Below are 72089 nucleotides of genomic sequence, written 5' to 3' on the forward strand. Positions count from 1 at the left end.
AGATTTTTGTGAATTTTTTGCATGGAAGATCAAAAGGCTAAACAATGCAGATTTTTTTTTTTTTCACAGCCTTCTTTGTGCATATTTACCAAGGGTGCCACTATTTTTGGCCACTACTGTATGCTAATTACTAATTTTAGAATAACAGAAGTCAATGAGACGTCTTCATTTAGATATCTGGGTAAATACGCCTGCATGCAAAATCACTTCTACATAGTCTCATTGCGAGCATAATTCTGTCAGTCCACTCACATTCTCATGCGGTCCATCTGAATGCAGCTGTTTGTGCTCATCTGCGTCAGAATCCGGATGTGATGCAAAATGTTTCAGTTCAAACTTTCTCCTGCAACTGCAGCAGCTCGAGCGCGCGTGGGACGCTCGCGCTCAAACCCATTGATCTGCCACATCTTGACAGGGACTTTTGAACACTTTTTCGGAAGAATTTGAAAAGTTTTACCGGGTTTTGATCCTCTAAAGACGGTAACTTTTTTTTTTTTTTTTTATCCTAACGGGAAGCGGTTTTGCCTGAAGAAAAAGGATGCGAATAAAGACGTTTGGGAGTTGACATGTTTGAAAGGTACTCAAAACTATGAACTTTTTGTAAACAGAAACCATATTGAATTGTCAAGCTTATAAGAAGTTCAAAACGGTGTTTGTGACGTTTTGTGTTCTTCCACGCGATACAATCAAAGCAAAACTTTCCACTGCAGTTTAACGACAGTTCACTGGATGACGTAACTCCTGAGAAAAGAAATAGGAAACGCTCGCTTTTGTTTACATTTAAAGGTTGACACAACAATTGTTTTTTTTTATTTTTTATTATTTTTTATTATTACAGGTTCGACTCTTGATTACGTAAGAGAGTGTTTTTTCAGGTGTGTTTAGTATCTAAACTAGAAGTCTGGCTCATGTCCTCGGAGATCATCTTACCGCCGGAGGGGCCTGAAGGGCCAAAAACACAGCTCCAACAGGAAACAAGTCCACTTTTGTCCAACTCACCAGGTAAGAGGGGTGATCTTCCATTTCTGAGCTTCTGTAAACACTTATTTATGATGTCACAAATAGCTCTGAAGGCGCACTAGCTTTATCACTTTATCCATGGATTAATCATTGTTTCTGGCATGCATGCATGTATTTAATTTGATCATTAGCCAGTTTTAATGATGGATACACATTTGTAATGCACACTAACAAGGCTAGGCATGTGTTCATGGCTGGTAACTGTCTTGCATAAACAGCAACGTGCAAACAGATTCCTCATATGTATGTTGTGCCAGTAGGCATGATAATGTTTTCATTATTTCTCAATAAAGACTGAAGGAGCGCCTTGGTAACTATTAGCAGGAACCACGGCCAATTATAGTTTTTAATTAACTTTCTAGTTGCTTGTGAGATTATCACATGTAAAATAAGCTTGGACCCCCCTTCTTTTTTCTTAGGCACTGAAATGTTAACCATCCTCTTTATACCAAGCATCATTACAGCACTGTCAAAAAAATGGCAAAGTAGGACAAAGTAAGCAATCACAGGCTCTGGTGACAAATGGATTTTTGTAGGGCCTTCAAAGTCTCTCCAATAGGACTGGATTTCCCTCCCTGGGGACTGTGTATGCTTAGAGAATAGAGCAATTTATTTCAAACTGTAATCACTAAATACAGCGATGCATCACGAGGCTGTCGGTACTGTATGTGCATAGCGATTTGAGAAGTTATAGCCGGAATAAAGGGTTTCCATTTTTCAGACTCAAGGCCGGATGAAGTGATATCAATCTCTGTATCTAAAGCTACTGTGTCGTATTGATCTTTTCCCATAATATGTTGTAACAAGGAATGTAGGAAGAAAAAAACTAAAAAAAAAAATTTAAAAAAAAAGTGAAGACATGCAGCTGTTTGCTGAGTCACACACTTTATTCCCAGCTTTCACTTGACTGATGGAAAAACACAGTTCGGTATAACAACAATGCTTTGATGATATTAAATAGACGAGTGCTTTGCTTCTGCCTGTGTACAAGTGGGGCCACATTGAAGGCTGCCACTAATAGAAATGATCTGTTGTGTTTCACGGTAACAGAGTCAGATGTTTGTGGATCTAGAAACATATTGTCGTGTTTAGAGCTTAAAGGATTAGTTCACCCCAAAATGTCATAATTTACACAATCCCATGTGTTTTCAAACCTGTATGACTTTTTCTTTTTTCAGAAAACGCATTAGGAGAAAATGTTTCTAATTGTGCTGGTTGCTCTTTTCCATGCAATTATAATAAATGGGGACAGAAGCTTTCAGGCTTTCAAAAGGACGCAAAAGGACCATAAAAATAGTCCATATAGCTTGTGTGCAATATTTTAAGTCATCAAATTTTCACTTTTTGGTGAACTGTTTCTTTAAGTGCAATGCTCAAAGATCACCTATACTTTTGAAAGGCTATCAGGCAGGTTTTGCCCACATCCATTAAAAAAATCCAATAATGAATGCTGTCTTTACAGCTGTAAAAACTTTGGCAAGTATTATGCACCCGGGAGCAGAATCGAGAAAATGAGATCCAGAGTTCTGGCCTAGGCCTCCCTGATCCGCCCACGCAGTTTTGTAACCGTTCACCAAAGGAATCTGTTTTATCTGGCAAATTAGAGCTGCTCTTTTTATTCTTGATGCCTAGGAAAGCCAATATGAACCTCAACATTGGCCTTTTGCATGCTTTGCTTCCTGGCAGCTATGAACTAGAGCAAACTGGTGCTATTTAGCAGATAGGTTTGTTACTGTTACAGTGTTTGATTAATTTTAATTTGCTTGATTGTCCAGATAAATGCAACAGCTGCACTGATGAGTCACCAAACACTACGGAAACATCACAAACTTCGCTACTCGATCACAATGCAGATGAGCAGGGTTACGTGACCGGGGAGAACCACACCCATGATGACCTTGTTAGAAGTAAGTGATGACAAATGTGTTAGTTTTGTTATACAGTCATGCTTGTGATCATTGGCCAGACTCCAGTAACAATTGTTCATGCATATTTTTGTCAGATGTTGAACAGAAGTTTCATCTTTAGTTTAATGAGGATTATTCATAAAAATGGGACCTAGACGATAGCTTTCTCTTTCGATCATATAGCCAATACCATGTTAGCGACTGCAAAATGGAAAAGCAATTTCCCTAATGTCATTCCATGCTTCTTATCATATATGAATTGAGAACATCTAGTTTTGAACTTTTTATTACCAGTCAAGATTTGTTATGTATATGAAATTGATTCCTTATAAAGCATTTCCTTGTTACAAGTTAGTGGTATTTCACCATAAACTTCAAGCATTTCATGATCAAATCTCTTTTGAAATTATCAGCTTGGATATCAACATTTGTCAGCATTTTCTACAATTCGACATTACTGAAAACCGAAGCTTACATCTGGAAAACAGATGGATGTGGTTTTAATTCTTTAGACCGTTTACTGTGCTGATAACTGATTTGAAACTTCCTATGACTATTTACTTAAGCTCTGATGTTCTTTGCCTTTGAAAGAAACTTTGTGATGATTTGAGATTATGATAATGCATAATCTGTATGTGAACTTGTTTGCTCAGTTTTATCATTGTCAAGATAATACTATAGGTGCAAATAGCATTGACTGTTTGGCATTTGTCTTAAGTGTTATATGTGTTCTTAGAAAATGTTTTGAATTGAAACCAACATGTTACAAATCCAATAAATTTGGATAATAGTTAACGCTATTTTCAGTCATTCCTCTGCCAAAGTCTTGAAAGCTTAGTGAGCAAGGATATCCCATTGTGGTTTGGCATTGATTGGCCTGGATCTGGAAATCACAGATGAGAACTTGAATGTGCTGAAATAGGAGATCTCTTACCTGTTAAAGCATGGAGTTACATCATACAGACTTTTCTTGCTCTCTTAGGGTTTGCTTATTATATAAATGTTGATTTTGATAATGCCTTGGACTAATGTTGTCAAAATTACCGGTACTTCAATACAAAGTCGGTACTAAAATTAAAAAAGATGTAACGATACCAGTGTTTCTACAGTACCAGTAGTACTGAGCACTGACTTAATTCGGTCCAGGCATGCAGTCTGATTATCACACGACTTCTTTTAAATGCTCACCCGCTTATTTGAGCATGTGCTGTAGTACTCCTTTTACACTGAAGTGGACAATTAATCAAGTTAAAATCGGAATATGCCCTAGTGTGATTATTAAACTGCAAAAGGCTGCAATCTTAGTCTGAAATCGAGCTGCATGCTTTAAATGAATGTATGAAGCTTGCTCATACACTGGAAACTCCGCAGACATTAAGTAGTAGTAGTGAAGCTCCTGTCAAAACCACACGTCAAAATAAAAGCACGATTCAAAATAAAAATAGATGAAATTGAAGAAATTGCAACAGAAATATATTACAACTGTATAGTAAAATGTAATATTCACTTCAGTAATATTAATAATAATAATAATAAATAATGATAAATTAATAATAATGATGATAATAATAATAATAATTATAATAAATGTAAGCAATATATCACAAGCAAGAGTGTCTTTGTACTGAAAAAAAGTAAAATGGTATTTTGAAAATAATTGTTCTATTTTTTACTTGTTAAATGTTTTTAAAAGTTTTAATAATTAATTTGGTTATACACTATTTTGAAGAGGAAATTAAATTAAACTTCAAAACATGGAATTTTGGAAAACTAGGCTAGTAAAAAAAAAAAAAAAAGGAAATAAATGCTTGTTTAATTGAGAAACACTTGAAAAAACCATTTCGAAATTGGTCTCAAGAACTATGAAATTTCACTGGTGTTGGCACTGACTGCTGAAATTTTGGTATCGTGACAACACCACCTTGGACATGAGATCCATGTTGGTTCAGCCCGGTTGTTGTACTAACCCAGGGCATTGTTTTATGCAAAAGTGGTTAAATGGATGTGGAGTCATGGAAAAGCTCACTCATCACTGGTCCTGCTGGAAATAATTAGGGAAACAAAGATTTGAAACAAAAGATGTGATTGGAAAATTCTCACCACTCGTTTTTGGAGGGAAAAAAATTCTGACACACCCACTTTCCACTATCCCGTCGTATGGAAATCTGGTGGACCATGCAGGAAACCTGTTCCATGCAAGATGCCAGAGAATGCCCCTTTTCTCTCTCTCTCTCTCTGTCTATATCTAACTTTATCTATGTTTTTTCTCTTTAGATGTTCTGTCTTGAGGTGAGAAAAACACTTCAAATGTAATTTTACTAATAATATTCCTGTTCACCTCATGTTAGTACCTTAAAACTTAGTTGTAGCTACGTTTGCATTCCAAAGATTTTAGGCTGCACCTAGGAACAAGGAAACGAGAAAAGCTCCCTGACCTTTTTGAGGAACTGAAATTTAAAGCAATATTTGACTATTTCTCTGACGTGTTTATTTAGTAACGTTCCTACTGATGTCTATGTGTTTGTTGCTGCAAATCAGTAAAAGTAAACTTTTTTTAGGTTGCAACTGTTAGATTTTCTCACTTTTTGTCCTCGTATTTTCTCCTCTTTTGTGCTATTTACTAGGACTTTACCTATGGAACCAGAGCTAAATAATTCCCATGCCTAATTGCTCATGTGGGTGAGAAACAGAACAATATTTAAGTGCTTTTTTACTCTAAATCTCCACTTTAACTTTCACTTTCAGATGTGAAAGTGAAACTAAACAGACACCGCATATGACTTTAAGTGAAAGTAGAGATTTAGAGTAAAAAAGGACTTATATTTTGTTTCTCACCCAAGCCTGTTAAGCCAGCTTTACACTGCCAAGGTGGCACAGAAGCTGCATTTAAACTAGCATTTAGACTCTTTAATGCTGCTCAGAGCAGGCATAACTGCATTTACACATAAATTACAATTGCATACATATGATATTAATGTTTTAAATACACATTTTTTTTATATAGAAATATGAAATGAATGAAAATGTAAAATTATGCCTTAAATATGAAACTAAGTTATGAAATATAAGCTCTGTCATGACAAAAACTAAGTTTAAGGCTGCTCTGAGATGGGTTAGAGCAGGCATAATTTAGACTGGCTTTTATGCTACATTGCATCTTTACACATAATTTTAAGCAGGATTAACTCGGCTGTGTAAAGACACCTTAATATCGCTTCTGAAAATATGGATTTAACCTCTGGAATCATATGGGTTACAGCTAGCTGTGTTTCCTTTGTGATTTTTGGAACTACAAAGGTTTGATCACCATTTACTTGCATTGTATGGACTTCCAGAGCTGAGATATTCTTCTAAAAATCTTTATTTGTGTTCTGCTGAAGAAAGAAATTCATACACATCTGGGATGACATGAGGGTGAGTAAACGATGATTTTTGGGTGAACTATCCCTTTAAAGAAAGGACTTCAAATGGGCCACACTAACACACATTTCAGCAGTTTGTGCCATTGTAGTGTGTGCTGGCAAATCCATTGCTATACATTGCTGTTCACTGCTTGTAGCATGTTCTCATGCCTTGGAGGAGTTTCAGTTTTGTAAGAAGTGGTGAGTTTCCCAACTGAATGTTTGTTCAGGCCTGGAACTGAATACATTACAAGGTAATGATGTAATAATCAAGAGGTGTTTAATCACTGAATTATTCATGTGACAGTCATTTTTTTAATTTATATAATTCTGTACGATGACAACATCTCTGTTATTTCTAGAATTTTTGTGCTTACCATGGGATCAGGTCAGTGATGTTTGTGAACAGAGAAAGAAAGACTTTCGAGGGTGAAATACAAAACATTTTCAAAGAATATTGTGCACTTTTTGGGCATCTGCTGTAGCATTTCAATCAATCAAATGAAAATATGTTGTAGTTTCAGAATCTGAGCCAGGCCCGATATTTCAAATAATATTTCTAGAAGGACACAGTATCTTTACTGTGCATTTCACCTTTTATTTTGATCTTTTTGGGCGGTTGGGAGTTGATTGATTCAAGATGCAAATTTTTCAGACCACATCTTTCTTGGAAGCAAGAGCCCATTAGAACAGACGAGTAATTTTCAAGTGATTACTTAGCCGTGGGTCATGGAATCAAAACTGGAATAAATAGGGTGAAATGCTAGCGCAGGGGTTGATTAAAATGGCCATTGTGATTCTACCTCTGTGCTAATTATTTCCTCATTGTCTTGGTGCAGACATATTTCATATGGAAAAATTCCTAGCATTTTAATTAATGTGCTCACACAAGTGCCGAAGCCTTTTGGAACTCTGCAGATTTCCGTGTGTTGAATTTATTTAAATGAACTCTGATAAGAGGTGATCTACACATCTGTGAGCTATAGGTTTAGCATGCCATTAGCATTTTTGATTGTTCTCATTGACCACTGGTGCAGTTCCATTTTAATCCATATAGGGAGGGAAAAGGCGGTGTGGTTTGAACTATGCAAAGAACAATAACATAGATTGAAAAGTGGCATCTATATTTTAATAAGATGTAGATTTGAGGCCCACACTGTGATTAAAAGTGAGCTAGATAGGTGAATCTAATGAAAAAATGTCCAGGCCACATGTCACCCCAAAATCAAAAGAACAACAAAATATATTTAAAGAAAAGTATGTTTTTTTTGCCCCATTAAGATATTTTGCATTGTGCATTGTCCCATTATTCTCAATGATGAATCTCACTTTCAGTTATCAATTCTTCTTTGAAGTACAATATAATATTTTCAGCAAAAAATAAAAATGCATGATTTTAATACAAAATTAAATCAAGACAATCCAACAAATACTACAAACAAATAGTAACAAATATACTAGTAATAGTAACAAATATACTATTATGATGGAAAAATACTTTTGCTTTGCATTACGGGAATGCGAATTTGGGTGGAAAATTCTCTATTTTCTTGAATATAATGGTGCAGTTAAAAAGAAATTAACATAGTTATTTTCTTTATGCAAAGTTTAATTTCTTATTTCTTTCACATGATTATGGGGTGAAAAATGACCCAGACATGTTCTTGACAGGTTTTGTAAGATTCACCCACACAGTGTGAACCTGATGTATCTTTGCAACTCTGCAAAGATAGACTCCCACACCGCAGCAACCCGAACCCAGGACACAATGCGAGATGGAGCATTTTTCAGCAAGACTGGCAGAAAAACCACTTGAAATAAGAGTTGAGCGGGAGGGATTACTGGCCCTCTAACAGGGTTTTGGCTTCAACATTAAGGTTAAACCTTTTCTATTACAGTGATCTCTCGTGATGTGCTCCCCCCCTGCCCTGCATGTTTGCAGGTTCACCGCACCTCTGGTAGGTCATTCTGTAAGGCCTCTGATCACTCGGGGGTGACCAGGGAGCCACCAACTGACTCCATTCACACTGCACTCCCTGCCACGGCTAAAATCGATATGGCCATCTCCCGTCAAAATCCTCTTAGAAACAGACGAACCCCTCTGTCCTTTAGCCTGATTCCTGGGCTTAAAGTCTTGATTGGCACCCTGAAGACAGAGTCCAGTGACCCACAGCTGTCACATTAGTGTAGTTAATGCTGAGATTGAAACAGAGCAAATAAAGGAACCTTGTCCATACATAGTTTTTTAAATAAACTGTGGCTGGCTTTAGTTGCCCCTGTAGTCTCTCTGTTATCCCTGAAACACAGAGCCTTGCCTTGTTCTGTATGTTCAATTCAGCCTGATTTTATTAGAACACTGGTAATCACCTTCAGCTTGATTAAAATTTACTAATAAATGTCCACGTAATTAGGCAAGGTTCCTACAGTCATGGTAAACCTGGAAATAGCAGCCCTGGAAAAGTTATGAAAATGAATAAAATCTTAACAGTCCTAGAAAAGTCATGAGAATTTCTATAGTTATATATTTTTCAAGTTCTGCTTTAAAATGTTTTCTCAGCCAGATATGGCTCTTGTGTAGAGCTTGTCTCGAGCAAAACTTGCTTGCAAGCCATAGTGATGTTCATTTTGTAAGCAAATCACTATTTTGAGTGGGTTCTTTTCAATGAATTGGTCAAATTCACCGGTATTATTTGTTAGTGAATCAGTCGGAATCAAAATGATTGTTAAAAACCCTTATCCAGTAATCACAAATTATTGGAAAGGTCATGAAAAAGTCCTACAAATTGATTGGTTAAAAAGTGAGGGAACCCTGACCCTCACAAATACAGAATTGAAGTGGTCACTGGTCATCGAAAAAAGAAAAACATCTCAGAGAAAGGGGTGGCGTGACAATTATCATAGATCATAACTTACAGGTTCTTACAGGGTTCTTAAAGGAATAGTTCACCCAAAAATTAAAATTTGCTGATAATTTATTCACCCTCAGCCCATCCAAGAGTTTCTTTCTTCATCAAAACAGAATTTAAGACTTAGGATTTTATTTCAGGCCTCCTCCTCTAAACAATGCAAGTGAATGTCCTCCATTTTTTGACAGTCCAGAATGCATATTTAGGGTGCATCAATATAATCCACACGACTCCAGTCGACAAATAAATTTCTTCTGAACCCAAACGATTGATTATTTTTAGAAACAAAACAATACTTATATACTTTTTAACTGCAAATGTTCACTTCCATACATCTCTGTGACGCGCTAATGAGAGGGACGACGTAAGCTCGTTGGTAAGGTCACGTGGAGGAGGAGGCAGGAAACGAGTCACTGTTTACATTGTTTTTTTTTTTTATTATTATTTGGAAATTATTTTTTATTTTATTTTATATTGTTTTGAAATTGTTTGTGAACAGTGCTTGGTCTGTGCTCTGTGCAAGTTTCTCTTGTAAACAATGACGCGCTTCCTGCCTCCTCCTCCACATGACGCGTGACCTTACCGAGCTTATGTCATCCCTCTCATGAGCGCGCGTCACAGAGGTGTACAGAAGCAAACATTTGTAGTTAAAAAGTATACAAGTATTGTTTTGTTTCTCAAATTAATCAATCGTTTGCATGCAGAAGAACTTTATTTGTCGACTGGAGTCGTGTGGATTATATTGATGCACCCTAAATATGCATTTTGGACCGTCAAAAAATGGAGTACATTCACTTGCATTGTTTAGAGGAGGAGGCCTGAAATGAAATCCTAAAAGTCTGTTTTGATGAAGAAAGAAACTCCGATACATCTTGGATGGCCTGAGGGTGAGTAAATTATTAGCAAATTTACAATTTTGGGTGAACTATTCCTTTAATTTAAATTTTTTGCAACTTCATTTACAAAAAAGGCAGATATTTGTTTTAAAATCTGCATAAAATGTTTGGTCTTACAGGAATATTTTGGGTTCAATACAAGTTAAGCTCAGTAGACAGCATTTGTGGCATAATATTGATTACCACAGAAATTTATTTCGACTCGTCCCTCCTTTTCTTTAAAAATGTCTTTAAAAATCAAGGTTACAGTGTGGCACTTACAAGTTTGGCCAGTTTTTGGGGGGGTTTAAAGGCAGAAATGTAAAGCTTATAATTTTATAAAAGCACTTACATTATTCTGTTAAAACTCATGTATCATTTGAGCTTTAAAGTTGTTTAAATTGTAATTTTTAGAGTTGTTTTAGGCTTTTAGTGTTTGTTGACTACATCGTCATGGCAACAAAGTTATAAAATTGGATATATTACTTTACACAGAAAAGGTTAGTAAGTGATTTTATCAAACTAAAATCATGTTTACACGAATGTCTTGTGGCTATACTTTTGAAAAAGTGAGTATTTTAATGTTCAAAAATTGGCCCCCATTCACTTCCATTGAATTGAATACAGTGCCTCACTGTAAACACGATTTTTGCTTTTTTTAAAGGAAAGGAGGGACAAGTCAAAATAATTTTTTGTGGTGATCAATATTATGCCACAAATGCTGCCGATTGAGCTTAACTTGTATTGAACCCGTAACATTCCTTAAAGGGATAGTTCACCCAAAAATGAAAATTCTCTTATCATTTACTCACCCTCATGCCATCCCAGATGTGTATGAATTTTTTTCTTTTGCTGAACATGAACAAATATTTTTAGAAGAATATCTCAGCTGTGTAGCACAATGCAATTGAATGGTGACCAGACCTTTGGAGCTCCAAAAATCACATAAACATAAAAGTATTCCATATAACTCCAGTGGTTAAATCCATGCCTTCAGAAGCGATATGATAGGTGAGGGTGAGAAACAGATCAAAATTTAAGTCCTTTTTTATAATAAATCTCCAACTTTGACCTGCCCCAACAAGTACTGAATATGAAAGTGAAAGTTATTTCCACACCAGAATGTGGAAGTGAAAATGAAAGTTTAGATTTACAGTAAAAAGGGACTTAAATATTGATCTGTTTCTCACCCACACCTATCAGATCACTTCAGAAGATATGGATTTAACCACTGCAGTCTTATGGATTACTTTTATGCTGCCTTTATATGATTTTTTTTTTTTGGACCTTCTGAGTTCTGATTACCATTCACTTGCACTGTATGGACCTATAGAGCTGAGATATTCTTCTAAAAAATTCATTTGTGTTCAGCAGAATAAAGTCATACACATCTGGAATGGCGTGAGGGCAAGTAAATGCACTTCCACCTCAAAACCATCTAATTTCCTTTTTTTTTTTCTTCTTTTTCTTATAATGACCACAAAGAGATGCCTACTGCTTCTGGATCCTTGTTCAGATCCTTTTCCTTTTCCAATGTTTTCTCTGCATGAGATTTTTTTGTGGGAGCTTGGTGGAATCTGTGAGTCACCAATGTAACTGAAACTGAAAAAAAAAAAAAACAACACCTCCAGCCTCTTCACATCTGTGTTGCTGGGTTTTTGTTTGGAGTTGTCGTGAGGTAGGGTGGAGCACTCTTCGATGTAAGTCTGGCAGCTCACTCAGGCTCAGTCTGAGTCACGTCTTATTTTATATTTCGAGAAAATGTGGTAGCTGTGTAAAACTGCTAAATATGTGCAAGATGTGTGCTTTACAACAGCAGTTGTGAAGATCTTTTGCATTTATTGCATTCCTCCATTGCCTTGTGATGGAAACATATAGATGGAAATGAGATGTGGATTTTGATTGTGTGTTTCAGGATTTGAACTAAGATGCAAATGGAAAAATAAAATAGACTGAGTATCATACTGTACAATGACAGCTGTTTTGGTCTGTTATGTACTGTAAGTGATAATGTAGAGTCAGCCAGGAACGTGCTTTTAGAAAGAAAATGCTATTTAGATTTCATGTTGACTTTAATGTTCCATGCAATAAGTGGGATAAGTACAGTCAGCTGGTCATTATCACAAAATAATCATAATGTATGGCTGATTGCACATTATCACACTTATTACATTGCTACATACCAAATAATAAATAAATGGAAGTGAAATATTGTTTTGAGTTGAAATGAATTTATGTAAGAGAGCCAGAGTGATACGAGAAACAAGAATCTAGCACAGCTACGTAAAAATAAAGATTTTCAAATCAATCTTCATTTGAACGTTCTTGATATTGATTCTTAAATACCAAGATCTAGCTTTTACTCTGTGTGCAACCCTCTACTATGAGCTGGCTAATGAGAGGAAACCACTTGCATTTGCAACCAAATTTTGCGCTATACGACTAAAATATCTGCAATTAGCCACTGGCTGGGAAATGTTCAGATTTCACTCACCAGTAGTTTTGTGGTATAGTGGGTAAGAAGTTCAGCACCAGGTTGCGAGTAAAAGTTTGGTTTGACTCGTTCAGTGTATGTCCAAAGATGAGATCCACGCAATCCATTTGTCATTGAATAATATCTCTTTTAAACCCTTTCTATTCTGTACAGTCAGTTGTTGATCAAAAATGACAAAATATAAACAATTCTAACCACGCATGGCACAGTTGAGGTAAAGCCATTTGAGTCCTCTCTTGGTAATATGTACTTATTGACAGACGCTCTTTACAGAACAGCCGATTTTCTTAAAGACAGTACCGATTTTTGGCGCGTTCAACAAATTAATGTAAATACTTGTAAATAGTTCAAATGATGCATGTAAACAATAAACGTAACAAAATATAATATATTCAATATAATATCATATTTACCTATGGAATATGTGGATTTGTTCATTTTTAAAAAGCTAAAATGTAACAAATGATGAAAAACAAACAAAATACAACAAAAAATATATATATATATATTTGTAATGTACTTAGAAGGTCCCCAGTTTGTTTAACAGCATTATCTGGCAGAGAATTTCTTTCATATGTAAGCAAAGTGGACATTATAACTGAAATATACCCAAATGAATCGATATTGATTCGAGACCTTGTGAATCAAAATCGAATCGGGAATTTTTTATCAATACCCAGCCCTAGTAGGAAATCAATATCCTGGGACAAGGATCAGTTATGCAGAATAGCGTTCACTATACAAAAATGCTTAATTGCAGAATGCCACAATAGACCAATCACAATCAGTTATTCCAGAGAGATGTGTAAAACAAATGTTTTGCTCTGGTTAAATTCTTAACTCTACGAGCCGTGTTTAAAACCATTGTAAAATGCAGATATAACCATACGTTCTATATTAATGTGCCAAGTTGTCACGATTCCGGTATTTTGTAAAAAATTTACCAGTTCTGACCGAGAATCGGTTCTCTGTACTCAACCCTACAGCTGATTGATCTGCGTGTCATTTAGAAAGTTCATTTCAACTCATCTAGTGTAGATGGCCTCAAGCCAGTGCGTTGCGCCACGTCCCATCAACAGACATGTCCGGTGTAGACAGTATGTAATGAACTATATTAGCGAAAGAATTACTTATTCTAAATTTTATTCTTGCTTTGTGTTGTACCTAAGACCACCCCTTACCCGTAGTAAAATCACTGTAATGCAAGGCCTATCTTATTGCTTTATTAGCATTTTTCTAATTATTAATAGATTACTACCCCACAACGACAACAACTTGCCTTTAATGCTTAGATTTTAATGCTTAGAAGAGTGATTTTCCACCATATCTTACTTGCAAAGGATTGAGGGCTTTCTGAAGGGCTTGATTTTGATAGTTTGCATGTCCAATACAGCAAATGCTGATTTGAAATAGAAGTATAATTGATGAAAAGCTCAAGCTTTTGCAATCGCTTTCCTTGTCTTTCACATTGCTGACTGCCTTATAAAATGTAATTAAGCAGAACAAGGTCCGAAGGGCTTATTTTTTTTCCCACTCAATCAGCAGCCAAATTACTAAATTTGAAATTAGTAAATCCCAGACGCCCGGCTCAGCTTGCCATTGTTATGGAGAGATGAGTACAAAAAAAGGAAAGTGAGCGAGTGGGACAGACAGTGAATGACTGCGAAAGAGGGTGGCCCTGGAATATTAAACGCCTTCTCAGGTGTCACATCTCTACGGCAGGTTTCATTTGAACAGCCAAATTTAAATGATTGTCAGAAAGAATTAAAAGTGTGCAGTAGCACAAAAAAGCTGAGTAATAGTGACTACCTATTCATCTTTGGCTCGAAATGAGGATAAAATAAGATGTGAGCTATGATGTCTCTCAGAAATGAGATATTGTAGGGTGCCAGCAAACCGGAGGAGGTGCCATAATAGACTTAAAACAGCTTTGGCATGTGACATTTGGGGCGGCTTCAAAGAAGAGGGCAATTACTATGATCAAGACACAGTATTCTCAAATAAAGATTTAAAAGACACAAATTGGGTGAAAGTTTAAATAACTGAACTAAAAGTACATAAACCTGTTGTGCATGATACAATGTCAGGAAAGGCCTGGGTGTTCAAAGTACCTTAAATTCTACGTGAACTCTAAATTAACTTTCTTAATGCCTTTTTCTGGTCTTATTGTGCACGATTCAGAGGTGTGTGTATGTGTGTGTGTGTGTGTATATATATATATATATATATATATATATATATATATATATATATATATATATATATATATATTTATTTATTGTTTTTTGTCTTCATAATCTTTTATCAAAATGTATTATCTTGCTCCACCTCTGAAACTACTTTGCTTTTGTTGTCATGAATCCCTCATACATTTTCAACTCCTCCCCTCCAACCACCTTTCACATCAACTTCTTTTCACAATTCAATCTATTCACAATGGATAAAATTAAGTCCAGCCCTGCATTCTTTTTCATTGGATATCCTGTTTCACTTGGAATAGGCCTATGTCAGAATACAGAAGTAAATTGGGTTGTGAACAAAAACGTAATTTTCACAGTTCGTTTTACACTTTGGTAGGTTCTGAAAATCTGTGTATGTCCAAAGTGGATCCAACATGCGCAACAGATCAAATGCACCACAAGTGAAAATTTCAATTCATATACTTCTCAAACATGCTCCTCTACTCAGGAAGACCTTGCCACCATGTCGGAAGGTCAGGCTGTAAACATCTTTAATGTGCTGATGAATATTTTCTGTCAGAGCTCTTTTTAATAATATTCTTTCTGCTTTTCCCTCCCTGCAACCAAATTCCCATGGTTTTGTTTCTATAAATACGGGGACGCAATTTCAAATGAGAGTGTATATTGCTTTGGATTGAAAGGTGCAAGCTTTGCCATAGTTGTTTGTATGGAGAAATGCTACCCCGGGCTGTTTTGGGAGATGGTGGGAATTCTCCTGGTAGGTCAGAGCACATTTACAAATTAGCATTTCAATCAGAGAGACTGCCCCATGGAGCATTAAACAGGTATTTGTGTTGCATTCATATTATGTACACCAAGCTAAACCAATTCTAATTCAGGAATGTCTGAAGGATTATTTGTCAATCTTTTTCATTTTTCAAAGATGCACATTTATTTAGTAGAATATAAAAATTAGAAAGCCTTGTGTGCTATATTTGATGCCCTCAGAAGCCAATCTAATGGTGCACTACACTGTTATAATTTTCATTGAAACCTGAAAGAATCTTAGCATTTTTGATTGTTAAAGAGATAATTTTCATTTTTGGGTGAACTATCTTATCATTTACTCAGCCTCATACCATCCTAGAGGTGTATGACTTTCTCTCTTCTGCTGAACACAAATGAAGATTTTTAGAAAAATATTTTATTTCTGTCGGTCCATACAATGCAGTTGAATGGTGGCCAGAACTCTGAAGTCCAAATATCACAAAGGCATCATAAAAGTGATTCATGCGACTCGAGGGGTTTAACTGAAGTGATCCAGTCGGTTTTGGGTGAGAACAGAGCAAAATGCAATTCCTTCTTTACTAAAAATCTTGAAAACCGTCTCCTTGGCGATCATGATTTCAAGCTCTATTTCACTTCCTATAGCGCCCTCTAGTGCTCTACGCATGCCTCAAGCACTAGAACGTGCAATTGAGCTTGAAATCATGATTGTGCCTATAGACTGCAATGGCAATTTGTACAGGGAAAAGGGAGTTATATATTGGTTTGTTCTCATTCAAAACCTACTGGATCACTTCAGAAGACATTGATTAAACCACTGGAGTCACATGGATTACTTTTATGATGCCTTTAAGTGATACTTTATTTGGACCTTCAGAGTTCTGGCCACCATTCACTTACATTGTATGGACCTACAGAGCTGAGAAATTCTTCTAAAAATCATCATTTGTTTTCTGCAGAAGAAAAAAAAAAAGTAATTCATATGTGGGATGGCATGAGGGTGAGTAAATGATAAGATAATTTTCACTATTTCTTTAAGCTATACCGTCAGCCTACAAAAGATAAAGTAGTTTAAAAGAGGTTTCCTCTAACAACTTAATGTTAGATGCTTACCTTTCCAACTGTAGATGGCAGTTTTTCACTCTCACTTTCACAGTGCCGACCAGTGCTTTTTGTTTTTTCCCCGCTAGCTCTTTTGTAACAGGTAATGATTGTTAGCCATTAGAAAATGATGATAGGAATTGGATGGGGGCTGTTTAGCTAGATGTCGTGAGTTGACAAGTGAATCAATGTATGCTCCGTTTGATGGCCGTCCTAATGGGCCATAGCAAACAGCTCCACTCTCAGGATGAAATATTAAAATGCTTTGTGCCGCAAAAATACAGGGACCTACTTTTCTATTTTCTTATTTCTTTCTCACTTTACCTTAAAGTCTCCATAGAGAGCAGTGCAAATGAGAGTACATCCTGCCCTGTCTCACCTCCCTTCCAACATCCTCCTGCCTGACTGAATTTTCACCGGCTTGTTTATGCCGCTCCACGCCGTTGACATTCATACATATTCGTTCTTGGGAGGTCCACCATGCTCTGCTTCCACGTCTTTGGGGTGCAATTTTGAATTCTTCCAGCGGAGCTATTTTCTGTGACACAAAGGCAAGGGGTGTTTATCCACAGTTTTACATAGAGAGCAACACCACGGTGCCGCAGCATCTCTCCCGGGCGTCCCGGCTTGCCGTCCCCGTGTGGGGCGTCCGCCAAACGCGTGGTGACAAATGGCAATTATATTTGTGTGTTCTTCATGAATCCATCAAATACTGGCCTTTTAAAAATGCTCCCAGGATATTTGAGGCTGTCAGATCCAGGGGACCAAATTGGGATGCTGCTTAGATAGTCAAGAGGCACTCACCCTCTGTTTGCCTGTGATGTGTTTGACAGAGTGTGTAGCGGAAGACCATGTATTATTCAACTACAAATGTACATTCTCAACAGTTGTTGATATGTTGGTAGCAGAGCGGTTAGAGTACCAATTTGGACTGTTTTCTTTCTCCCCTCCCTTTCTTCCGCACCATAACATGGTGTATTAATGCGACCTGTCAGCTTGTGTACAATCACCATTTGCAAGACAATGCTTGTTTTTATGGTTAGCGCAGCTATACAATTTTTATCACCTATCATGCCTTGGGTTGAAGGCAACATTTATATTTCATCGAGGGGGAACTTTTTCTTTTGGATTGCGTTGGCCTTTGGTGTTTCGTAGGGCTCATATGATCCTATCAGCGTGCCCTAGATGCCTCCAACATCTTGTGCTGTTCATTTGTGCTGTCTCTAACAATGAATGTGCAGCTCCTTTTGAGGCTTCTCAGCTTAGCAGAAGTCAGTGTAGCGTAGTGGAAAAAGATCTGAGTTGGTAACAAAGCTCATTGGTTCAAACGCCACAAATGGCAATCCGTGAACCACACCATTGTGCCCCATTGAGCAAAACACTTAATCCCAGGTTGCTCCAGATCAATTGTCCTAATGTAGAAACATTAGCTAATAGGTTAGTTAATTATTACAGCCTTCTAATAAGTGTTTCTGCTTTTATAAATTAAAAAACTGACTTTCTTTGTATGGAAGGTACAGTACTAACCAGGCAGGCTGCAAAGGAAGGTGGTGACAATAATATTGTATTGAGAGTTTAAGGCATTGAAAACTGTTGATGAGTGCTTTCCCCTATTTATTGATCATTTGACCATCTGTTGGTCATCTATTGATCTATCGACCATCCATTAGTCTAGTCATTTTTCAAAGTAATTTAATTTAATCATTATCAGACAAAGCATGTTAAGCATTGTCCAAGTGTTTGATAGTAAGTACATTCCTGTTTGCTTGCTGTAGTGTACATGTGGATAGACAGCTGGCTGATGAGGCCACCACTGCCTGTTTTTAATTACGTTGTTTTACATTCCTGTCAGTGTCTTTCCTTGGTGATATGTTGTTATAAAGAGGTGGGCTAGATTCCCAACCCACCAAAACAAAATGGAGAAAAAAGTAATCAAGAGAAAACTAATTTCAGATCTTCACCACGGAATTCACAGCCCGACACAGCGATATTGGCTCAACCAGTGGTTTGAGTTTGGTGATGCTAGTGGTGCAGAAATTAGAAACTTAAGCTTTAATGTTACTCTAGTAAATATTTTGAAAATAATTTTAAGGAATATTCCAGGTTCAATACAAGTTAAGCTTAATCAGTTGCATTTGTGGCATATTGTTGATTACCACAAAAATTTACTCTCTTCCTTTAAAAAAAAAAAAAAAAAAAAAAAGCAAAAATCGAGGTTACAGTGAGGCACTTATAATGGAAGTGTGAGGGGCGAGTCGCTTTCTTCTCCTCTTTTACATTGCATACTAATCTAAAAATGCTATAAATGTCAAGAATTTCAGCCAAAATACCATGTTACTACTCCAGAGTACAGCTGCAAAGTCTTTCCTGTCCAAACAGATGATTGCAAGCTTTTAAATAACTCACTCTCTGTCTCTCCCTCTCTGTAGCACAACCTCAGCCTCTGCCCCAGCCAGCGACATCCCTGCAACATGCCAGCGACAGAGAGGCTGCCAGGCAACAAAACGGCCTGCACACAACGCTAAGTAATGGCCACAGCACGCCGTGTGGAGTCACGCAGCCCCCCGCCACCGAGCCCAGGAAACACCCACCGCCCGTCTCGCACCGTGTGCAGAGAAAGCTTCGCTCCAGTCTGTCCGTCAACAGCGACACCAGCCGAAGGAGTAAAATAAGCTCGACGGGTTCATATAAACCTGGCTCCACTCCAGAGGGTATGTGACATCACACATTCACAATCAAACACAGGTTGGTTTTTACTGTCATTATGAGGACTTTCCATTGAGTTATTTTGTTTTTATATAGAGCTAATAATATTTTCTATACCCTAACACTAAACCTTAAAGCTGAAGTTTGTAAATGCAGAAATTATGACTGTTTTTAAACTGCTTTCCCTGAATACTCCAGTGTGTTCCATTGGTTGGTCAAACAGATAGTCCCGCTGGAAACTCACGCATTTGATTGAGCCAGTGTTGCTGTATTGGGCTAGTTGGGACACTCAGACAAACTAAGCAATGCATGATGGCACCAAAGAGCCAATGTTTACACTTTTCTGGAAACCAACCTGCAAATGGCTTGCTTATGGTTATCTCTCCATAATAACCTGGCATAGAAGGAAGTATTTTAATAACGATACACACATCAGCTTTAAGTCACACATCAGCTTTGAGATGTTAGAATAAGTTGGGCAGTCCTCATAATGTAGGTGATTTTAGGTTTTTCTATAATGTGGGGACATTTTTGTCCTCAAAAAATTGGTGAAACACAGACACATCATCCTACATGCTTGCAAATTTCCTCTCTGCATCCCTGGACTCCCCCTTCAACCTTAACAGCAACTAATCTGCTACTCAATTCTTTTATGTTTCCTGTGAATGCAATGCTTTATTTAATCATTAATAGCTCAGGCTAGATTGATCTCTTTATTTCCATGGTGTTGTATTGTCTTGTAAATGGGCAGGAAGAACAGAAGGCAAGTCTGAAGAAAGCAGCTTGCACATTGTCAGGTGTGATGGTAAGGAGAGGGCAGTAATGAAGGAGATCGCTGATGCATTAGTAATGGTCACCAAGGTGTGACCTTTTAACAAGACTGCCGAGAGAAGTGGGTCTGCCATATGTCAACCCCACCTCAGCAGGGGCCAGATCTCCATTCTCTCACAGTGTCCTCTCATTAAGACTGCCTCTATGGCTCCTACGACCTGCTCTTGTGTACTAGACAAATATGCTGCTTCCTTCTTTAGTGCTTAATGTTCAGTCACACTTTCCTGATACCATAACAGCTCTGAGGTGAATCAAAACATTACAAACTTAGATTTGAAGAAAAAAAGTATTTAAAAATTAGACAGAGGGAGGGCATTTGATTGGACAATAATTTGTATGTGCCTGTGAGTGCAAGATGAGTCATTGTGACGAGGAGGAGGGCGGGGCCGGGCTGTGACTACGCACACCCAGCCCCCAATTGGGCTAATCAGGAGAGGGATAAATGCAGCCGGATGCGGCAGAGAGCCACACGCAGCTGCTGTGTGTGTTTGTTTATGTCTTTTTAAGATTTCATTAAACATTGTTTTGACTGTTCAGCCGGTACCCTCCGCCTCCTTGCCCATTTTAAACCCATTTGTTATATTGGTGCCGAAACCCGGGAGGGAGGAGTGATGCGCTGTCGTGGAGTCCTCGCCACCACCGTCCGCCCAATGTAGCAGCCGTGGCCGTCCGCCGGGGGACGGAGGAGTCGCTGCTGGACGCGGAGGAACGGCCGCCATCCGCGAGGGAAGGAGGGGCTCGCTGCCGGCCGCCAGGAGCGGTGGTGCCGCTGCCAGGGGTGGAGGGGCTTGCTACCGGCCGCCAGGGGTCAGAGGGGCGTTTCATCCACCAGGGGTCGGAGGACTCACTCCGGTCCACCCGGGGAGGAGAGGCTGCCATCCGCCAGAGGGTGGAGGAGTGGTCGAGGACCAGGCGACGGCGTGTCTGGGAACCGGCGAGCAATATTTTTTCTCTCTCTCTCTCTCTCTCTCACTGTCACTCTGCCTTGCCCTTTCCCTCTCCTCTTTTTTTTTTTATTTTTTTCCCTCCCCTTGTCCCCCTCCCCAGCTCTAGAGAGGCGGGGAAAAGCCTGCCAACAGGTGCAGCCAGGGAAGGGGGGGGGGGGTTGTACATCATGCTGGGGGTTCCCTGGCCTGAGGCAAAGGAGGTAAGAGTGTGACGTGGAGGGCCGGGCTGTGACTACGCATGCCCGGCCCCAAATCGGGCTAATCAGCCAAGGAGAGGGATAAATGCAGCCGGATGCGGCAGTTCGGGAGAGAGAGAGCCACACGCAGCTGCTGTGTGTGTTTTATGTTTGTCTTTTTAAGTTTTCATTAAAAATTATTTTGACTGTTCAGCCGGGTCCCGCCTCCTCCTTTCCCATCCTTAACCTTGTTACAATTTGGAAAAAGGAAGGCCGTAGATTATAAATGCAAAAATCTACTAACATTTTTTATTATACTATAGATGGCCTCAAAGCTAACAGGCATAGATTTAAAGCCTAATTTTGGTTTCTTGGGGATTTCAGGGGTATTAAAATGCACTTGGATGAAAGTAAGCTAAGGCATGTACACTCATTAGGGAGATTGTACATAACCCAAACCAGTGTTTGTACAGGCAAGAAAATATGTGAACGTTTTCACTGGAAGGTTTTAGAACAGAATTATCACTATAATAGCGAGGTGATGCACGACTAGGAAACTGTTGCGAGGCATGTGTAATGAACTGTATGTGTAACAAAATTTCCTCACCACTGATATAACAGAAACGTGTGTCTTTAAAGGCATCATAGTTTTCACATCTTAATTGGAGATGGGGTGTGGGGGCTGGTTGGTACTTGAACAGTTTAATAAGTCTGTCTCATTACGGTTTGTGTGTCTGTTATTTGTCGAAACTGTGTTCTGAATCAATATGTTCTCCCTCAAGTAGTAATTTCCCCCTGGAAAACATGCAAGCTGTTGTTTTTTTAGTGTTTACATGGATTACCATAATCTGTTTGCCTGTGAAATTAGCCTCTAAACAGCCTGGGAAGCTTGAAGAATAAGGCTTTACAAGATCTCTGCTCAAGGGATTGCGATTCCTCGTGTTCTTGGCTGCCGTCGCCGGCTGTGATAACAGCAGAAAATCAACTAATTGAGAGATCTTTTGTTCCGTTGCGGATGGCTTAAGACCTTGAGTGATGGTGTGTTTGTGATTTGTGTTGTGTTGTAAGGATGCATTCGTCTAAAAATCCTTCTGACAAATTCAATTAAGGCTGCAGGTTGCACGCAAAAGCTAGTGTGGTTATTAGCCGCTGCTTTGTAATTCCATGTTTTTCCCATGTGTATTTGAAGCTCTCTGTCAGAAAGTTTAGTGAACTCTCATAGTTATTGACTTCAAATTAACTGCACTCTGCACGGCATCTTTTTATCTTGCTTTTGTTTTCTATTTTTGTCCTCTCATTTGGTCTCTGAAGCTGCCACGTATGGCCCATGCACAAGTTTTATGTCATGTTGCCTCTCTTTTTGATGTTAGCCTTTGGAGTTTTCCAGATTTCTTCAACTATTTCCTCCAAGGTGTTCGGGCCGTTTTGGGCTACTCAGAATCAGTGCATCCTCTGCACGGGCTGACATTAAACGTGAGCCCCCTCATTGGGGCGAAGTTGGTTTTGCAGCCGAGATAAGGCAGCCCGTCTCCTTTGTACATTACACAGACTCTCATACCTCAAAATTCACACTAATCGCTGCTGATAAATTATACATCCAAGGGAATTCATTATGTACTGTAGCTTTTAAAGCTAATTCTAGAAATAAATTATTAGTTAAAAAATGGACAAGAAAAATAGAATGAAAGAATTGCTTGGACAAGTTTAATTTTTAGTAGTTGTTCAATAGGATGGCTCAAATCTAATTAAATAAAACAAGTCTATAGTATAAAGTAATCTAGCTGATGACTAGTGAACATTCATTTAGCATTTTTCTATTTTAATACAAAGTTTTTTCTTTACAAATTATAGCATTACAATAAGTTGAATTGAAAAATTTACATTTCAGAATTTCCTAGTGTTTGGTATATCCCCTTTTAGCTTTAATGACTCATTAATATATGTAGCTATTTGTATGTTAACATTTGTAACATTTAAACGTACTGTACATGTTTGTCCGTTTGGATAGACACTAAAATGTACAATATGGACGTTTGAAAGCATCTAAAACATAAACATTTGTACGTATTTACAGCTTTAGAAACGTAAAATATTGATGAATCCATTACAGCTTTATTTGAATATGCTAATCGATTATAAATATCTTTGTACATTTGTATTGTTTTATAGGTATTTTAGATTCAGTAACCCTACCCCAACCTCTAAACATAACCACATTTCAACAATATAAATACATGGAACAAGTAGATTAATGTACAGTAGCAATAATTTTTGTTACAATATATTTATATATATTTTACAGCCGCAAATCCCACACCTACTCCTAAACCTAACCATAACCATTTATTAAGCATATAAAACACGAAACGGGTAGATAAATTTAATCACAATAATTTATTCTGACATCACTAACGTAAAACCGCTGGTTGTAATGTTTTTTGAGGTGGCAATTTTTTCATTTTGAAAACTAAACCAACGCGACAGTTACAGCAGGTGCTGCGGCGGACAGAGACTGAGATCGTTGAATAAAAGGCTTAAATTTGGGTCTGTTCTTCACAAAAAGCAGTCTGAAGATTTGGATTATAGCTAAAAAAAATTTATGGACTAATTTTATTGTTGTTTTTATGGTGCTTTTTGTGGTTTTAGTTTTTTGGCATATTCTGAAAACCCTTTTGTGTCCCATGGCAAACAAAAATCAAATTAAATGCTTAAATGATTAAACGATTACGAATTTATTCGTTTTAACATTTTAAAGTTTAGTCTTGGTTAAAGTGATATAATCCTTTAAAACTTTGTTTAGGGCTGCAGAAATCACACCGAACTGAATGAAACCATTGAAATATATCATAACTGCATTAAATAAATGTGATGGCATTTAATTAATCTCATTGATTATAAATTAAATGTAATTAACTGATTAATTCTATAAATAAATTCAAACAGTACACGTAAACATTTGTACATTTCCATAGGTGTTAATGTGTACAATTATGACGTTTAGATGCTGTCAGTACGTCAATATTGTACATTTCTGTGTCTATGCAAACGCAAGAGAATGCACCTTTGCTAGAACCAAACTTTACTTAAGAATACATAAGAGCTGTCATGAGATCACGTTGTTAATGACAGCATGCAGTTGAACTGGCATGTAACTGTATGCAAAACCTAATGGCCCATGTTATCAAGCATGATTGGAGAATGTTCCATCTTTTTTTCATAATCCTAAAACTTTCCCTGAAAGTATCCCAGATTTTCATTGTGGTTTCAGACTTTCGGGCCCCATTTTATAATGAATGCACATTCGAAAGAAGCCTACAGAATTAACCTTCGGCCCAGTACAAGATTGAGCAAGCAATTGATGTAGCTGTTGTAAAGTCAACGGCACGGACGAAATCTAAAAGTACGCCTGTTTGACCTTTCAAAAAGCTGGTGTTTTAAGCCTTTGGTGGGGCTGCATGTAAACTTGTTTCATGTTCAAACACCATCCAAGCTGCACAGCACCACCGCTGGTCAGCTCCACTGCCTACAAAAAAATCACTTTGATCAAACAAACATGAGCATCCTGTGGTCTTCAGGCCCCGTCCTTGCTCTCTTCCCCTCTCCCTCCCCACTGGAGCCCCAATCAAACCCAGTGTTCTCTCTGACAGCTCACCACAGACTGATGAAAGCCATGCAAATTCACATTTTAGACTCAAAACGATACACACCACATCATTGTGATTTCTCCAATGCACCACCGTTTGGGTTCTATACTTGATTAGAGGTCCGAGCAGCACGTCTGGGCCAGTAGGGGTTCACAGCTCTGTTTATGCCGAAGCGTAGTGTGCACCATGCAACTTACTGAAGCTGTAATCTTTTGAGAGAGCACGAGAGAAAGAGATGTTCTTTTTTCACATGTGGGAATCATTTTTATTGTTAGTTTTCTCCTTTAACACATGTTAATTTCATATGCCCTGTAATATTTGTACTCTACCATCTGGTTTGTATTTGTCGTATTGCAAACACTGAGCAGTTTTATTTTCGTTCAAGCATTCAGCTCATAAGTCAACATCTACCACAACTTGTTGGTTATCTCTTTTTTTTTCTCAATAATAACTGTATGCATACAAACACAAGCTGTTTTATTTGGTTTCTTTGACATTTATTTATTTATTTATTTCACAAAATACCCCAGTAGATGGTTGGCGCTCCAGCTAAACTGTATATCCATATCATCTTAAACAACAGTAATTTGGTGTCGTGCATGGCAGCGCTGCGAGAGGGAGGTTAAATGTTAATCAGAGATGAGAGAAACAGCAGCATTAACATGACAATTTGCTGGCAAAAATCATGGACGCTGTTAATCAGCTTTACGTGACCAACCCTGTGCTTTTGCATGGTAATAACCCCATTATTCACAAAGCTACTAATCAACACAAAAGTGGAATTCGTTCCTTTTGAATTTTTCTGATTCCTCTTTGCTCTCACCACTGCTGAGCTGCCGTCTTCTCCTACACACACACATACACACACACACACACACTCACTCACTCACTCATACACACACTATACACATATAGACACAACCGTGTGATAAAAGTGTAAAAGCAAAATCAGCTTTGTCTTCTAAGCCAATATGGTTGACAGTGATAACACAAACAGAAATAAGATTGGCTAGACTTACACATTTGTATGTGTGTGTAATCTTTTATCTTGTGTACACTGAGATATTTTATTATGTCTTGGTTGAATTTTGTTGCTGAACACAGATTTAATAAAATTTTTGAAGCCTGCCACTGAAACAGTTTTTACTTCTCTAAATCATAAGTTCTTCTGAGCGAAACAGGAAATTGAACAAGTGAAAAGTGGGCGTTACATACCCAAATTGAGCCAGGTGGTTAGAGGGGAGGGGCTGAATAGTAAGATGGATTTTTGACGTTCGATAAAAATAAAGTCAGTTCAGAAGTAGAGGAAGTTATGACATTTTCATTAAAGACAAACATATTTTTTGGAATTACATTTACTTGAGTATCATGCACAAAAATTAAGTAAATTAAAAAAGTTCATAAGTATCTAACTATAAACAAAAAGTATTTTTGGAAGTACAAAATATTCGTAACTTTTTTTCTTAAGTTAGAAAATAAGTTGTAAATAGTAGTTAAGAAATATTTGTAAATCCTGGTCCTAAGAATGTGTATTAAGACATTCATTTTAAAATGCATTATTTAATCTGCACGGTGCCATTTTCCTCCACCGAAAATGGAGCATTTAGAAAACGTTCTCCTTTATTGCATTCTTTGGAAAACCATGACATTAGTATACTGAAAATTGAAATTTCAAACAAAAAAGTAAATGGTCAGTTTGGATTTCATGTTGACTTTTTTGGTTTTCTTTTTTTTTTCATTTGATGTTCATTTGATGTGATGCCCTTTTTAATTCTTCTGTATTCATTTAATGTATTTTTGTTTTGTTCTGCCTGAGTGCAGACTGCTGTGTCCACTGCATCCTGGCCTGCCTGTTTTGTGAATTTCTCACACTGTGCAATATGGTGGTGGCTCAGGCCTCGTGCGGCACCTGCACGTCAGAAGCCTGTTGCTGCTGTTGCTGCGCAGACGACCTGGGAGACGACTGCAACTGCCCCTGTGACATGGACTGTGGCATCATGGATGCCTGCTGCGAGTCGTCGGACTGCCTGGAGATCTGTATGGAGTGTTGCGGAATCTGTTTCCCAACATAAAAGCCCATGCAGATGACGGCCAGGATAGATATAGAGTGGACGTGTGTGTGTGTGTGTGTGTGTGTGTGTGTGTGTGTGTGTGTGTGAAAGAGAGAATGGGAGCTAGAGAGTGTGTTCTTTTCACACTTGTGAAGAATCTGTTCCTGAGCTCAAGATGACCATGTAGAGGTCATGTAAACTGTACAGAAGGACAAAAATACATTGCATACTTAGCATAACCCTGTAGACTAAAACTACATTAAGATGCTTAATATTTAAAAGGCTAATTCACCCAGAAATGAAAATTCTGTCATCATTTACTCACCCTCATGTTATTTCAACACTGTATGGCTTATGTATGGTCACCATTCACTTTTATTAAATCTTTTCCATACAATAAAAGTAAATGGGGACTGAGGCTGTGTCTCTAAAATTTTCACAAAAAAAAAAAAAAAAACAGCTCTTTTTGCCAAAAGGAAGAAAGGGAAAAAAGCCATGCATGTTTGAGGTTGAGTAAATAATGACATTATTTTCTATTTTGGGGGAACAAGGCCTTAAATCAGATAATCAATGCTATATATTCAATGCTTTAATATATCAGAGCTTGTCTTTTTGTATCCTATTTACTGTTTTTACTGAGTTTTCATCCCATCCCTTTTCATCATTTTAACTAATTTCTTTGTTTGTCTTTTAAGATATATCCCACTTTAGAATTTTAATAACTCTCAAATGTTGAACTGAAAACTGAGCAGACATCAGATGACTTGAGTCCGCTCTGCACCTCACTGTAATTTGAGTGGAAACAGAACGCTTTCACACTGTCAGAGGTCAAGCCTTTGTGGGTGCTAAGCGGGATTCTTATTTTGAACATTTTTTTGTTGATGTTTGTTTTGAGAAAGGAGAGGGCTGTTTAAGTGATGGCCAATTTGGAAGTCTTTATTTAAGCAGTGTCTACTGTATCTCACTTCATTAAAAGTCTCCAAGTTCTTAAAAAAAAAAAAAAAAAAAAAAAAAATAGGACATCCAATGATATTAGCAGTTAGGTTGATGGAAAGTGATTTTAAGGTAGGATAAATTAACTGGGTACGCAATACTTAAGAATATGCAGTGGCCCAAAAGTAGTTGGACGCTTAAGCCAAGCTTAAAATGTAGTATGTAAATGTATGATGAAATTGCATTAGATAAAATAGCAAACCAAGTGGCATTTATTTTTTAACACAGTGGGCACACACAAGCAAATCATTTAAAAGTCATGGCAAAAAAAATAGGCTGAGAAAAGTGAAGTTACTTCAGAAGTTACGTAATTAGGATCTAAAAAATACAGTGTAAACTTGAATTTATTCTTTCATTTCTTTATTCTTACTCTTTATTTGCTTGGCTAAACTAGGAAAACACTTCTTGCCTCACTTCTTTTAAGTAAATACTGGATGCACTATTGCAAAATTCTGTTTTCCTTGACCGTAATAGTCTGTATTACATTGCCTGAGGCCTTTGCAAATTGAACAAATCTGGCATTTCTCTGCATTATGTAAGCTAAAGTTAGCTTCAATGTTAACACAGTTGGTTTTTGTTCATAGTGCGTAATGCTTTTGGTATGTCATATTTGTTTGTGACTCGGCTTACTCATCTCGTCGAAACTGCTTATGACATACTTGCGTAACTGCACCTTTTAGAACACAGTGTGACTGTACTGACCCGAAACATTCAAGTGAAATAGGTTAAAAAGTGAACTACTTGACATGTCTTACCTCTCCTGAATCACATAGTTCTTGTTTTTTGACAAGACCCACTTTCAGACCTAACTGACAAAGACTCTTACACTGAAGATTCAAAGAAAATATATGCAATAATTTAGTTGAATTTTTAGGCTAAGAAGTTCTTTGTTACTGTAAGTGCTATTCATATGAATAAAATGCATTCTTTATTTTAATAGTCAGGAAAAGTCAAGCTGAAACTGGAGTCACATTTCTGAGATATTTCTCGTTTACAAATTAAATGATTTCCCAATTAATTTGGTAGAATTCAAGCGAGCTTGCATTTAAAAAAAAAAAATCACTTCTCTCCTCTGAGAGCAAATAAATTAATAAATATATACTGTAAATAAATCATACCTGTTTAATTAAAAAACAAAAAATCTATTTTTCAGAGACTATTTAAACACCCAATTCAGGATTAATCAAAATGTGTCTATCAGGAGTTAATTGCAATTCCAGACGATCAGACAAAACAACTGTCTACGAAAAATGGCCTGTTAAAAAAAAACAAAAAGAAAAAGGATTAATATGTGCCAAATATAAAAATACAGGTGCCATAATTTTTATACATTTCTGAAGAGAATGTGAACAGAGCTTACCATATTTATCTTTTCTCATAAAACAAACTACTCAAATTGATGTTTTGATGTTTTTCCTTTGTCGTACAGTTTTTAAATGTCTTTTAGTATGTACTTGTTTGTTAATGGACCATCAAAATTAAAATTTTCTAAAAATAAAATGTTAAACTGGAGATTAAGAAATCTGCTTGTGATGCTCAATTGTGTGATTATTCACTGAAAGCAGGAAGCCGCCCGTGGAAGGAATGTTTATCAGGTGCCGATGTCATGCATCGGTGCAGCTGGGCTGTTTCCCATTGCCTTCAGACATGTGGTAATTGAGTAACCTGCACAAGGTTCAGAGAAGGATTTAATGTGTATCGTTAGCATCAGAGTCTGTGTATCAAGTTGTGCAGTCTCTGTAGAGATTTTAAAGGTTTGTGATAGTTTCAGGACTGTGTCAAGCTGAATTAAAGGTTAGAGAAATTTGTACACCCTAGTTAAATTGGGTGATGTGCATTTGCTGCTGGTGTTACTAGTAACATTTACTTGTGATAATCTGATACGGTACTGAATATTGTCTGATGTTTTGCCATTTTGAGATTCTTTCCCACTGGTGGTGGTCTTCCCTGATCTATGACATACCTCTCCCCCTGTTAACCTCTTAATTAACCTCAACACCGTCCTACCTGTGCTGCCTTCTGTTCATGCCCCCCTCCTCTCCCCAAATTCCTTTTGTCATTTTCTGCCCCGATACCACCTGCCAGGAAATTACCATCTTATTTCACTAATGGCAATGCTGAAAATATTGGAAGTCGTCTCTAATCACATGGGAGAGGATTTTTCTCTATATTCTTCCTACTTTTACCCCCTTGCTCAGAAAGAGGGGGAGTTGAAAAGTCCAGGTAAGTGTGCAGTGACCTTTTCACAAAGTCACCAACCTCTTCTGCTTTTAATCAAACCCCCTCTGTTCCTCTCTATACCACCACTTGTAATGTCACAATTAAGGTGGCTCCATTGTTTCGGTTTTTCAGGCTGGAGAGACATAGCACTCCTTGGTCCCTGGGTCATTTCTCTTACAATATTAAATAAGTCATTAGAGGCCTGTGACCACCTCTACCCTGGATGGTGTGCTCTTGCTCTGTCTTTGCAGAAAATGACTATCTGGACCAAAATCCAACCTTTTTGTAGGCACTGTAAAATGTAATATTTAAAGGCTTTGCTTGCACCATGCTTGCATCATAAGAGGACACATAAATGCATGATTTGTGCAAGGGTGTAGATGATTATGGTTAGTAGTGTTTCAACTGATTGAATAATATAGAACTTCATGATAATTATTCCCTGAAGTGGAACGTTTATAACGGAGTTTGGCCTTCAGCTAGCCCAACATTTTGGCGAATTTGGTGCCAATTATGAGGGAGATACTGCAGATACAGTGTATGCAGGCAACAAAATTAACTTTTGGTTAATGGCAGGTGAATTGAGGAAACGTATCGGCAATAAATATTTCTTAACAACTGTCACATTGTATTTTGCATAATTGTTTTATTTAAAAAAATATATTGTCACTATGACAATGGGATTATTTAGCTGTTTCCATTCCATTTTTGTGACGAACAGTAGTTCATTGTATCACTCACAAAAGAGCCCTTCCTGTCTCTTGGTGAAACTGCACCAATCACAAAAATATCATGCATCATGATTTTGATTATATTTTCAAATTTGTGGCTTAAAGGAATATTTTGTGTTCAATGCAAATTAAGCATACCACAAAATTGATTACCACAAAAAATATTTTCAAATCATCCCTTGTTGAATTAAAAAAAAAATAATCAGTTTCAGTTTCAGTAAGGCACTTAAAATGGAAGTGAATGGGGTCAATCCATTTACATTAAAATACACACTGTTTCAAAAGGATAACCACAGGAAGAATTAAAAATTATACGTGTTAACATGATTATAGTGTGCTAAAATCTCATCTACATGATTTTAGTGTGATGAAATTGCTTATAGGATTTACCGGCGTCATGGCGAAGAAGTAATATGGGATATAACTTTACAATGAGAAGGTTAGTAAGCAAAAAATGAACCGCCACATCCTCACACGGTTCTACACCTGCACTGTAGAGAGCATCCTGACTGGCTGCATCTCCGCCTGGTACGGCAATAGCACTGCCCACAACCGCAAAGCACTGCAAAGGGTGGTGCGAACTGCCAGACACATCATCGGAGGTGAGCTTCCCTCCCTCCAGGAAATATATACAAGGCGGTGTGTGAAAAAAGCTCGGAGGATCATCAGAGACTCCAGCCACCCGAGCCATGGGCTGTTCTCACTGCTATCATCAGGCAGGCGATATCGCAGCATCAGGACCCGCACCAGCCGACTCCAAGATAGCTTCTTCCCCCAAGCAATCAGACTTTTGAACTCTTGATCTCCCACGATCAAAATACATCAGCACTGCACTTTATTACCCTTACTCTTATATCTCACACCGGACTGTCATAAATTATATAATTATTATATATATTCTCTCTCAACAACTGACTATCAACCGACAGCCTGAATATCAATACAGTACAATACTGTACATTCTATATTTACTATATATACTTTTTTTATTTTTATTTTATTTTTTGTTTTTATTGAATAATGTGCATCTATATTGTGTGTATTGTATACTGTACAGTGTATGTTATTATTTGTATATTGTTGTGTGTAATTATGTGTATATTAGACTTTAAATTGTGTTGTGTTAATTTGATGTTATTGTAAATTGGTATATGTCTCATCACTGTCACGACTGCTATATTGATCGGAACTGCACCCAAGAATTTCACACACCATTGCACTTGTGTATATGGCTGTGTGATAATAAAGTGATTTGATTTGAAAATAAATGTTGTAAACATGTATAAAGTTTATATGTTGTGGCTATACTTTTGAAACAATGTGTATTTTAACATTTATGGATTGATTCCATGTATGTCCAATGTAAGTGCCTTACTTTAACCATGATTTAAAAAAAAAAAAAAAGCATAAACAAGGAAAAGAGTTGAAAATATGTTTTGTGATCATCAATTTTATGCCATAAATGCAGTTGATTGAGCTTAACTTGTATTAAACCTGGAATATTCCTTTAATTCAAGGAATTACATATACAGTCTTGCCCCAAAAAACCTTCAGGCATTCTAGATAAACTTTGTTAGAAGACATGCAAGGCACGACAAATGTTTTCTTTTCTGGACAGTTTGTATGCATTTGGTTTGATTTGCTTTCATTATTTACTGTACATCAGTGAGGGACAGATTGTCCTCCTTACATTTCGATTTAAGCCATGTATTATTTTGCGATCATACCTGTAATAAAGTTACCGTCCAACTGGTCGAGTGACTCCAGTGTGTCCAAAGCCATTGTACGCATTTGGTGCTTGGCAAGAGGTGTTAATTTTGGACTCTGAATATGTTTGATGATAGAACCACAGCAAAGCATCGTTCCCCAGAAATATAGGGATGTCAGTGATCTTCATACGTTTTTTAAATTATTTTTTTATTTATGTATTTATTTTTTGAGAAAATCCAGTTTTTCATCCCTTTCCTTGAAATCAAGCACTTTTGTTCCTAGCCAGAGCCATATGCATAATGTACTATCCTCCCCTTTTAAACATCAGAGTCAATGAGGGTTTTGAGTGGACAGTCTTTTAGATATTAGAGTTTGAAAGGTAGATCTGTCAGTCAGGTAAGCAAATGCAAAACGTGGAGGACATGGAGTGAGGAAAATAGAGTTCAAGAAATGTCACTCTCAATTAATCTCCTCAGGTCCTGTCCCTATTAAAACCCTCACACTTGGGGGACGCTTTACAATGCAAATGGCCTCATTACCTAGCCCACTTAATTGGCTGTGACAAGGGCCTGGAATGTTTTGCATTCAATATTTTTGTTTTCTCATAATTTGCCACTAAAATCTGAAGTCCATTGATTTAGACCTCAAATTTGCTGGTAACATTGTTATTTACTAAAGAACAGTTGAGAAGCAAGAACATTGCTTTGCAAATTTTGCTGTGTGGCCCAAAAATGTTTGCATTTAATATTTCTTCCTGTAATTTGCCACAAAATTCTCAAGTTAATGTAAACCTCGGATTGGCTGACCAAAATAGTTAAGTATAACTATAATAACTTTGCAAAATTACAAAACTCACTCAGTGTCTTTAAATGCAAACCATGAAACCTTTTATTTTAAACAGCCGAAGACAGATTATTGTTTTATTCAAATTATTTTGTGCAAGATTTGGGGGTGGGGAAAAAACAGCACCTATTTCTAACCTACGACAATCACCTCACGGCAAACGGCTGTCATGTTTGTACGTTTATCTTCAGTTTTGCACAGGAATTTTGTTCCAAAATTGTATTAAATGTAAAATAGACACAGCGAATGAAATGTAAATGATTTGCAGGTTTGTATTTTATATTTCTGCTCGGTCTCATTGTACTCACACCTTAAATATTTAAAGACCCCCTCCATAAAACCTTTGCTGCTTTACAAGGGCACCGCATGCTGTTTAATCTCTCTTTACCTGCAGGCATAGCAACAGTAATGTAACGACAGCAAGCGGTAGTTAGCGAGATCAGGAACACAAGCCCACAGCCACAGAGAGGGCACAAAGTGGTTCAAAGTTTCTACGATTCGCCTTTTTGAAGTCAAGCGCTGACAACACCGCCGTTGGATTTAGACAGAAAGAGACAGATTGAGGTTTATTTTGAACATATGTCTTAACTTTTTGAGAGAACAACTTTTTCAACCTCATATCAAGACTATAAGCTCGCATGTAAATGTACGTGAATTCTCAGCTGTTAGCTGTGATCGTGAATGACTGTGTCTTGTGTAGCCTATTATTACAGGCTACACATTTTAAAGTTCTGCACCAACTTTTTTTTTTCCTGTGCCCCCTAAACGCATCAAACCATGGGAGAGGCAAATTGAATCAGACACGTGGTTCAGAAATGCCTGTTTATTTGCTTGTTCGCAGTCCTTGAGCTATAAATTGGATGTCACCTTTGCTACATGTCATTCTTTGATATGGATGTGTTGTGGGTACCAGAGCAGGGCGTTAGATTGTTAGCTCTTAACATCCTTTAAATGAAATTATGAGTTATTCTCAAGGATTGGCAGTTGTGTTTGCAGGGATGCTTTGAAGAGCATGTGTATTGTGATCTAACCGCTGTCATAACCTACAGGGTTTGACAGTAATTGTGTCACACACACACACACACACACAAAACATTGGTTTTCTTCTAGCCTCTAAATATAATTATCAACTTGTCTAGCCTCTAAATATAATTCTCAACTTGAAACATTCTTTCCTAATCCTTGTTTAGCTAATCTGTAATGGAAGACACAGTTTACATGAGAAAAACAGTTTAATCACTTTGTTTTTTCAGTGTGATATCTTGTAGTAGAGTCAATGCCAAGTCAGGTCAGACTAGCATGTTTAATGAAGCCTGATTTAGTGGCTGGTTGTTAAAAGTTTTCCTTCCCACTGACACCAGCACATTGGCGGTATAAAACTGTGTATCTCACATCCACGTCTTATTTAGCCTCAAAATCAAAAGAAAGTAATAATAAATTATAATTTGTGTTAAAAAATGAAGCCTATTTAAAGGATCATTAAGATTATTTTTCATGACAATTAAGCAAATTTTCATCCCCCAGTTTTAATTACCATAATGCTAGAAAAAAGTTATATACTTTAAATTGTAAAATACTTACACTTATCCTGTATTACTGTAATAAGAATCTAATGTGAATCACCATTGAGAATAATTGGCATAACAAAATAAGAAAAACTCTCCAGTGCAATAAAGAAATGAGAACTTGTGGAGGAAATGTTCTTAATCATGATGAAAGTAATGTCACAATGTGAAATATTTTGGTATGTGACCTGATCATGAGAAAAAGCACAGCTCCTTCACAATCTCTTCCTGTTGAGATTGTATGAACTAACTGTACTTGATAGGTCTCATTTAGTGGTAAGAATACTGTAAATACAGAGATTTGTTTTTCATCACACTCATTTTAAAGGCATAGTTCACCCAAAAATTGTCTCATCATTTACTCCCCTTCATGCCATCCCAAATGTGTATGACTTACTTTCTTCTGCAGAACACAAACAAATATTTTTAGAAGAATATCTCAGCTCTGTAGGTCCATACAATGCAAGTGAATGGTGATTAGACCTTTGTAGCTCCAAAAAACACATAAAGCAAACATAAAAGTAATCCATAAGACTCCAGTGGTTAAATCCATGTCTTCAAAAATATTGTTCTGTTTCTCACCCACACCTTTCATATTGCTTGTGAAGACGTGGATTTAACCACTGGAGTTGTATGGATTACTTTTATGTTTCCTTGATGTGATTTTTTTGAGCTACAAAGGTCTGATCACCATTCACTTGCATTGTATGTACTTACAGAACCGAAACATTCTTCTAAAAATTGTCTTTTGCGTTCAGCAGAAGAAAGAAAGTCAAACACATCTGGGATGGCATGAGGATGAGTAAATGATGAGAGAATTTTCATTTTTGGCTGAACTATCCCTTTAAGTGTTCTATCCTCAAAATAATCCATGAAATGAATTTTCTTTATGTCAGTGACAATGAACCAAAGCACCAGATAAAATTGGTGTCAACTTTTTTCAGCGATACTAGTGAACATCAGTTAGAACATGCTTAAATAAAAGATTAAAGATTTCTAGCCATAATTAAATTGTTACAGATGCTCTTGATTTGTTTATCATTCTGTCAGGCTCCTCAGTCAGTAGCAACATCTGTTTGTGCCTCTGTTTAGCTTGTTTATTCACCATTCAGAGGCAACCTGTCAAGCTGACATGTACAATTTGTTGCATTATGTCTACATCTGATTGTTGCATCGCTGGGCAACGCAAGGGAATACACAGGAACCATCACAGGTGTGCAGAGTATGCACCTGCAGCCTGCTCTCACAGGGATAACTGCTGTTGCCCCGATGCCACGTGATCACCCCCCATAATAGCTGCACGTCCTGTGGTCTTTCTTTGAATACAACCACCCAAATGTCCTAGGCTTCTCCATGTTCATTCATTTAATGCAGTGGTTCCCAACCTGGGGTTCCCAACCACCTCACGTAGTGGGGCGTCAGAGATCACATGGGGTAGCATGGGACCTCATGTGCTTTGAGATGGTCAAATATGAATAAAATGTGTTCCACTAATTGTTTAATAAATAAATGCATTTAAAAAATTTTTATTAGTATCACATGCTTGCATTGCTAGCCAATCCGCAGCTTCATTAAATAAATCATCATCTTCAGATTTTCTTATAGGCTTTAAGGAAAAAAGGCTTAAGGTCCCCTTCATTGACACCAAACTTGAAATGTGTTCATTTGAACTTGTATTACACTGGATATAATTTATCATTTTATCATTGATATTATCAAAATGGCTATTTTACAATGATTCACTTTAATTTAAAGCAGATCAAGTAGCTTCCTTCTAAACTGAAGCAGTTTAAGAAATATAGAATCTACATTTAATTTGATATTGATTTAACTAGCATAGACATTTGATGGGATGAAAATAGCAAAGAGGATTTTAGTGTTGTGGGGACTTGTGAGTGAGACAAGTAAAGAGCACTTTTGCAGAAGTCTACTGTCTGGTGTGTTTATACATGATGTACAGTTGTGCTCAAAAGTTTGCATACCCTTGGAGAATTGGTAATATATGTACCATTTTTAGTATTTTTATTTTTATTTTATTTTTTTTTTCCTTTTTTCACCCAAATTGGAATGCCCAATTCCCAGTGCACTTTTAAGTCCTTGTGGTCGCATAGTGATTTGCCTCAATCTGGGTGGCGGAGAATGAATCCCAGTTGCCTCCGCGTCTGAGACCATCAACCCACGCATCTTATCACGTGGCTTGTTGAGCGCGTTGCCATGGAGACATAGCGTGTGTGGAGGCTTCATGCCATCCACCGCAGCATCCATGCTCAACTCACCACGCGCCCAACCGATAACAAACCACATTATAGCGACCACGAGGAGGTTACCCCATGTGACTCTACCCTCCCTAGCAACCAGGCCAATTTTGTTGCTTAGGAGACCTGGCTGGAGTCACTCAGCATGCCCTGGGATTCGAACTAGCGAACTCCAGGGGTGGTAGCCAGCATCTTTTACCACTGAGCAACCCAGGCCCCATATATGTACCATTTTTAAAGAAAACATGAGTGAGCAGGCAAAACACATTTCTTTTATTTCTTATGGGATTCATATTCAACTGTAGGTTATAACAGAATGGCACAATCATGAAACAAAACATGGCAACAAAGAACAAAATGAAATGACCCCTGTTCAAAAGTCTGCATACCCTTAGTTCTTAATACTGTGTATTGCCCCCTTTAGCATCAATGACAGCATGCAGTCTTTTGTAATAGTTGTCTATGAGGCCCCAAATTCTTGCAGGTGGTATAGCTGCCCATTCGTCTTGGCAAAATGCCTCCAGGTCATGCAAAGTCTTTGGTCGTCTTGCATGAACCGCACGTTTGAGATCTCCCCAGAGTGGCTCGATGATATTAAGGTCAGGAGACTGTGATGGCCACTCCAGAACCTTCACCTTTTTTTGCTGTAACCACTGGAGGGTCAACTTGGCCTTGTGCTTTGGGTCATTGTCATGCTGGAAAGTCCAAGAGCGTCCCATGCGCAGCTTTCATGCAGAAGAATGCAAATTGTCTGCCAGTATTTTCTGATAACATGCTGCATTCATCTTGCCATCAATTTTCACAAGATTCCCGTGCCTTTAGAGCACACACACCCCCAAAACATCAGTGAGCCACCACCCCGCTTCACAGTGGGGATGGTATTCTTTTCACTATAGGCCTCTCCAAACATAGCGCTTATGGTTGTGACCAAAAAGCTCTATTTTGGTCTCGTTACTCCAAATTACAGTGGGCCAGAAGCTGTGAGGCATGTCAGGGTGTTGTCAGGCATATTGTAACCGGGCTTTTTTGTGGCATTGGCGCAGTAAAGGCTTCTTTCTGGCAACTCGACCATGCAGCTCATTTTTGTTCAAGTATCGTCGTATTGTGCTCCTTGAAACAACCACAACGTCTTTTTCCAGAGCAGCCTGTATTTCTCCTGAGGTTACCTGTGGGTTTTTCTTTGTATCTCAAACAATTCTTCTGGCTGAAATCTTTCTTGGTCTACCTGACCTTGGCTTGGTATCAAGAGATCCCCGAATTTTCCACTTCTTAATACGTGATTGAACAGTACTGACTGGCATTTTCAAGGCTTTGGATATCTTTTTATATCCTTTTCCATCTTTATAAAGTTCCATTACCTTGTTACACAGGTCTTTTGACAGTTCTTTTCATGGCTCAGTATCTAGCCTGCTCAGTGCATCCACGTGAGAGCTAACAAACTCATTGACTATTTATACACTGACACTAATTGCAATTTAAAAAGACACAGGTGTGGGAAATTAACCTTTAATTGCCATTTAAATGTGTGTGTGTCACCTTGTGTGTCTGTAACAAGGCCAAACATTCAAGGGTATGTAAACTTTTGATCAGGGCCATTTGGCTGATTTCTGTTATCATTATGATTTAAAGGAGCCAAACAACTATGTGATAATAAATGGCTTAATATGATCACTATCCCTAAATAAAAGAGTTTTTTTTGCATGATTAGTCATATTTTCAAAATGCCAAAATTTCACAATTTCTGCCAGGGTATGCAAACTTTTGAGCACAACTGTACATATATATATATATATATATATATATATATATATATATATATATATATATATATATAATATACACTGCCAGTCAAAAGTTTGTACAGATTTTGCTGTTTCAGAAGGAAATTTGGTACTTTAATTCACCAAAGTGGCATTCAACTAATCACAAAGTATAGTCAGGACACTACGGATGTAAAAAAAAAACAGCACCATCACTATTTGAAAAAAAAAAAAAAAAAAAAATGAAATCTAGACAGGCCCAATTTCCAGCAGCCATCACTCCAACACCTTGTCCTTGAGTAATAATGCTAAATTGCAAAAATCACTTGCCATTATTTCAAACACTGCTGAAAGCTATTTGGTTCATTAAATGAAGCTTAACATCGTCTTTGTGTTTGTTTTTTTGTTGCCACAGTATGCAATAGACTGGCATGTCTTAAGGTCAATATTAGATCAAAAATGGCAAAAAAGAAACAGCTTTCTCTAGAAAATTGTCAGTCACTCATTGTTTTGAGGAATGAAGGCTATACAATGCTTGAAATTGCCAAAAAACTGAAGATTTCATACAAAGGTGTACACTACAGTCTTCAAAGACAAAGGACAACTGGCTCTAACAAGGACAGAAAGAGATGTGGAAGGCCAGATGTACAACTAAACAAGAGGATAAGTACATCAGAGTCATTAGTTTGAGAAATAGATACCTTACATGTCCTCAGCTGACAGTTTCATTTAATTCTACCCGCTCAACACCAGTTTCATGTACAACAGTAAAGAGAAGACTCAGGGGTGCAGGCCTTATGGGAAGAATTACAAAGAAAAAGCCCCTTTTGAAACAGAAATAAAAAAAAAAGATTAGAGTGGGCAAAGAAACAGACATTAGACAACAGATAATTGGAAAAGAGTGTTATGGATCTTAACCCCATTGAGCTTTTGTGGGATCAGCTAGACTCAGGTGCATGTGAAGTGCCCGACAAGACAGCCACATCTATGGCAAGTGCTACAGGAAGCGTGGGGTGAAATGTCACCTGAGTATCTGGACAAACTGACAGCTAGAATGCCAAGCTGTCATTGCTGCACGTGGAGGATTTTTTGATAAACTCTTTGAAGTAGTTTTAGAAGTTCTGAATTTTTTTTTCAAATTGTAATAGTAATTTTTCACATTATTAATGTCCTAACTATACATTGTGATCAGTTGAATGCCACTTTGGTGAATTAAAGTACTAATTTATTTCCGAGACACATCACTGTTTAAACCTGGTCACTTAAATGCATCTCCTGTGACCACTTGTGATCGGATTTGGAGGGGAGGGACTCTGTTACATGAAGACATACATCAAACACTGTGTCAGTGTGTTACTTGCTGACATTAAAGTGCAACAAAGTCAGAAAAGACAAAGCAAGCTTGCATGCTATTTCTCCCAGATGCAGCTGAAATTTAATTCAAACACAAAATCAACATTTCGAGCAGAATTTTCAGTTATTTTAGTGGATTGCCGGTATTCACCTGAGCTGCAGATGTTAGTGCTTCTCATAAGTGTCCCTGCATGTTGATTTCAGACACACTGAAGATCTGTGAAGTTCTAATGTTTGTGTATATATACTCTTTAAAAAAGAAAAAAAAAAAAAATCAGATCATTTCCTTTTAAACCGCTTGTACCCGGCAGTTTAAGCACTTGTTTTAGCATAGCGGTTGATTGACGTGTGAGGGGTGGTGCATCGCTGCTGTCGGGATGCATTCAGGACAGATTGTGTTTACACATCACATGTGATGCGGTCACATGCGTTTTTGACCACATTCGTATGTTGTTTATTTATTTCTTTTTTATCCAATCACAAAAGTTTAAAACCCCTTTTAAAACTGTGTTTAGCGCTAACCACACGTGATTGGATCACCAAAAACGCATCTTAATACCAGTTGGGTCTGTGTAATTCAAATTACTTTACTACCACTAATAATGATAAAAATAATAACATATTTACTTTATGTAGCGCTTTCAGCCAATCTCAAACATAAAAGTACATGCAAACCAAACAATAAAACAACAAACACAATATACTTACTACAGACAACGATGGTATCAGCAGGAGTGTGATCCAACAGACAGTCCAGACAGAATGAGTGCAAGTGAAAAGATACAATTTCCAAACAAGAGGGAGTCATGAAACAGACTGCTACGTCCTGCAGCTCTCACGGTGCCGTGATAAATGGCGTGACAACAAACATCAATTGCGAGTACACTGCAGTCCACAGCCGGTGTTGTGTCGAAATCTGTTTCCCCGTCGGGATCTGTTTCCCCCTAGCAGATCTGTATGGGTAATGCATTCCCCCATGCACAAACCTAAGCCTAACCCTTCTCTACCCTACTGTACCCTACCTACCCTAACCATAACCCCATACCCTATCGGGCTAGGGGGAAACAGATTCCGACTGGGAACACAATTCGATACAACACCTGCAGAGAGCTTACGATCGAGTTGCGGCTGCCCGGTCACAATCCAGTGCGCAACAACACGGGAACGTTCATTTGGATTAAATCCAAGAGTGTCCAAAACCACAAGTACTGCTGGGATCGATGGGTCGAGTAAGCACCATCTAAAATCTTACTGAGTGCACCTTTAAGTGTAATTCACACTTAATTTGAAAAAAAAAAACAAAAAAACGTACACATTATTTTGTTTTCTGTCTTTAAAAAGTAACTGAAGCTGTTGGTGACACAGTTCATAAAAAAGACAAAAGTCGGTCGATAATCAGTTTTATGGTTTTTATTTTTACTTGTTTTGATATTTTAACCTGGATTTTGCAATGAAAATATTAGGAGCTGTTAAAAATAAACAAACATAGTTCACCCAAAAATGAAAACTCTGGCAGTACTTACTCATCTTCATGTTTTACCAAACCCATATCATTTTCCTCTGTGGAACACAAAAGGAGATGTTAGGCAGAATGTAACTGTTTACTTTCATTGCATCTTTTTCCCCATACCTTTACATATAAAAAAAAGCACATGATTATTTATATTTTATTATTCAAATCTTTTTACAGCTTAAAAATATTAAGACGTAATTTCTGTTTTATAGGTTTAACAAAGTAAAATCGACATCTTTCCAAGTACACACTGAAATCTGCCTAAGTGAACCTGTTACACGTGCCACTGGTTGGTAATCACTGATCTAAAGCAATCTACATCTTTATTACACTGTGCTCCTTTACATTTACATTACCCAATATTGTATATTTCCTGCATATTATTATATTATTTCAGGTCAAACACATATGGATGAGGTAAATTGCAACATAAAAGGTGTAATGTTGGATTCTGCAGTGTTCTGAGCAAAAGGTGGATGATTGACTGATATATTGCCCTGAAAGAATACGTGCCCTGCACAAGATTGGAACGATTATGGCTTTTCTTTCTTGTCACAGTCCCTTTTCTAAGAATCAAAGTGACTAACAAAGAGAAATACTTGCCTGCCCGAGGAATATTCATGATCTTGCTTCCAGGTTAAAAATGTATATGCAAATATACTACATTAGAGCATGCACATGTTGATAAATTAGCACGTGGCAGAAATAATTCCGCTTAGCAGGATGAATCTCTGTGCAAGCTGTCAGTTGTCGCATTGTTCTGGATAGAACGTGACGCTGAGAAGGCAACAAAGTCAGTGAACTGTTTAGTGTACTGACTCCTAAATCTCAAGGCACTGGCAAAAATCTTGTGTGTGTGTGCGCATATTAGCGTGAAAGGGATCGTTCTGGTGTGCATGCATTTGTGAGTGTTTTAAAGCTCTAGATTTATGAAGACAGACAAAGCCAGTATAATATTACCTCTCTTTGAAATGAAATGATGCATAATTTATTTAGCCTCAAAAGGAAATATCAGCCTTTTGCTCATCTTTTACATTACGGATATGAATTTGGTAGTGCCATGTCTGGACCATCATTACAGAGGAGCAACCCTCTAAGTCTTGGGAATTTACTATTGCCCCATTTCCTGAAAATGCCGTGATATACCTGATCACTATTATTATTTTCACGACTGCTGAGGAAGTCGATGAGTGGTTGTACATTTACCCAGAGGAAAAATTAATCGCTCAGGTTGCTTTTTAATTGCTTAGGAGTTTTCAGTCATGTTTAATTGATGTTTCATCTTTGTCTCAGATGTTTAAACCTTACATTCCTTCGGAAAAACTCAATTAGACAAAAATGAGTCAATTGCTTGTATACATTTAGAGTATAAAACTAAAATTGTATTGCTCTAAAGGGATGATCTCTCATAGCCAGAGATGCATGAGTGTATCCATGTGTGCATGTGTACTTTACATCCTGTTGTGCCAGCTGGTGTTGCGTGGTACTTCTTTCACCCCGTCCCAGATTAGCATACAGAGATCTGGGGAGTTCTGCAGCCTGATATTCTATTTGTGAATCCCTTGTTGCAGCCGTGTAAGATGTCATGATTCTCAAAGCGAGTTTTAACAAGCTCCATTTGTTCAGTCTCCTCTTTAAACATTCTGTATACATCATGGCATATCCTTAAAGAGGGTGCCCTATCTTTTAATTAAGTCCCAGACTAATGTGGCACTTAACTGACTATTCAGGAGATTTTGTTTTCTCCAATTTACTGGAAAAACCGGCAGCACATAGTAAGCTTTTTAATATCAACAGTAAAAAGGGACAGTTACAGCTGCCGCAGAAACTGAAGGTGTCACTTAGGAAACGTGGGTGTTGAGGAGGGCGTTTTATCCTTGTTGGTGACTATAAACTTGACAGTGTTACAATGTGGCAGTTGCTGTGTTTGTCAACATGAAATGGCATTCGCAACCCAGTTTTTTCTGTAATCTGATTGATATCAAAGTGAAAGGGGACAGGCCACAAAACTTTTTTTGTAGACTTGATTTTATCCATTGAGAACTGGAAAGTTGTCTCTATATGACAGTTAGTTGGAAGGAAGGGGTTTAAAAAATAAAGAGGGCTAGGTGATATCTGTCGATTCGGTATCAGTACAGATTTCCAATTTGATTAGGTTCTGATTCACAAGCTCTTGATTTGTTTCCAATTTTTATATGATTTTATTAAAATATGACTCATTTTGGCATATTTTAGTTTTAATTTCCATTTTGCTTACAGTACATATGAAATTCTCTCTCAGTTAAATTATACTGGGACTCTTCTAACTTGGTTCAACAGGGACCAAACTATGCAGTGCAGTTTCTATTTATTGAACAGATTTTTTTAAACATTTTTAAAGTCAAAGGGAAAATTGGTCTTAACATTTTAAAAATCTGTATCGGGATCATTTAAATTAAAGGGATAGTTTACCCAAAAATGAAAATTCTCTCATCATTTACTCACCCTCATGCCATCCCAGATGTGTATGACTTTCTTTCATCTGCTGAACACAAAGATTTTTAAAAGAATATTTCAGCTCTGTAGGTCCATAAAATGCAAGTGAATGGGTGCCAACATTTTTAAACTCCAAAATGCACATAAACACAGCATAAAAGTACTTCAGACGACTCTGGTGGTTAAATCCTATCTTCAAAAGCGATATGATAGGTGTGGGTGAGAAACAGATCAATATTTAAGTCCTTTTTTACTATCCCTCTCCACTTTCCCTTTTACTTTCACATTCTTCTTTTGTTTTTGGTGATTTGCATTCTTTGTGCATATCACCACCTACTGGGCAGGGAGGAGAATTTATGGTAAAAACAGACTTAAATATTGATCTGTTTCTCACCCACACCTATCATATTTCCTCTGAAGACATAGATTTAACCACTGGAGTCTTATGGATTACATTAATGCTGACTGTGCTTTTTGGAGCTCAATAATTTTGGCACCCATTCACTTGCATTGTAAGGACCTACAGAGCTGAGATATTCTTCAAAAAATCTTTGTGTTCTGCAGAAGAAAGAAAATTATACACTTCTGGGATGGCATGAGGGTGAGTAAATGCTGAAAGAATTTTCATTTTTGGTTGAACTTTTCCTTTAATATTGCGATTAATCGAACAATCAGTATTTTTACCCAGCCTTATTAATTTGAGGCGAAAAAGAATGTCGTTTCAGATGTGGAGCATGTTTCTGATGAAACATCACAAAGACATGCATGTTTTTTTTTTTTATTGATGATGGTGCACCAATGAATTGCTCACATTAAGACCTGGAATGTGTACTAAGAAAATGTATAGGATCAAAGTTTGATTCTAAAATCTTTAAAGCCTGAGAACAAAATATAGCCCGAACCAAACGGTTTTGTGTGTATGCACTGGTAAGAATGTTGGTGAGGGCGTTAATATGGATGAAAAATCTGCTGGTTGGTAGCTGATGAAACAATGGGCTAATTCATGAGTTACCTTTTTCCAGTTAGAGCACAAGAGTATACTGGATTTATAGAGATATGCACACTTAATCTGTTTATTTGATGCCTTTAGGACACCAAAACTGCATTGCATGCTGCCTTTCTTGGTGAGAACTGCCGCACATGGCGCAAACTGCTTTTGCATGTGTTTAATAGGAATTTTGGTCACAAGCAGATTGCGTGTGTTTTTGTGGACAGCTGGTTTTGATTTTACAGTGATATGCCTCAGAGAAGAAGACTTTAACCTCATAAAAGGGGCTTGCTGAATGGCACAGTGTCAAGCTGCAACATGCACAGATTCTGAGTGAATGGAAAATTGTTGTCAGGAAGGCCTGTGAGGGCAGCAGATCTGAGAAGATGGTAAACAATGACTCATCTGCGTATGCCAGAGCGAAAAGGAAGGCAGATCTCCTGCCCATGTCGTTCACTGGAAGCATTACAACAGACACAAACAGGCCTCTGTTTTAGCTTTTCTCTCCAAAATCATATTCTTCCTCGCGAGATACAGTTTCATGCATCAAAAAAAGTTGCCTATTGTGGCCAGCTGGGATGTATTGGGTAACATGCGGAAGGGATTTCCCTCCTCGCTTTCTATGTCTCTTTCTCCCTTTATGTAAAGTACATGAGACACAAGCTGTGTTCCTGTTCGCTTACTATCTGTCCTTAATAGTATGCAAAATAAAATGAGTGCATCCCCAATATTAGTACAGTACACTTGAAAATACTGTAGTAAGCCAAAGGTGCCTGGATGGTGTATTATTTCTGGTGGATTTTTGAAGTGTGCCTCCATGCATGCTTTTTTTGGGTAATATTGCCCACAATCCCTTGCGCTACAGAGGAATAGGAGTTTGTGACCATTCTTTTTTTACTTTTTCAGTTATAAAAAGTGACAAGGAATGCAAGGACGAAGCTACCATTGCATTTTTTTTATGTTTAATTATAGTATTTAAGGTAATTAATTTAGCTAGATGCTAACGTTTGCATGCAAACACAAATATTTTGCAACCAAGGGGTCTGTGGTTTAGTTATTTTCGACTTTTGCTGTTAAAAAAGTGACGAGCAATGTATTGACAAAGCTGCCATAGCAGTTTTCTTTTATTTAGTCATGAACCTAAAAGTTAAACAATGGTTATTTAGGTCATTAAATTAGCTAGATGCTAATGCTTGCATGCAAACACAAATATTATGCAACTATGGGGTCTGCGGTATAAAGTTATTTTTCTTTCTTTTCAAAATTGCGGGGAATGTAAGGACGAAGCTGCCACAGCAGTTTTTTTTTTTTTTTAATATATATATATATATATATATTTGAACGTAAAGATAAATTGTAATTCATGTAATGAATAGATGCTAACACATGCATGCAAACACAAATATTATGCGGCTAAGAGGTCTGTGGTGTCAAGACACAATTTTGTGATGTGTTTGTACACCTAAATACTTGAGCTTTCCCACCAGCACAGTGTGTAATTATAGTGCATAGAGCAAGTATGCAGATTTGTAAACAGCCCACACCCATTAGCTACAGTAAATATAATGGAGTATCAGTGTATAAAGTAAACGCACAAAATCATTAAGACAGCAAAGCAAATACATCAAACGGTTATTAGCATAAACACTCAATAAAATATGCATGCTAAGAGGTACACGCTATCATATGTGTTTCAAAAACACACACCAACACACAAAAGAAAAACAAAACCCTGGATAAATAATTAAATCTCTTGCGACAACGCACAACGCTTCTGTGGTACATTAATTGGGCAACACTAGCATGAATTAAAGCAAATAAGTGTAACGTGTAATTTATTACTTTCTAGGCATACTTTCACCGTGGAAGTCTCCGATTTCCCTCAAGATTGCTTTAACAGCTATAATGCATTTCTTAATTTACTCTGTGGAAAATCAATTTTTTCAGAGTTCATTAAGCACCAATATGTTACAATGCAGCTCCCCAGAGCACATGGCTACAAAAAAACATTATGCAAATTGCTGCCAGCGCATTCTCTGTATGTAAATAGATACTAACACCAGTGTCAAGTCTCGGCGGAAAGCTTTGTTAGTGCAGCCTTTTGTTTCAGCGCTTTCTGTGATATTAAAGATGAAAATAGCTGGTACCTCATTGATTTGAGTGATATGTCAATCCATTTTGTAGTTTGCTACTTCCTTTGGTTTGTTTTTGTAACTGTTCTGTAATTTTTGGTGGTTCTTACCACTTACGTGGACAGTAATTGAAAAATCCTTGTCTGTGCCAAATGGCTCTCCATGCCAGAGAGGGGCCATCGTCCAAAATCCACTCTGTGCAGCCAAACCTTGAGTAGAAATCCCCCTCTGTAAAAAGTGGAAGTCTGTGTTTTAATGTAGTAACAGGGACCGCAGAGTGAGCCATAGAGATTTAATTTGATCATCAGTTTACACTCAAATATGCTCTCTTCCATTTCATGGCCTTAATGTTTATATACCCACATGAGATCTCATAGCTTCAACCCATGGCATGTATGCTCTGTCTTTACATCCACTCTCTCTGTCTATTTCTCTGTCTTTCTCTCTCTGAATGGTATCACGGTATTACCACAGTGGCTTGTCCAAAAACATTGTAATACCATTGTACTTTTTAAAAAGTAGGCATTATTGCCGATAACAGTTATAATGACATTTTACATAATACTATATAGCAGTAGCTCTCTGACTAACTGTTAGTGCTTTAGAATGAATCACATCTCAATAATAATGTCTTTAACATCACTTGATCTTAAGTGAAGCATTATGCAGTTTTTATGTTCCATCTTTATCAGTTCATTGGCTGAGAACAATAGCATCAGCCTCCTCTTCAGGAACATTCTGTATTAAAAGTCTTTCTCATTTCAGGATGATCAGGCATCAGAAATCCTGTAAAGGTCAGTGACTACTAATATTTCTTAAGACCAAGTCTGTGATCCACTCTTTGCAGTTGTGCATCTGCAAACTAAACTCATTCCAGTGCTTCCAGAATTTTTCCCATTGTGATTGGGACGTTTGACTACTGCCAAGAAAAACATTATTATGAGCCACATGAGGCAGCGAGAGCATCTGTTATCTAGTTTTACCTGAAAACAACACTCTAATTACAAATAAATTATTGCTCTCCTATTGCAATCAAATGTGTGGGCAATAACACTTGCAAAAAATACCACAGGTTAAAAATACCTTGGACTGCCTTTAAAGTACCATGGTATTGCCATCTGATACTCATCTTACTGCCACAGTACTTTTTTGTAAGGGAATTCACTTTTTAATTATGACTTTTTTACTCAAAGAAATTAAACAGATGCTTATAAGCTTTGCAGTTACTGCAGTAGTGCTGCTAAATGTTGTTTTGTGGTTATTCGGCTGAATTCTTCTCCTCAGACGCTGTATCTATGTGATACTAAGCTGGAGGAAGTACCATTAACCCAAAGAGAAAGAGAAAATCGCATGTAACAGGAAAGAAAACTTGCACTGATCCTTTTTGTGAGGATCTCTGACATCCTATAGCATAACACTTCTCTTTCTCTCCCTGCAACGACTGTTTTTAGAAATAGAGGAACTATGGATGAGTATTTCAATTATAACTGAGGACATACTTGCATTTAGTGGACCTGCAATGGGGTTCAAAAGTCTGAGAATTAAGTTGAATTGAAAAATAAACATTTCAGAATTCCTTAATATTTGGTATATCCCCCTTGCTTTAATGACAGCATGTATTTGAGCTGGCATGGACTCCACAAGTTTGTGCGAAACCTGATTATCCATGTATTTCCATGTTAAGTTAGATTTTGAATCCCAGATTTTCAATGTAGTGTCAGACTTTTGAACCCCACTGTGTATATTCTCTGTGTGAATACCATGAGTCTGACAGTGGCATTTAGGGAAGAACTGATACTTGCAGTTTGTCATTCATCTTTTTTGTTGTATAGACTTTAGTCAGAGTAGACATAATATTTATGTGAAATAAACTGAATGAATTTGAAGCTGTGAGGGATGGAAGACAATCCGATCAATATGTCATATTGTTTTCAAGCTGCACTGCGGAACTTTGTGCTCTTCTGCACTATCGCCTGTGTGTGATCATGACTGGGAGATACTCAGCAGTTTTGGGTAATGGTCCTTTTCAAAGTAACTTGCATTACTCCTTAAAAAAAGTAACTTAATTAAAAAGTAATTTTTATGGAAAGTGAAGCGGTACGTTACTTTTGCATTATTTTTGCAATACTTTTTTTCTCACCGCCACTCTCTCCTGCGATGCTATGTATTCCATACAAATAAACCGTGCATTGCATACAAGAGACATTACAGGTCATGCTAGCTACTATACATCACTCTTGTCAAAACAACATACTAAACAAACAGATATTTAGAAAGTCTACAATCAGTAGGTCTTCACGTCATATTTATAATAAAGACTCAATAACAGGAATATGCATGATTTGTTTTTCCATTGACATGACAGCCAACATGAATAATGAAGAAAACCACTGTCTTACCAAATGTAACAAAGTTCAACATCTGAACCTGCATCATATGTCATCGTGCTGTGCCCATCGACAATGCCAGAAGTCAGGATAAAATTCAGTGGGGAATGCCAACCTAACATGTTCAAGGAATAAGTCTGATGAATAAATGAATATTTTTCACTTAAGTCATCTCAGTGCAAGCTTGTATTTGAGTTGATCCACGGTGTGTACTGCGGACAGCCTACTGCAAATGCGCTTGTTGATACAACTTGAATGGAATAATTTTTAATGCTACCAAAATGTCATAAAAATGGAATGTTTCACAAATCATATTACTTGTTTATTAAATAACAAAAATGTTGAATATTTTAAGAAATTAAGACATTTTGTCTGCGTACACAAACCATATAGTATGTTGCTCACAGCCGCTGACCAGAGTCAGCTTTTCTCATCCCATTCTCCTAGTTACGGGGAGCTCTAACATGAAACAATTGGGCTGCATAAGTCAGTGAATTGAGCGAGTATTTCACCCTGTATATCATGCAGTGGCCAGTGGAAGGCTAGTCTTATAATCCGTCTGCCTAAACGCATTTACTGTTTTTTTTTTTTTTGTTTTTTTTTAATGCAGCGTGTATTTACACATGAATCAATCGCATTTCACTCAACCGAATGTTGAATGTTAAATGCTTTAACACAGAGCAGTTCTGATGCAAACTGATCCTAGCTAAGCAGTTACGGGCAGCTTTAAAACAGAAATTCGGATGCACAAAAAGTCAGCGATCATTCCACATTGTATATAACTGTATAATCATAATTTGACAATTTATATCGGCTGCTCATGTAAGCTCCAGCACACCAAAAAAATCAACCGCTGCAAATGATGAGTACAACTGGATTCCACTGAAGCGTTCAGATTTACACTACCGTTCAAAAGTTTGGGGTCACATGAATGAAATGTTTCTCATGATCTTAAAAATCTTTTGATCTGAAGGCAGATGCTTAAAAGTTTGAAATTATTTTTGTAGACAAAAATATAATTGTGCCACCATATTAATTTATTTAATTATAAAACAAACATTTTATAAAAAAAAAAAAAAAAAAAAAATGAATTAGTCGCCCGATCCACAATCGCTCCTCCACCCTCTGGAGGACGGCAGCTCGCTCCTCCTCAGGTGGATGGCAGCGAGTCCTCAAGCCCCTGGGGGACGGCAGCAGTTCCTCTGGCTCTCGGCGGCCGGTGCATCCCTCCTCCCTCCTGGGTTTCGGCACCACTGTAACAGTATAAGGACGGGCAAGTAGGAGGCGGGAACCGGCTGAACAGTCAACATAAAGGTCAAATGGTAAAAATGAACTTAAAACAACATTAAACATAAATGAACACAGGCACACATGCAGCGCGGCCATGTGCATCTCTCTCAAACTGGCGGGTCCAGTTGTTAGTGACCGCCATGTGCGAGTTACCGCTGTGTGCTCTCTGGCGATGTCACGGTCCTGTCACCTTATCAGGTTGGGTTTTTGTCTGACCAGGACTGTGGCATCATTGTTCCTTGTCTGTCTTGTGTTTCGTGTCTGGGGCATGGGGTCTGGATCCTTACTTCCTGTCTGGTTCGATTTTGGTCTGTGTCAGGATCTGGACACTCATGCTCCATGTTCTGTTTGTTTTGTTCCAAGTGTGTTGATGTTTTTGCCCTCATGTGTTTCAGGTGCAGCTGGCACACGGAATCAGCGTTTCCATGGGAACCCTTGGAACCCCATATCCTTATATATTATTACTATATTATATTACCTTATATTCGGACCAATACAGTAATACATGAAAACAAGATTATACTGAACATGACATTTTTTGAGTCAGGATTATTTAAGTGGGTAATTATGTTTTGCTTATGCCAGATGCCCAAGAATCCAGCAGTCGACAGAGATTCCATTTTCACAGTCCTGTGTTCATCAAAAGAGGCCATAGTCCAAAATGGCAACATAGCTACTCCTAATCAGAGCAACTGGACAGAGCTTAGTAAGCAGCTAGAAAACAAGATCACTGCAAAGGCTCTATACACTTTTGTTAAATTAAATAGACACAACATCTGGACTGCTTTAGGGTTTACTCATGAATGTGATCATGAAAATAGTGATGACACTGATTTTGAGCCAGGGTCCCTTTCACCCAGACCAAAAGATTGCTGGACTTTTGATTTTGAAGTTCCATTTCAGAAATGGATTGAATTCATGCCTGAAATGGTTAAATACAACAACTAGTTCTCTAAAACACAAAAAAGGAATACACAATTTTGAAGCCTGGCATCTGGACACATGTGATAAATCATCACATTTAGCAAGAAATGAAATGCCCCTGCACATTTGCCTTTAAAAGAGTCAAGGTCTATCCATCAGCCACAGAGAAATACATAGAAATCAGAGGCAACTGTAAGGAGTGTCATGGCCACATTCACAGAAAATGTGACAGAGAGCCTGAAATGAACAGCCCAATGGTGCTCAAGTGTTTAATTAAAAACACTGATGACTCCCTGCACACTGGCTGTTCAAAATGTCTGGTAACTTGCGCATGCAGATAGCCAAAGAACTGTGTGAGGGTAGAATGGAACCCCATGTATGGAGGGCATCAGAGGCAACAAAGCTGATGGATTTTGGAGATCCTGAGCCAAGCCATCTGCCTAATTTGGTCACCCTGCGCAAAGCAAACAAGAGAGAAATGATTTAGAATTAGGTGACAAGGATCTCATTGTATCACTGCAGATGTTAAAATACAGTGCACCTCACAGTGGTAGCATTAATGATATTGGACTGGACAAGTTTTTCTGTCACTATTGGAGTCAAACACAAATGTATATGCACAAGTCATTATCAAAGACATCTACTAACCCCACTGTGAGTTTTGATACAACTGGCTCAGTAGTGAGGAAACTACAGAGACCAAATGGCAAGTCTGCCCATATATTCTTACAGTGGTGTGAAAAAGTGTTTGCCCCCTTCCTGATTTCTTATTTTTTTGCATGTTTGTCACAATTAAATGTTTCAGATCATCAAACAAGTTTAAATATTAGTCAAAGATAACACAAGTAAACACAAAATGCAGTTTTTAAATGAAGGTTGTTATTATTAAGGGAAAACAAAATCCAAACCTACATGGCCCTGTGTGAAAAAGTGTTTGCCCCACCTGTTAAAACATAACTGTGGTTTATCACACCTGAGTTCAATTTCTCTATCCACACCCAGGCCTGATTACTGCCACACCTGTTCTCAATCAAGAAATCACCTAAATAGGACCTGCCTGACAAAGTGAAGTAGACCAAAATATCTTCAAAAGCTAGACATCATGCCGAGATCCAAAGAAATTCAGGAACAAATGAGAAAGAAAGTAATTGAGATCTATCAGTCTGTAAAAGGTTATAAAGCCATTTCTAAAGCTTTGGGACTCCAGAGAACCACAGTGAGAGCCATTATCCACAAATGGCAAAAATATGGAACAGTGGTGAACCTTCCCAGGAGTGGCCGGCCGACCAAAATTACCCCAAGAGCGCAGTGACGACTCATCCAAGAGGTCACAAAAGACCCCACAACAACATCCAAAGAACTGCAGGCCTCACTTGCCTCAGTTAAGGTCAGTGTTCATGACTCCACCATAAGAAAGAGACTGGGCAAAAATGGCCTGCATGGCAGAGTTCCAAGATGAAAACCACTGCTGAGCAAAAAGAACATTAAGGCTCGTCTCATTTTTGCCAGAAAACATCTTGATGATCCTCAAGAATTTTGGGAAAATACTCTGTGGACTGACGAGACAAAAGTTGAACTTTTTGGAAGGTGTGTGTCCCATTACATCTGGCGTAAAAGTAACACCGCATTTCAGAAAAAGAACATCATACCAACAGTAAAATATGGTGGTGGTAGTGTGATGGTCTGGGGCTGTTTTGCTGCTTCAGGACCTGGAAGACTTGCTGTGATAAATGGAACCATGAATTCTGCTGTCTACCAAAAAATCCTGAAGGAGAATGTCCGGCCATCTGTTCGTGACCTCAAGCTGAAGTGAACTTGGGTTCTGCAGCAGGACAGTGATCCAAAACACACCAGCAAGTCCACCTCTGAATGGCTGAAGAAAAACAAAATGAAGACTTTGGAGTGGCCTAGTCAAAGTCCTGACCTGAATCCTATTGAGATGCTGTGGCATGACCTTAAAAAGGCAGTTCATGCTCAAACCCTCCAATGTGGCTGAATTACAACAATTCTGCAAAGATGAGTGGGCCAAAATTCCTCCACAGCACTGTAAAAGACTCATTGCAAGTTATCGCAAACGCTTGATTGCAGTTGTTGCTGCTAAGGGTGGCCCAACCAGTTATTAGGTTTAGGGGGCAATCACTTTTTCACACAGGGCCATGTAGGTTTGGATTTTGTTTTCCCTTAATAATAACAACCTTCATTTAAAAACTGCATTTGGTGTTTACTTGTGTTATCTTTGACTAATATTTAAACTTGTTTGATGATCTGAAACATTTAAGTGTGACAAACATGCAAAAAAATAAGAAATCAGGAAGGGGGCAACTGATACCACTGTATATCAGGGCGTTCTGGCAGGGGATGAGAGCTCAAGTGTCCCAGTGGTGCAAATGCTGTCAGAGAGAGACGATGTTAATGCAATATCACATTGGTTGACAGAACGGATACGCGCAGGTGCACCAACTCCAAAAGAGGTTGTGAGTGACTTTTCTCTGGCTTTGCTCGGAGCTCTGGTCAAGGCTTTTACTCCTCATCCTGATCTAAAGACCTACATCAATGAGTGTTGTGGTGTCTTACTCTGTAAACAGTCAGCAAAAGTGCCACCTTGTTTTGTTCGGGTTGATGTTGCACACTGCATCGAGATGATCTGCCAGTGGGACTGCTTGAAGAAAAAACCACATTGCATTAAAGATTTCTTTGTGAGGTCAATGGCACAGCTTCTCATGTCACAATCCATGGATGATGCAAAAGAGCTACTACGCAGTATTACTGTTGTGGCTCTCGGCGAAGCAGAGGGCATTGACAGCTCTGGAGCCCTCCTCATATCAGAAAGGTGCAAAAAATACCTGAAAGCCAAATTGCAGAAGAGTGTGTCATCATTCCAGATGTAGAGGGTGAGGACCTGGAAGTGGATCCATGTGACCAAACACAGACAGACCTACGACAGTGGGTAACAGAATATGTGAGGAGAGCAGGTCACTTGCTGTAGCTAACGGGGATCATGATAATATGCACTTCCTCGCTGAGATTATTCCCAGTATAATCTGGCTTGCAAGTTACATACCACTCTAGACAGAGGTAATGATCCCTCACTTTGAAGCACCAACATCACCGCAAGTTCAGCCAATGCTGAAGCAGAGTTCAAAAACATCAAACGTGGCCTTTTCAAGCATGAAAACTTGCCTGTTCGGGTGGATCGATTCATAGCTCAACATCTGTCCTTCATTGAAGGCAACATGCAAATTTGTTCTGCAAAACAAAAAGGTGAGGAAAAAGGTGAAGAGGATGCAGCTGTTGCAACGGTGATCATCACAGGAGCCAATCCACTATCCACCACAACTTGCAGTGTAGATGGAAAACCAGAAATGGATGCTTCCTGTTCTGCGAAATCTGACAATGTCACAAACATCCATCCAACAGATGAAGACGCTGTTGAAAACTGGAGAGACCTAGCGGTTCCACCCAAAAAGAGGAAGAGGAATAAATACCTCTGTACTTGTCCTGAATGGCTTCATGCAGATCCATCTGTGAGGGGGAAAAGACTGAAAGTGGACTTGTTGAAAATTGGAAATAATCAACAGCCCGTTAAACTCAGGAAATCAAGAATCTCTGTGCTGAACACGTGCATTTGATGCTAATGTTGTGCTTTCTGCAATAGTGTCACTTTTGAAAATATTGTTTGCGGTGAGGATTCCAACAACCTCCTCCAGCTAGTGAAATCCATCACCACAAAGGGTCTGAATGCACATGCCTACACACAGAGGGCAGAGCTGCTGAGTGAAATATTCAAAGCTGTCCGATTGAAGTCTGGTGCTCTCCAAATCAGTGCACAGTGCCACATCTCCACTATCATTGAAAAGTCAATGACAAAACGTGCATGTGTTTCCTTCACAAAACAGTGCTCCTCACAGTATTGTGGTCTCAGCACACTAGTCACCAGGGAAATTCAATTTGTTTGTACTTCTATTGCTGTAGGCTTCTGGCATGGCTCATCTTCAGACCGCAGTGGAAGAAGGCCTTACCCTTCCGGAGTCCCCCTGCCTCAGGCCAATACAGAGTCTGTCACAGTGTCCCTCTGCATTCAAGACAGATACCTCAGGAAAAGTGCTCTGTGCAGGGAAAGTTTCTCACAGTTACAGTCTGGGAGAACTTCTGTGGATTGACACTGACCTGGGAAGCAACTCCACAGAATTTCCTTTGTGTGAATTTCCCTCTAATCTGATGCTCCAAGGAGAGAGATTTACTTTAAGTGCAATCATTGCTTTCAAAGGAGGCTTAACCCAGGATGGTCTTGGACATTATGTGGCCTACTGCAGGAGGTCTCCATGTGTCTGGGAGATGTATGATGACCTGAGAAGTGGAGTGACAGGAGCGTCAGAAAAAAAACAAAATATGCCCACATGCTGTATTATACACAAAAGACTGATTGCATTGTTTAAATTTAATTTCACAAATACAAGTATTTTTGATATATGCCACACACCCTTGTTTTCCTACTCTGGTTTGGAGAAGTAGTATCTGCTTTTCTGGAAGTCGGGCTTGATGTTGTTTGCACTCAAGTCTATTATTCTGTGTGGTATTTTTGGTTTGAAGACAGATAGTGGCTTGTCAGTATTAAGTGTTTTTAAGTTTACGTTTTTAAAGGTCCATTATTTGTGTTAATGGATGTTCGATAGTACACAGTAATTAAATTTCAAAAGTAAAATCATTTTGGCTTAATTCTTAATTTATTGAGTCACGAGTTTCCACATACATACATACACACACATATATATTAGTACTAGTCAAAAGTTGGAAAACATTAAGATTTTTTAATGTTTCTGGAAGAAGTTTCTTCTGCTCACCAAGGCTGCATTTATTTGATCAAAAATACAGTAAAACAGTAATATTGTGAAATATTATTCCAATGTAAAACAGTTGTTTTCTATCTGAATATTTAGTAAACTGTAATTTATTCCTGTGATCAAAGCTGAATTTTCAGCATCATTACTTCAGTCTTCAGTGTCACATGATCCTTCAGAAATCATTCTAATATGCTGATTTGCTGCTCAAGAAACATTCATTATTATTATCAGTTGAAAACAGTTGTGCTGCTTTTTTTCGTGGAAACCATGATACACAACCATTCAAAGGTTTGGGGTAAGTAATATATATATATATATATAAAATAATACTTTTATTCAGCAAGTACACATTAAATTGATCAAAAGAGACAGTAAAGACATTTATATTGTTAAAAAGATTTCTATTTCAAATAAATGCTGTTCTTTTTACCTTTCTATTCGTCAAAGAATCCACACAAAAATGTATCACGGTTTCCACAAAAATATTAAGAATGCAAAAATGGTTTTCAACATTGATAAAAAAAAAATAAGAACCATTCTTAATAATTGAGCACCAGTAATAATTGATAATAGTTGAGCACAAAATCAACATTTTACTATGATTTCTGAAGGATCATGTGACATTGAAGACTGGAGTTTTTTTTATTTTTTATTATGCCAGTCAAATTACAAACAATGAACATGACAATAGTCATTCCAACACATAGTATAAAATATAGAGCATACATAGACTACAAATAGAAAAAAGAATATTCAGTATAATCTATAAAATAAACAATACAAGTAAAATAAAGAAAAACGAAATTAAAAACAAACCATTGAAGACTGGAGTAATGATGCTGAAAATTCAGCTTTGACATAAAAAAACCCCCAAAAAAAAAACATTTTAAATTATATTAAAACTGAAAACAGCTATTTTAAAATGTATTGTCTCACAATATTACTGTTTTTACTGTATTGTTTTTATCAAATAAATACAGCCTTGGTGAGAATATGAGACTTCTTTCAAAAACATTTAAAAATCTTAATGTTTCCAAACTTTTGACCTGTACTGTATAGGCCTACACACACACACACACACAGCCTATGTATGTATAAACACAGAGCTACAGCAAACAGATTATGGTGCCTGTATTTATGACAATGTTAATATTACTGCTGTTATTGACATAACTACATACAGTAACAAGTAAAAACACCTTGGAGTTTGTGTTACATTCCACACATCCTGTGATCCGCTGTGTCCGTTAAAAGTTGAAAGCGCACAGTGGATAGGTAACAGTTAAGTGAATGTGACTATTTATGTGATTTGGTTTGCCATTTGGATCTTACCTTGTTACTTCAACTGTATTGTTAAAAAAAAGACAGTCGCAAAAACGAAACTTTTACTGGCACAAACGAAGCACATACAAACGAGACTATTTGGGGTGAATTTGGAGCATGGGGGGGGGGGTGGTTGAGTGACCTCAGAATGACCTATAAATATTCTTTTAATATCTAAAAAACCATAGCAGCACAAGCGAAAATTTTTACAGCACAAACAGAGCACAAACGATTGAGACTATTTTGCAGACGTTTTGCGTTGGGTGGGGGGCCAACTTCACGCAGGTAACGTTACAGTAACTTCACCAGACAATGTAGATAGTGTACATCACAATCGGTTAACACACGAGTATTGTTCGATTCATATGAGCATGACAAGCAATATAAGCTTCAACAACCCTACCAGACATCACATGCACATTATTATAGCAAGTGAATAACTTCGCCAAACAATAAACAGATAAACATCCATCCAGACTGCAGCGATGCTGTCCTGAACTGTGTGATAGTGACTGACTGAACTGAACAGCGTAGTTTCCCCTGCCGGAAAACGTGACAGCCAGTACTTCTTTCCTGTGTTTACGGACAAGATGTTATGATGTAAGGATGAACTACATAAGCCTGTGATTTCACGCCAAATCCGACCAGACAGCTCAAAATACAAATCATTTTTGTATGCTTACTGTAGTGAATCGGGGCAAGGTAAGGACATTTTTTGAACACTCATTGTTTTATGTATCAGTAATGGCATTTTGTTAATTTTTTAACCAAAAAATATTCCATAGTGCAGCTTTTAGGTCTTAGGTAACATGTAATTTTTCATTTTTAACATCTTTTTGTCTGCTTTAAATTTGTGGAAAGACATTTTTCAATGTTTATTGCCTAAACAATCAATACCCATATACACATTATAAAAGAATGTAAAAAAGTATACTTCTTTTCCTCATTTTTAATAACATCAAATTAAAAATGGCTTGGGTCAATTCCTCTTCAAGAAAAACAGCATTTGCCACAGTGTTTGAGTCTCAGGTCTAACTGTGCCATGAGCTCTATAGAGTCTATACCACATAATAATAATGTCAAATAAGACCCACCAGACTGACTGGGGCAAGAAAATATTAGCAGAAAGTTTAGACATGCAGGAGAAGTCTGCCATCGCCTTAGCTTGCACCATTAAATGGCTGTGTGTGTGTGTGTGCGCCAGACCCCAGCTGCAGTCAAGCAGCCCAATTGCCTCTGCCCTGACAGGTAGTCATGTGTCCAGAGTTGGGTTTTGGGAGTGTGAGATGAGTTTAAGCCCTTGGGCTAAAGACACTCAACCCAATTGGAGATCACAGGGCTCTTCAAAATCAGCAGTCTGGGAATGGCAGATTGTACTGGAGCTATCGCTCTTGGCAGCTGTCCACATCAATATGACACATAAACACACTGGAAAAATGTATGAATGTGAAAACAAAATGGAGCCAAAAGAGTTGACCCTTTCAGGAAACAATCAGACAACCTGGCCCGTTCTTCATTCTAGAGGATCAGGTTAACGAATCTACGGAGCTATACGTTTATATGTATTTTAAAATGTTAGTTCAACCAAAAATGTCATTCCAAACCCATTTGACTCTTCTGTGGAACTCAAAAGTTTTCTATTTAATGAAAACAATTTGGGATGGTGCAGTCAAGCTCCAAAAATGATCTTTAAAGCATCATATAATTGTAACCGAAGGTATCCATATGACTCCTACGCAATTTTACAAATCTTCTGAAGACATGCGATAGCTTTTTTGTGAGTAACGGACCTGTACCTAAGTCGTTATTTGCTCAAAATCTTTCCCTCCACAGTACGTCTCAAATCCAATTTGCATTCATGTACAGTATATTCAAGTATGGCATGTATCACACCAAGTTTTACAGTATTTTTTGTGTTGTATCTGGGTGTGACATGCCAAGTTTTTGGAAGTGCAAATTATATTTTTGAACAACATCGAAGAAGACGACATATAGACAACTTTTATGATACTTTTATTTATTTATTTACTTTTTATTCTGGAACTTTACAGTGTTCTTTCCAATTCACTTTTAATTGTATGGAAAAGATCAGCATATACATTCTAACTAAAATCTCCTTTTGTGTTCCATTGAAAAATAATAATATAGATTTGTAACAACACAAAGGTGAGTAAATGATGACAATTTCATTTTTGGTTTTCCTTTAGTAGTTTATATGCTCTAAAGTATCTTTTGTCTTTTGTTTCGTGTCTCTATGGATTCAGATCTTACGTGATTCAGGTTTTGTTTACTGTTAATTTTACCTCTTGCTTAAATGTGAAATGTTTGCATGCATTTCCAGAGGGACGCACTGAGAAGTTGTATTTTCCATGCAACAGCTTTGATGGACCCACCTGAGAGAGTTCTCTAAATGGATCTTTTTTTTTTTTTTTTTTTGAACTGTCTCTGTTCTGGGCTTGTTTACTGACAGATGTCCCCATAGCAACATACATTTGCAAATCTTTTTCTTTTTCAGTTAATTTTTAGTGTATAAAGTTAAGACTATTAAATTGGGACACAGAACCACATTTATTTCTTTAATTTTGATACACACACACTTGTGTCCTCTGGAGTAATATGGAAATACGGGCCCTTCCTCTGTGTCCCCGACCCCCAGCCTCTGCTGTCTGGTTTGCCTAATTGCACTAGCAGTAGCCGGCATGCTAATTGCATGGGGCCCCCTGTTGTCACAGCATTTACATGGGCAGCTTGATTCTGAATTTAATCTGCTTGAAGGGTTTGGATTTCATGCTTGCTTTAAATTCAAACACTTCATGTGTTTTAATATAGCATCAAATCAGAGGACTGGAAGAAAATGTTATTAGTTTTGTTTATTTGCGATTTGGAGGCACAAATTTACAAGCATTTAGGTGCAACATATGCTCAGTAGTCTCTGATCACTGAAACAGTGTGCCTGATTGTCAAAGTTCACAGCAGTTGGCCCACATAATGTCATTTTTTCCGTAGAGGTGAAGTTTGTAAATTTTAAGCCACAAGCATTACCAAACGAATTAGAAAAATTACTAGATAGGATTGATGTTGGCTTGACAAAGCCTTGTCTGAAAGTTTAAGGTAGTTTTGAAAGTTTTAAGGTTTTACAGCCGGTATAGATTGATAAATAGATGGATTGATGGACGGATGGACGGACAGATAGATAGAACTTAGAGTTGATAATGTTGGTCTTGATTTAGCGATTTTGGAAAAAAACCCTACAAAGTCTGTAGAATAACAGTATGATATTTTCAATGACTGTTTTCAAACAGGTTTCCTGAAAACTTCCCCCACCTGCCATTGGTCGAACTCACACATAGTGTCATCCCAAACTTTCCGTCCCAGGCTTGCCCTCATTTCTGACTTTTGGAAAGCTAGGCAAATTTATGCAATACTCAGTTTGTGGCCTTGCCTAGTGTTTCACAATGGATTGTTTTCATCCGAGGCTGAAGGAACGTGTACAAGTCCATGCACTGCAAAGCAGTCAAATACAGGATTCTATTTCAGATTGACTGAAGTTTAGTAGCTTTAAGTTTAATATAAGTGCGGAGGCCACACATGACTGTGTTGATGAAATCACAAGTGTGTCATCAACTGAAGTAATTCACATAGTGACAAAAAACCCAGAGAAGTTAGTGTGTTTTTCTTAGCTTTATTATTTTTTTGTTTTAATGGGAAAGTGAACCGTTAGTTGACCTAGTTGTCAAACACTAGCCCTCTGCTGAGTTTCATCCGACTTTGATTCTTTTTCATGACAAACTGGTTGTGTCTCGGAAAAAAAAAACATGCCGTTATATTATTCAGTGGGTCTGGTAGCTCTCTTTTCCTGTCTTTTTTCTCTCTCTGTCTTGCTCTGTGTCTGTCGGGGCAGACAGGGAAGCTGACAGCAGTCCGGAGAGAGCTGTTTTAGACTCTCTGTGGGCCCGGCAACCGAAGAATAATGAAGCCATTGTGGTTGCATCCAAATTCCTCACCCTGAAGCCCTCTCTAGAAGAATAGTGCCCACTGTGTGGAGATTTACTCTGCTGTAATACCCTGAGGACCAGAGGAGGCTCGGAGCTCTTATTTGGAGAGGGGATGTTGATGTTGGATGGCTCTGTCGAGGTTGTACGGAGGGGGAAACGAGGGAGTCGCCCCTGTCAGGGAATATATAGAATACGTTCTATGTAAGACAGATGCAGTCTGGGAAAAACGTGCATGACAGCCATGCAAAAACAGATGCGGTGCAGTTCAGATCAACTCAATGCTTTACTGTGTCGTTCCCAACCAACTTAAAAGTTTGACGTTTTATGGTTACACTGACCAAAACAGTAAGGCATTACAGTAAACCAGCCAGCCACTCACATGTATACTGTACCTACACAAATACAGTATATACACAGTACATACATACAGTTGAAGTCAGAAGTTTACATACACTTAGGTTGAAGTCATTAACTCATTTTTTTAACCACTCCACAGATTTCATATTAGCAAACTATAGTTTTGGCAAGTCATTTAGGACAACTTCATTGTGCATGACATGAGTTATTTTTCCAACAATTGTTTACAGACAGATTGTTTCACTTTTAACTGACTATATCACAATTCTAGTGGGTCAGAAGTTTACATACAACAAGTTAACTGTGCCTTTAAGCAGCTTGGAAAATTCCAGAAAATGATGTCAAGCCTTTGAGCAATTAGCCAATTAGCTTCTGATAGGCTAATTGGAATCAATTGGAGGTGTACATGTGGATGTATTTTAAGGCCTACCTTCAAACTCAGTGCCTCTGCTTAACATCATGGGAAAATCAGTGAAGACCTCAGAAAAAAAACAAACAATTGTGGATCTCCACAAGTCTGGTTCATCCTTGAGAGCAATTTTCAAATGACTGAAGGTGCCATGTTAATCTGTAAAAACAATAGTATTCAAGTATTAACACCATGGGACCACGCAGCCATCATAATGCTCAGGAAGGAGACACATTCTGTCTCCTAGAGATGAATGTAGTTTGGTGTGAAAAGTGCTAATCAATCCCAGAACAACAGCAAAGAACCTTGTGAAGATGCTGGAGGAAACAGGTAGACAAGTATCTATTTCCACAGTAAAACGCGTCCTATATCGACATAACCTGAAAGGCTGCTCAGCAAGGAAAAAGCCACTGCTTCAAAACCACCATAAAAAAGCCAGACTACAGTTTGCAAGTGCACATGAGGACAAAGATCTTACTTTTTGGAGAAATGTCCTCTGGTCTGATGAAACAAAAATTGAACTGTTTGGCCATAATGACTATCTTTATGTTTGGAGGAAAAAGGATGAGGCTTGCAAGCCGAAGAACATCATCCCAACTGTGAAGCATGGGGGTGGCAGCATCATGTTGTGGGGGTGCTTTGCTGCAGGAGGGACTAGTGCACTTCACAAAATATGTGGCATCATGAGGAAGGAAAATTATGAGGTTATATTGAAGCAACATCTCAAGACATCAATAAGGAAGTTTGGTCACAAATGGGTCTTCCAAATGGACAATGACCCCAAGCATACCTCCAAAGTTGTGGCAAAATGGCTTAAGGACAACAAAGTCAAGGTATTGGAGTGGCCATCACAAAGCCCTGACCTCAATTCGATAGAAAATTTGTGGGCAGAACTGAAAAAGCGTGTGCGAGCAAGGAGGCCTACAAACCTGACTCAGTTACACCAGTTCTGTCTTGAGGAATAGACCAAAATTACAGCAATGTATTGTAAGAAGCTTGTGGAAGGCTACCCAAAAAGTGTGACCCAAGTTAAACAATTTAAAGGCAATGCTACCAAATTCTAACAAAGTGTATGTAAACTTCTGACCCACTGGGAATGCGATGAAAGAAATAAAAGCTGAAATAAATCATTCTCTCTACTATTATTCTGACATTTCACATTCTTAAAGTAGTGATCCTAACTGACCTAAGACAGTGAATGTTTTCTACGATTAAAAGTCAGGAATTGTGAAAAACTGAGTTTAAATGTATTTGGCTAAGTTGTATGTAAACTTCTGACTTCAACTGTACATATAACATACATAGAAAAATTTGTCGGAAGCTCAAACAAACAGAGCAATGTTTTGATAGTGCCACAGTGTTTATACTTTCTGGGAAATCACCCTATAAATAGCTTATTTTGTAATTGTCTCCACACATTAAACTGTTCAATGTTAAGGGTTCTGCAGCGGGTTCTCTTGCAAACCCAGGAGTGCTTGGATATCTGGTTCTAAATTCTTCCCCACCATCTCCCCCTCGTTTTGCTGTCACCTCCCATTACAGGAGAACTGGAGAGCTCCCGTTGACTTCACCCTGAACCCAAGGAGCCGTGCACGGTCCGCAGAGGACCTCACCAGACGTCAGCTCTGACAGCTTCAAACTGAAATAGCTCCACTCATTAACTGGTGTAAAAAAGTGGCAGCGCTCAAAAGCCAGGCTTATTTATCAGCTTGCCATGCCATCTGCATGCCATATTGTGCTCTAAGATTTACAGTGCTGTCTCCCTGCCACTCTTAGTTCAATAGATGCAGTTGGCAACTCAGCGCCGCTGATATCAACCCAATTATAAATATTTATAATCTGCACATTTAAAAAAAAAAAAAAAAAGTCTTGTCAATCACAAAGACAAGGCCAGCTAAGCTCAGAGTGTATCCAGGATGCAATTTGCATGCCATAAAACTTGTGATCCATTTTGTTATTTTGTACTATGCACTCAAGACACACTCTGTACAAATTAAATATAGAAGTTTTGTTCTCTGAGAGCCAAGCTTTTTTTCTTCCTCTCCGAATGTTGATGCTACGCTGATGCTGATTCATTATTGAGAGGGAAAACCATCGTAACAAGGCTTCGGTTTGTTATGTGCCCTTTTTTGCTTTCTTGTCATCTATTTTGCATGTTTTTTGTCAATCAGTGCAGAGCAATGGCTCTTGTGTTGAGTCCTCTGTGGCTTTTAGGGTGCGTGTTTGTTGGAGTTACAGTCCTCTGATAAAAGAAGTTGTTTTGTGTGAAGGAACAAAAGAAGGAAACTGATTGGATTCTGGGTGTCTGGATTGCAAAGTGGCACAAGTACCACATCTGTGAGTACATTGAGTCCTATTTGTTCTCTGAAAGTTCTGGTCTGAGTTTTCACTCTCTGAGCAACTTTAAAATGGCATGGTTGCTCTCGGAGTTCAGCATTATTTGGTATCAAACATCTTGGTTAGTGTTTCAGACACTTGTATTGAAGTTTTTCTGTTGCAGAAAAAGCCTTTTGCAATGAAACGATCAGACTTTAAATGATAGTTCACCCAAAAATAAACATTTTGACATTAACTCACCCTCATGTTGTTCCAAACTTCTGGCTTCTTTTTTTCATCCACGGAACACATGCAAATGTTAGGCAGAATTTTAGCCTCAATCACCATTTACGGTCATTTTTTGTCCACCTTTAAAATGATAAAACTGAGAACTGCTATTTTTGACTGTCCCGCTTCAGAGTCTGACACTTAAGTCCGCAGGCTCTTGGCGAAACCACTTAACTTCCATCTAGGAGTTCAACTTTATTTAGATGCCGAAATTCACATGCCAAGGCAGCAGCGACTCTGTGACTCTTGTTGTGTGGCATTCTCAGCTGATTTCATGCTTTTCTAATGGAAAATTAGGCCCCGGTGTCTTGGCAAATGAAAAGAGAGGGAGGGATAGCTCCTGTTATCGCCTCAGGACACTCCACCCCGACAACAAGAAAACTAGAGCAAAAAAGGCTGAAGCGCTGCCTGCTAATGCACTCTAAACAAGACAATGAGTGCGCACAATCCCCATGTGTAGCGTCTACCAGCTTCAAAAATATTGGCAGTGTTTTTGTGTCTTTCTCTCTCTGTCTACTCATACAGTGTTGTATGTGTCTAGGTTCTAAATGGATTGCATACGTCTGAGGTGATTTGATTGGCATACCATTTGCATTCCCTTTGACCAGTAAGCTACTGAGGAGAAAACAGTTAAAACACTTCAGCCGAATAGTTCAGATGCTTTTTGGAGTGTCTGTGTGTTTGCACAAGCAGCTTGAAGTAGATATTCAAGTGTCTTAATGTTGTGGTTGTTTATGCATTATTTTGCCTTGAATTCATCTAGATTGGTTGTTGTTATTACTTGGGTCATGAAAGGGGAATTCAAGGTTATTTACATTACATGGCTCTCTATTGTGAGTAAGTAAATTCACTATCTGCATAGAGCATAAAATAACTTGCATAAAATAATTCATGACATTCAAAACATTAATATACCAATGCAAGTGTGGACTCTCGATGGATGTACTGTTACATCGTCTTCAACAGCGAAGAACTTAGGTGTTATATTTGATACCAACATGTCATTTGAAAATCAAATTTCCAATGTTTGTAGAACAGCATTCTTCCACCTAAGAAATATTGCTAAGTTACAACACATGCTCTCTGTTGCTGATGCCGAAAAACTAATTGATGCGTTCATGACCTCAAGACTAGATTATTGTAATGCATTACTGGGAGGATGTCCAGCAAGTTCAATAAATAAACTTCAATTGGTTCAAAATGCAGCAGCCAGAGTGCTGACTAGAACCAAGAAATATGATCATACCTGTTAAATTTCATATTAATTTAAAAATTCTGTTAACTACATACAAAGCTTTGAATGGTCTAGCTCCACAGTACTTAAGTGACCTTCTACCACGCTATATTCTATCACGTTCATTATGATCGCAAAACTCTGGCATGTTAATAGTTCCTAGAATATCAAAATCCACAAAAGGAGGTAGATCCTTTTCCTATTTGGCTCCTAAACTATGGAATAGTCTCCCTAACACTGTTTGGGATGCAGACACACTCACTGAGTTTAAGTCTAGACTAAAGACTCATCTATTTAGCCAGGAATACACCTAATTTATTCTTCACCACACAATTAGGCTGCTTTAGTTAGGTCTGCCGGAACCTGACACATTGATGATGATCTGTAACTCTGCAAAAAATGTAATGGTATCTTTGCTAATATTATTCTATTTGTTTCCATGTCTCAACCTCGGGGCTCCTATCCCGAGGTCACCAGAACCGGCCTGATCCAGCTCCATTCCTGCTTGGTAACAGACTCCAATGCTATGTGTCTCTTAAATGCAGCCGGTGCCAGCCAGACATCACTTCAGTCTATTACGATGGACCTTAGCACATTAACTAATGCCAACTCCAACCATAAGACATTGGATACTTCATTTGTCATTGCCTGAACCTTGGACTTAGGATAGACCTCACCGAAATTACCGGCCAGTTGAACTGCGAAGCACCTCACTGATCTCGACCTGCATCACCTTAGTCTAATGATGGACTACACTTCTGAAAATGGAATACATAGACTATCAGTAAATTGCCAACAGAAGCCTTCATCAGCCAACTAACAAAGGACAATGCATCTATATGAACTTCTGCAGTTAATTCAGGATGAACTTCAAAGACATTAGTCATTAATCTTATAGTTCATACAAAATCTTTGTTTAAACACTGGACCTTAACACTTAGTTTAATAATTTTAAACCATGACTTGCACTGCACATAAATAAGTAATATTGGCATTATATTCATGCTGTTAGCCAGAGGGGAACTGGCCCCCACAGTGAGCCTGGTTTCTCCCAAGGTTATTTTTCTCCATTAACCAACATCTTACGGAGTTTTGTGTTCATTGCCACAGTCGCCTTCGGCTTGCTCACTGGGTTTCTAAATACTATTATTATTTACTTATTTTTATGCACACTTCATAATCGTGTTTAATCAAACTTCACAATGACGACTCTTAAGACTTTATAGATATTATAGTTTCATTTTCTGTTAATGCATGATTTTCTGTAAATCTGCTTTGAAACGATGTGTGTTGTGAAAGGCGCTATACAAATAAAAATGGCTTGACTTGACTTTGTAGAATCCAAGTGCTGTATCCAAATAGTGGTCACATTATTTATCACAAAATAAAGCACATAATTAATGGGATGTTCCAGGTTCAATATGACAGTGTTGATTACCACAAAATATAATTTCAACTCGTCCCTTCTTCATATAAAAAAATAATAAAAATTGTGGTTGCAGTAAGTTACTTACAATAGAAGTGAATGGGGCCAGTTCATAAGCATAAAAATACTCAATGTTTCAAAAGTATAGCAACAAGACGTAAACATGACACACTAACATGATTTTAATGTGATAAAATCGATTATTAACCTTAAATGTGTAAAGTTAAAAACAGTATAACAGCTTTGTCATGATGGCATAGTGTTGTAAACGCTAGGTATTGGGACTTTAGACAGAAAATGTTTTTAAGCAGTTTTATCACAATAAAATCATTTTAACATGTATGATGTTTATGTCTTGTGGCTATACTTTTGAAATGGTGTGTATTTTAACATTTTTGGACTGGCTGTATTCACTTCCATTGTAAGTGCCTTAAAGGGATAGTTCACCCAAAAATTTAAATTCTCTGTTTACTCACCCTCATGATATCCCAGGTGTGTATGACTTTCTTTCTTCATCAGAACACATTTGAAGAAAAATAGAATAATTTCTCCACTCAGTATGTCCTTAAAATGCAAATGAATGGAGATCCGATTTTTATGCTTCAAAAATCACAGACAGCATAAACGCCACCAATACAGCTCCAGCTGTGAAATGAACGTCTTCTAATGACACACGATCGTTTTTGGTGCGAAAAGCTAAATATTAAAGTACTTTTTAAACTGTAAATCATGCTTACGTTCAGAAGCGGTACACGCGTGTGATGCAAACGCATTGGCATTTGAAACACGCAACAACTGACGCACGCGAGTCACATCCAGAAGAGCAGCCCTGTATACAAGTGAGAAGGAGGAATGCTGTACAGTATCTTGGTTGATTCTGGTTTAGATATGTATTTATCTGTTTCTTTACTCACAACGGTGCATTTGTGTGCTCATCCTGGATGTCTCAACCAAGTGGAGAACGTGAGATTACGTCTGTATCATGGCAAAACGAATACGTCACACGAGAGAACGCTTGGACCCCACCCTCTCGGAAGCATTGGATTATAGTTAAATAAGTACTTAAATATTTATCTGTTGTTCACACTAAGATATTCATTTAACCGCTGGAGATATATAGATGACATTTATGCTGACTGTCTCTGATTTTTGGACCTTCAAAAGTCTGATCACCATCCACTTGCATTTTAAGGACCTACTGAGCAAACATTTTTCTAATTTCCTTCAAATGTGTTCTGGTGAAGAATGAAAGTCATACACACCTCAGATATCAAGAGGGTGAGTAAATAATGAGACAATTTTCATGTTTGGGTGAACTATCCCTTTAATGTAAATGCTTTTTTTTATTTATTAATTTTTTATATATATGTGAGGGATGAGTTGAAATGAGTTTTTATGGTAATCTTCGTTTTTACCACAAATGCTGTGGATTGAGCTTAACTTTGAACCAAGAACATTCCTTTTAAACAGTATCTCCTGGTCAATTCATATCTTTATAACATGAAAAATAAATATATATAGCAAATTTTAACTCTCTCAATGGGTGGCATTCTCATTTTGTTATGTTTGAGTGATGTCAGTCTCATTTCACTCAGAAGAATATAACACTGTGCCTCACCCTCCTCACAGGCACTGATGTTTACTGCCTACTCATCCTCCATTCCTTTCCAGAGATTTTAGCTTGAACCTGTGTGTGAATGTGTGTACAGAGGTTAAAATGACCTCACATCATAATTACCTGTGAGTACAGTGACAAAGAGCAGCATGTTTTGTGGTATCCATAGAAATCTTTCTTAGTAAACAAACTAACACACTTTAAAATGTAGATATATTAGGTTTCAACCAACGGGTTATAATTGTCCTCTCTTGTCCTTTAAAATAGGAAAAGCTCTGAATGCAATCATTTTCTGAAAGGCTTTAAATGTGATGAAGGCCCAAATTTGTATAATTTTTGGTTTTAAAAGATGCATTTTTTTTTTCACCCAGAAGTTCACACAGTACAAGACTACCACTGTGTCTACATTGCTAGCAGTTTGCCTGTTAATAGTAATCTTTTCTCTCTATTTTGTGCTGTCTCAAAGAAAAGATGAATATAATTAGAATTTCTTTTCATCACTGATTTATCTATAAAATGACATGACTGTGTCAGCTGACTAGCAAAAAGAAAATACACAAAATTATTTACTGCCATCAAGTTGTCCCTCATTGTGTTTTTTCCCCCCAGTAGACTCTTAACAAAACAATTTCTTCGAGAACCCGAACGCTGCTCATTTCCATACAAAAACAGTTCATATTGAGCACTAATGTTGAGGTCCAAAGAAAAAAAAATCATTATTAATGTACCATAAAAGTAGTCCATACAACACTAAGCTTTTCTATGGCCCCAGTAATATTGGAATGTAGTACACTTGTCATATGGACTACTGTTATGATGTCTTTATACTTAACCTTTAATTACGCTTTATAGGATTTGTCCTTTTTGAAGCTTGACAGCTCCTGCTCACTATAAACTGTTATTATATGGAACAGAGCTGCTTAAAATATCTATTTTTATGTTCCAAGAAAAAGTAACAGCACGTGGGTTTTGAACAACATAAGGGTGAGTAAATGAGTGAGTAAAAGTACATTTTCCATTTTAGGTGAACTTCTCCTTTAACTGGTGGCTCATCCTCAAAATAAAATGGTATCTTTTAAAAGTAAACTCTTAGGAGGTGCTGTAAAAAATTCAGAATTAATTAATGATTTTAAATTATTACCTCATAATATTTGCACTACAAATATATGAGACTGTCCTTGCCACAACCTAAAAACACAATTGAAGCCACAAATCACAGGTCTTACCATGTTCCAGTTTTAATCTGAGGGTGAAAACACTACTGTGTTATAGATGATTTCTTAGACAATGTCAAGTGAATTTTCTAAAAAGGTACTTCAGAAACTTGCAAGATAAGCACATTCATTCAGTTCCTTTACAATATACACACATTCGCTCTTTGTCTTAAGCCCGATATGCTGAAAACGGCTCCGTTAATGTTTTCACATTCACAATTATGAATGACATCTGAATCACGTACTCTACGTGACATTTTTTAATTGAAAACGGCAAATTTTGCCAAATGGTGAATAGTTTGCACCCTTGGAAATGACTGTTGGTCTGTACAACATTTCAATCATAAAATATTGGGCAAATAGTGACATCTTACATGACACTAACACTCTTAACCTGAACTGCTGACAATGATGTGTGTGTGCTGCGTGGCGCTGGAATAATCCACGAGGTTCCCGCTCAGCTTCTTAAATTTGAGTCCCGCCTTCGTCAGTTTTATTGGCTATCTCATATGACATTGACGAGCGGTGTTAGACTACTGCACACGCTAAAAAGTAACCTTGTTTAAACCATTATGTTATTCCTGCAACAACTTAATGACAATTAAACAGCGGTGCATAATGGACTGCATCAGCAACAAGCATATCAATTATTGGGGGGGACAATCTGGCCATATCTGATTATTGGGGGGGACTTGTCACCCTCAGTGCATATTGTGGTTACGGCCCTGGTTTCAACAATATTAATTTAATACAAAGAAGCAATTCAGGGGCCCAAAAATAATTTGGACACTTAAGCCCCACTTAAATATGAATGAATGTCACTGGATTAGATAACAAAATATCAAACCAAGTAACATCAGCAAGCAGATGATACTAGACCTTTTCTCAGAAATAACTTCACTTTTCT

General features: G+C 37.8%; 1 protein-coding gene across 1 annotated transcript; it reads left to right on the forward strand.

The window, feature by feature from the left end:
- The first annotated feature begins 336 nt into the window (after window positions 1-336).
- Window positions 337-29540, forward strand: LOC127436672 (myoD family inhibitor domain-containing protein-like). The gene is made up of 5 exons (XM_051690967.1): window positions 337-577; window positions 839-1002; window positions 2796-2927; window positions 19100-19381; window positions 26796-29540. The coding sequence occupies exons 2-5, from the start codon at window positions 909-911 to the stop codon at window positions 27044-27046; spliced, it is 759 nt and encodes a 252-aa protein (XP_051546927.1). The 5' UTR covers window positions 337-577; window positions 839-908; the 3' UTR covers window positions 27047-29540.
- The last annotated feature ends 42549 nt before the right edge of the window (window positions 29541-72089 follow it).

This window comes from Myxocyprinus asiaticus, chromosome 47, assembly GCF_019703515.2.
Source record: "Myxocyprinus asiaticus isolate MX2 ecotype Aquarium Trade chromosome 47, UBuf_Myxa_2, whole genome shotgun sequence".
Classification (NCBI taxonomy): domain Eukaryota; kingdom Metazoa; phylum Chordata; class Actinopteri; order Cypriniformes; family Catostomidae; genus Myxocyprinus; species Myxocyprinus asiaticus.

Excerpts from the sequence above, each read along its gene's own strand:
- LOC127436672 (XM_051690967.1), top strand. The coding sequence starts at position 909 with ATGTCCTCGGAGATCATCTTACCGCCGGAGGGGCCTGAAGGGCCAAAA. Across the intron at positions 2,928-19,099 it reads CCATGATGACCTTGTTAGAA|CACAACCTCAGCCTCTGCCC; the intron begins GTAAGTGATGAC and ends CCCTCTCTGTAG. Across the intron at positions 19,382-26,795 it reads ACCTGGCTCCACTCCAGAGG|ACTGCTGTGTCCACTGCATC; the intron begins GTATGTGACATC and ends GCCTGAGTGCAG.